Below are 72089 nucleotides of genomic sequence, written 5' to 3'. Positions count from 1 at the left end.
AATTAGAAAGGAATATTCATGCAAATGTTAAGAAGAAATTTGGGAAAACTATGGACACTTTGAAGCAAGAGGAGACATATGGGCAAGACACTAAGATTGTAAATTTGTAATGGTCCAAAAGAAAGAATAATGATTGACTTACAAACATTATTCTCATATTGAGCACTAGCCACTTGCTTAACTTTTAAATCAGCTGTGATGGTCTCCGGTTCGGGTTTGAATTTCCCAAAGAGTAGAGTCTCAGCAACCTTGAGTAGTTTGGTTCTTTCTCTTGGTGGTTCTCGTCGGCAACCTCCTGAGAAATTACTCTTCCTATCAAAGTAGAACGAAGTTCGTAGGAAACCATTAATTTAGTTGCTTTATGGAAACCCATATATATTGCGAATGTTGGCAATCTCAGAAGGAAACTTGAAACAACTGGCAACAAAACTTTAGGGCGTCACACCAACAGAAGTACTCGGGACAATATTGTGAAGGAGAGATTTTCTAAAGTCGATTTAATTTCGACATTCTGTTTGTTCTTCACCACATTTGCATCATGGTTTTGGAAGACTCCTTAGTTCCTTTCCAAGGTTTAGCCTTTTTACCCCGAGGTAACTCCGCTAGAAGCAAGATGGTCTCGACTAATGCAATAAGAAAATCTTCTCAGTTATTAGTTGATAGTTGTATTTTGACGAAGTTTTCTTGATAAGTTCTATCCATTTTCTTATCAAGAGACATGGTCAAGAGGCCACTTTCAATATCTAGCAAATCCTTGGAGATTTTGGCGAAAAACTCCATAAATTTTAAAGTGGATTTCTCAAACTCTGATAATCTAGTAAAATCAAAGCCCTTGATGGATGAAAGTTCGTTTATCTAGTAAATAGGGAAAAGATGGGTGCCTCCTGAGGAAGAAACATCACCTCAAGGCAATTATCATCCAACCTCACCAGAAAAAATTATTGTTTGAAGTTGACTAGGGGCCATGTTTACAAATTTTAAAGATTTCACACTCAAAAGAGGTAAAGGGCATTAGTACTCCTAATTGTAAAAAGTCTCGTGAACAATGCCACGAGGGTCGATTCATAACAATGCTTTCACTCTCCATCATATAGGTTCTAAAATAACACCTTCCTCTCTCCCAGTAGACGAAACATTTACTTTAGCCCAAAAGAAGATGATACTCTAAGTTGTGGTAAAATCAAAATAGCAGCTCAACTGATAGAAATGTTGAAATTGCTAGTGTCGGACGTCATGACCGGGGTTCGAACCCCGGTCACTCCACTTTGTGTGTGTGAGTTTTCAATGGCTTTGCCATTTCGTTTATCAACCAAAAAAAAATCAAAATAGTAGCTATAAGTATCCATGGATGATTTAGCTTTGGAGCCAGACATTAAATCCACCGGAAAATCCAAAGAAGGGATTATTGGAGGTAATTCCTGTGGGTCATTGATGGATTATTTCGCAAGTGAACGAATTACCACGTAGTAATAAAAATATCGATCCACAGGGATTGTGTGATTAAACTAGTCGAATAGTGCTCATAGACATTATGCAAGAAATACACATAAATTGGGGGTATGTTGAGTGATGAATTGTTAGAAAACGTACTTTGATATAATGGAAAAGCGAGGTAGAATTATCGGAATCGCCTAGTCTATAGCTAAACCACATACAATCTACTATATCATGGGAATCTACTCAAGTGTTAACAACTAGATCGACAAATTAGTGAATCGCAATCTCTTGTCAAAATCCACTCTATTCGTTGTCGATACTCCCCCGATCTCTCGGGCGGAAGCTACCTACAACGAATGATATTAACGCGCGTCAATCGTTCGCTACACTCTATGCCTCAATCTCTCGACCGGAGACACTCGAGCGCTTAATGCAATTCAGTTCAGAAATTAAATCAATACTCTCGCACGTGACTTAACTCGAAATCATTACAACACTAATGAAGGATTATAAAGCATTAAACATCGAATTGCATTAAATCAACACTATGAACAGAGTAGTTTCTTACACATATAGCAGATTACATGAGGTCTATCTACATCCTAGGCTATCCTAGATCCTACCTCCGAAGAACTTAGCTCCTCATCTCCCTTTGTTCGCGTCCGAGCTTCAATGTCATGGCTTGTGAATCCATGCTATTGATGTGCTTGGAGCTTTCCTTCGGAGTCTTGAATCCCAATCTTGAAGTTCCAAACCCAGAATGTAGATCAAATTTGCAGAATTTTCCAACCAGAAAACAGAATTATGCAGAAACTATATATACAGAAGGCAACCACGCCGCGCGCCAGATCTATCACGCCGCGCGTGGTTGCAAATCCATCAACTACGCCGCGCGTGGTAACAGAATCACGCGGCGCGTGATCAAGTCAGAGAGCAATCTTCTTCTTCAACAAGGCTTCACGCCGCGCGTGGTCAAAGCTACGCCGCGCGTGGTCAAGTCAGAGAGCAATCCAGTTCCTGAACAAAGCTTCACGCCGCGCGTGATCAGAGTGAAAATCTTGGCTTCCTGTGAGCTCCATCACGCGGCGCGTGATGGGCTACGCCCCCAGCGTAGTGAAAATCCTCCATTTCCTGCACTTTTTCCTGTTTTCTTGCAAAACAAGTAATCAAGCTTATGGTTAGATTTCTCTTATATTTATTGCTAAAAACCTACTAAAATGTATCTAATGTTGCTAAAATAGGCATGGATTAGAGAGTGTGACGATTTGTCATCACAACCCCAAACTTAAACCTTTCCTTGTCCTCAAGGAAACAACTTTTACCTCAAGCTTTTGTGTCAAGACTTTGGCATTTTCCTTAAATTCACTCGAATCATACATACGTGAGAATCACCTGATGATCAATGCTCCACCTGCAAACAATGCTCAATTGCACAATCGTTCCCGCAAGACATTTTCAAGTAGTTCACACTTTTCGACCAAGGCTCTATGATTTCATCACACTACTCACATGCACTCTTCAGTTTTTTTGGTAATTCACTCAAATCAACACATCAATGCAAGTCAACAATAATTTTGCAAGTAGTCTAAGAATTCATTCGGTTCACTTTGTGCACACACATTAGAGGTCTTTTAGGGTTATAACGTGGCTTGGCTAGGGTGAATGGTGACATTTTTGGATAAGTAGTAGAAAAACTTGGAGTTAGATCCCCCTATTAGTCAAAGAACATTTTCATACACCAAACCCCTTTTGAAATATAGTGGACTAGAGAACATTTTCATTACATCAAACAAAGTTTTGCAATTCTTTGAATTCAAGGCTATCACTTCTTTTCTATATTTTTTTTATTTTCACATTCATTCATCTTTTTTTTTTCTTTCTTTTCTCTTCTTCTTTGCCTTGCAATTTTTGAAATTTTTGAAAAATTATTCAATCAACACTTTTATAAGTTCTCTAGTACCCTCACCCCAAACTTTATTTGTTGCTAATTCCAAAGAGCAACCCCAAACTTAGTGGTGAGCAATGCGCATCAACCACTAATTAGGTGCCTAACCTCCAAGAAAGTCATTCCTTTTTTTCTCAACAAAAATTTCTTAAGGTTTTGCAAAAATAACATATTCTTTTTCAGCTCAAATTGGTTAAGCAAAGGATAATTATATGTAAGGGTGGATAGAAAGGCTCAAAGGTACCAAGAAACATGCCTCGTGTGTGCTACAAAAGTACCAATCAAATACAAAGACGACAAGCAAAATCGAGAGACAATACACGAGTGGATATCACACATAGAAAGAATGAGAGTGTTTGGCTCAATACCTCACGGTTGGGTCGAATCAAAGAACCGGTCAAAAAGTGTGCGTTCCCTTCCTTTGCCTCTTGATCACATGAGTGCAACAAGCTATTGCACTGCAAGTTTCACACATCACACACGGAAACAATCAAGCAATTGATACTCAAGTAACTAGAAGGAACATGCCAAGATATCGAAACAAATTCCAAAGGTAAAAGAAATTCCACAATCAAACATAAAAAGATTCAAATTCAGAGTTTAAAGTACATTCATCCAGCCAATTCAAAGGAACATCATACAATTATTCATAAGGTAGCATAAGAGTGAAAGGGAAGAAAAGACCGTAAACTCATGGGTTGCCTCCCATGAAGCGCTTCTTTCTCGTCATTAGCTTGACGCTTCATCATCACAAGTTAGGGCGGATACTTCAACTTTGATTCAACACGGCTCCTCTTGTTCTCTTCCTTCAAAGGAGCAATATTAATATCAATAAGTAATGATTTCACATTCCCCGAATCACTCTTGAGATCTTTTCCTTTGGTCTTCAAATTGGTTCTTTCCTTCTTACTAGACCGTGATGGAGATTTCTTATAGCCTTTCTTCACCGAAGCTTTCAATGTTGAAATGGAAGACTTTTGAGGATTGACAACCGGATTGGGCTCTTCTTCTTTGGCCAACTTGTGCAAACAATAGATAGGAACCACACCATCCAAGACCCATCCTAGGTCGTCATTCACTTTCTCCGCTTCTTTTAACAAGTCATTCTCTTCTAGTGGAGTGAGCAAATCACTTATGATCACGGGTTTCCTAGAGTCGCCACCCAAAAACACATACTTCCATTTAGGAGGAAGTTCTTTCAACTCCAGTGGCTTTTTTATCGCCTTTGGCTCTTCCTCCTCTTCTAGGGGGTTATCCAAGTTTTGAAGAAAAATTTCAATCTCATGATCCCACTCTTCTTCTTTATCATCTTTTACCACTTCCTCTAGCACTTCCACTTTGAAGCATTCGGATACCACTCCACAAAATTCAAGGTCTTGGTTATTGACCTTCTTCATCCTAGGATAAGGCATTCTAGCATATGGTGAAGGAACTTGAAACTTGGGGCCCTTCACAAGAGGTTTCTTGCCTTTCTTAGCACTAGACTCATTCTCCACTCTCTTTTCAACTTCACCCTCATAAGCTTTTTCCTCCTTATTTTTTTCTTCTTTCTTATTTTCTTTTCTATTTTCAACTACACCATCTTTACTCTCATCCTTTTTAGGCTTCTCCACTACTTCCGGTGATGAAACTTCTATACTCCTCAAATTAATGGAATTACAACTTTCATTACGAGGATCCGTGGTGTTTCCATAAAAACCACTTTGAGTTTGTAGAGAAGAGACTTGCCTTACTAGTTGACCAATTTGATTTTCGAGATTTTTGATGGAGGCTTCATGACGTTCGCTTGACACTTCTTGGTTTGCCTTCATCACCTCAAAATTGCCTTGAGTCATCTTCATGGCTAAGATAAGAGTATCTTCAAAAGATTCATGGTGATCTTCAAAATGTTGATCTTGAGGAAATGCTTGATTTGGATTAGCTCCATAAGAACAATTCATGTGATTCTTCACTCCAAGATTGTAGGTGTTGAGATGAGGATTATTTTGAAAGGTTGCTTGCACCATACATTGAGCTTCTAGTTGTTTGGTAATGATTTGTAGAAACACATTATTGAACTTGTAACTAGCTAAAAGTGTCTCTTGATTGTATGATTCAAACATGTCTTCCTTCCGCTTTACGATTTGCTCGTGCTGCTGTCTCAATCTCAGGATCGGAATTCAGCTCTCGAGGACCTGTTCTCCGCATGCACAAGAAAGCAAACGAGTAGAACGCTCTCGACAGAAAAATACAAAAACAGAAAAATTACGAAAACACAGAAAACAATAGACACTATTGCCTCGTCGAATCTATCACAATCCCCGGCAACGGCGCCAAAAACTTGATGGATTATTTCGCAAGTGAACGAATTACCACGTAGTAATAAAAATATCGATCCACAGGGATTGTGTGATTAAACTAGTCGAATAGTGCTCATAGACATTATGCAAGAAATACACATAAATTGGGGGTATGTTGAGTGATGAATTGTTAGAAAACGTGCTTTGATATAATGGAAAAGCGAGGTAGAATCATCGGAATCGCCTAGTCTATAGCTAAACCACATACAATCTACTATATCATGGGAATCTACTCAAGTGTTAACAACTAGATCGACAAATTAGTGAATCGCAATCTCTTGTCAAAATCCACTCTATTCGTTGTCGATACTCCCCCGATCTCTCGGGCGGAAGCTACCTACAACGAATGATATTAACGCGCGTCAATCGTTCGCTACACTCTATGCCTCAATCTCTCGACCGGAGACACTCGAGCGCTTAATGCAATTCAGTTCAGAAATTAAATCAATACTCTCGCATGTGACTTAACTCGAAATCATTACAACACTAATGAAGGATTATAAAGCATTAAACATCGAATTGCATTAAATCAACACTATGAACAGAGTAGTTTCTTACACATATAGCAGATTACATGAGGTCTATCTACATCCTAGGCTATCCTAGATCCTACCTCCGAAGAACTTAGCTCCTCATCTCCCTTTGTTCGCGTCCGAGCTTCAATGTCATGGCTTGTGAATCCATGCTATCGATGTGCTTGGAGCTTTCCTTCGGAGTCTTGAATCCCAATCTTGAAGTTCCAAACCCAGAATGTAGATCAAATTTGCAGAATTTTCCAACCAGAAAACAGAATTATGCAGAAACTATATATACAGAAGGCAACCACGCCGCGCGCCAGATCTATCACGCCGCGCGTGGTTGCAAATCCATCAACTACGCCGCGCGTGGTAACAGAATCACGCGGCGCGTGATCAAGTCAGAGAGCAATCTTCTTCTTCAACAAGGCTTCACGCCGCGCGTGGTCAAAGCTACGCCGCACGTGGTCAAGTCAGAGAGCAATCCAGTTCCTGAACAAAGCTTCACGCCGCGCGTGGTCAGGTATCACGCCGCGCGTGATCAGAGTGAAAATCTTGGCTTCCTGTGAGCTCCATCACGCGGCGCGTGATGGGCTACGCCCCCAGCGTAGTGAAAATCCTCCATTTCCTGCACTTTTTCCTGTTTTCTTGCAAAACAAGTAATCAAGCTTATGGTTAGATTTCTCTTATATTTATTGCTAAAAACCTACTAAAATGTATCTAATGTTGCTAAAATAGGCATGGATTAGAGAGTGTGACGATTTGTCATCAGTCATCACGAGGGGGCAGTCGGAGGATAATCCACATTGGGTTCATGAACAACTTCACAACACAAGTGAGTTGGACACCACACTTTAACCCAAAACCTTAAGGTGTTAGGTTTATGGGTCCTCTCCCCTTATAAAGTGTTCAACCTCCACTTTTCTAAGCAATGTGAGACTTAACCACTCACACTTGCCACAACAATCACCCCCTCAAGTGTGAGTCCATCCACTCTAGGATATGCTCCCTCTCAAGCGGAAACTTTCTTCATCCTACACTTGTACCGCCGTAAGCCACACTGCTCCACGGGACTTGCCGCCTGACCACCTTTGTCAGAAAGACTTTCGATACAAGGAGCCAGTTCCACTCTTCGTCGAACCATCGGCTCTGATACCACTGGTTAGAGTGGAAGAGAGTGAGGGAGAGACGGAATAGTTTCATCAATGAGCATTGTTATTATTAGATTATATGAAAACAATTTATAGAGATACAAATTGTAATGTATTACTTGGTTAACAAGCTAACTAACTCAAGGTAGTTACTAACAAACTAACAAACTAAAGTAGTTAAAACAATCAAACTAATAACCAACTTGCAAAGCAAGTAACAAACTAGTTGTTGATTGTTTTCGCATGTCATTGTATTGTTTTCTCAACAGTTACCAAGAAAAAGGTGTATATATTGATGGCCAAGAAGCATAGAAATATCATTCACATTTTACAAAACAAACTGAACTTCTAAGACTTGTACTCGGTTCTTCGCGGGAGAAATGCTAACTTGGGCACAACCCCAAATCAATTTTATTTAGGCATACACACATCATTGAAAAAAATTTAAAGATAAATAAATTAGTCACATAATCTTATATTAATTAATTCTTTTATCTTTTAATTTTATTAAGTTATGTATGCGTGCCTAAGAAAAGTTAATTTAGGTTTGTGCCTATGTAAGAATAACTCTCTTCGCGAATCAAGTGACCTTGTAGTTTTAGCAAGAACAATCTATATATAGAAGTCTTAAACTATATTAACAAAAATTAAAAGAATCACTTTAATAAAAATAATAAAAAATTCACATTATTGTTGAAGAAAATTGAATTTCCATGTTTATGAATTTGAAGTCATAAATATAATTTCAACGAGTTACTTCGAATTAGATCCAATTTTTTAGCTGATTGGGTTGAACATATCGTCCCTTAACATTGAAGCTAACAACTAAATATGGAAAATAGGCCAAATTTTGTTGGTTTATAGCAAAAATGGAAGTAGAGGAAAAAAACATAAAAAATGGTGAAATAGGTTTTTGGTCCCTATAAAATTATTAAATTTTGTTTTTTGTTTCTATAAAAAAGTGTCATGTTTAATTTTGGTCTTACAAAATTATTATGCAGATAGTTTTAGTCTCTATTGTTAAACAACCAATATATATTTTTGAATAATTATTTAACAGACATATTTAGAATATTATAAAAAAATTCTTAAAAAAAAACTCAAAATTTGATTTCTAAATTAATGTTTTTGTTACTTTTATTTTTATCTAGTTTTAAAAGATTTCTGATTCTTCTTGTTTTAAAAGATTTTAAAGTTTTGTAAAGATTTTTTTATAGTACTCTAAACATGTTTGAAAAGATTTTTGAAAATTTTGAGCCTTCTCTCTAAAATTTCTCTCTTCCCCTTCTCTCTAATCTCACCACCTTAAACCACCCTTCTTCCGTGAACTCGATACCTTGAGGTTACAATGGTAAGCTCTTACTATTGAGCTATAACCTCAAGGTTCTATTTGAAAAAAGTATAATCATCATTTTAAAATTTTGAGAATAAGTGAATAAAAAACCTTACATAATGGAATTATAAAATAAATCATGCATTTCATAATTTTTGAATCGATTCTGAAACTTGTTGTGTCTATGATTTTGTTTTCTAAACAACATTTTTATGTCTTAAGTGTGAGAAATTAAACGTGGATATACTTTTTAATAAGAACTCAAACTTTGATTTGTTACGATGTATTTTAGCCCTTCCCTAAACCCGTAAGAATTCAAACTTTGATTCGTTACGATGTGAAATTTTAACCCCTTTACTAAACCCAATTTCAGTTGATTTGATTACTTATTCCTTACTTCATCAAAATACTAATATTGTACTTGTTTTGTGAAAATGCATGACCCCGCTTATATGAAATAAAATAAAGGAAACAAAAAAATTTCAATTCCTTATTTTGCTTACATATTAATATTAGAGTCATTATTCTTCCTTATTTTTCCTTGTGTCTCACAAATCTCTCTCTCTCTCTCTCTCTCTCTCTCTCTCTCTCTCTCTCTCTCTCTCTCTCTCTCTCTCTCCCTCTCTCTCTCTCATAATTCAACATTAAAGACATTGCATGTCTTCTCTTCTTCTACCTATAAATTGAAATCCTATGAAGAAGTTTTTCCTTCACACATGAACTCTTACTTCACATAAAGCTAAGACTTTCTTGTGACAACATCATGGCTATAGATAAATATGTTGCCTATGATTTGGACGGTTGCCCCAAGTTACCTGTTGGATTCAGGTTTGATCCAATAGATGACATTCTTGTGAACTTTTACCTGAAGTTGAAGGTTTATAATCAACCTCTTCCATTTCATGCCATTCAAGAATTTGATGTCTTTCAAACCGAACCTTGGATGCTTCCATATGGTTAGTAAAATTTCAATTTTATTTTTGAAAAATTCTTCTAAGGTTATTTTAGCTTATTCGGGGTCAAATCTGACATCAAGTGATTTCACCCATTCCAATCGCAGTTGTGGGGATTGAACTGTAATCCTCCTACCAAGTTCAGCGTCAATCACACTGAACAACTAACAATTGGTTTTGTGGGGGTTATTTTGTTAATCTTGAGAGTGAACATTTTTTCTTAGACATTCAATTTTAATATGCCCCATGAAATGCTTATGCATGCCATATTTTCAAGCGGGAAATTGTCAATTTTTTTGTTGGATTGATTCAATTTTGTTTTTACAGATAGGAATTCTTTCAAAGATAGGAAATATTATTTCTTTGATATTAGGAACCGTAGGTTCCAAAACATGGATACGAGAGTCGCCGGAAATGGTGAATGGAGAACGGTGGAAAAGAACAAGGAACTTGTTCTCCCAAGCAACTACTTCATTGGTAGAAAAAACACCCTTGTATATTGGAGAATACAAGGAAATGAAGTTGTTAAGACACAATGGGTGATGCATGAATTTCGCATTGGTACAATTTTTCATCCAATAAAGGTAATGGATACAATAAGAATCACTATTAAAAACATTAATTTTTTTAGAGTAATTATATGTTTTTTGTATTTTTATAGCTAAAAAGCATAAATGGTACTTTTTGTCTTATTTATTGATCTATTATAGTAACTATAGTCATAAAAAATTTTGAACTCAAATTAATGTAGGTGACAACTTTAGGTGCCTATCGCATTTTTAAGATGAAGGTTGCAAAGGTTGAGAAGAAGGTGAACATACCAACTATGATTGATTTTACAATGGAGGATGCAAGTTCTTCTGCCCCTCCTCCTTCTCCATGAGCTCATTTTTCATTTGCATCTTTTTAGTTTAATGAATTTATTTGTAAGTCATGTCGACATTAAACATATTTTATCATTTCAGTTTTTTGGAATTAGTTTTCTATATTTGGACCGAAGAATTTATTTATTTTTTATTTTCACCACATGTATTCGATCCACTGGACCGTCTAATTCGGTTCAAATGTCAGTTATGTCATCAAGTGATTTCAGTCACTGCCGATCGTAGTTGCGGGGATCGAACCGTATTTCTCCTTACCAAGTTCAGCGTCAATTACTATTGGACCAACTAACCATTAATTGGACTCAAGAACTTTAATAACACTGATATGCAACTATTTAATATGAAGCTAATTAGTTTTTTATATTTGGACTCAAGAGTTTTCTATATTTATCATTTGTTTTCGTCATATTGAGAATACTTGTGTGGGTGAAAAGTTGAATGATATCGATTGTTGCTCAGAGCTTTATTGAAAAACATTTATCGAGAAACTTAATTAGTTTGATCTCGGGATTGCAGGTAAAAAGTGTGAAGTTCAATTATTGTGATTGTGATTGAGATGGGAGGCTTCAATGAAAGGTAGTTAATTTGGTTTTTATTTTATTTTTTATTTGAAAATTTAAGGTGAGGAGATGATGTTTCGGTTCAAGACGAATTCAAAGAAGACATTAGGACTATTAGACCAAACCCTTGAAGTTATAGTTAATCAATTTTTTCGACTAAAATTAGTCATATAAAAAAAATTAATGAATATTTCCCTTCTCTCTCCTTCGAAATTAATGACAAAAAAACAATAATATCACATGAGGGAATCAATTCTCGACATCTATAAAGAAAGAAGTATAGAGGTTTTTCTTTTATTATTAATCATAACCTTTATGAAAATAAGCATACCCTTTGGTTAAGCAAACAAGCTTCACCACAAGTATGCAAGAATCTACACATGGATTTGATTGGCTTCCTTCTTTCATAGAACTCAATACTCCATTTATAAAATTCTTTTATAAGAGGGAAAAAGTATTCTTCTTTGTGAAAGTCAGGATATAAGCATAGTAGATTATTCAAAATCTTTGAGAGTATATATGGTTCAAGGAATAAAATTATGAACATAAAAAAGTCTACATCAATTTATATATCTTATTAACAATAAAGTTTCCTTCTCGTGAATAAGATGCTAACGAGGCAAATTTTGTTTTATATTTACTTTAAATATATGTTAGTTAAATGATTGATAGTTGTATTGGTATATTTTAAAAATTAAAAATATTAATGTCAATCAATTTATGGTCTCTCTTCCACATTGGACTATAATAGTAGTATATTTTTTTTCTTGATGTATGATCGTGCAAAATATTCGACGTGATAAGAATATTTGAATAATAAAAATGGGCGTTGGTCTAGTTAGAGAAACGAACAAGGCACAAAAGGGGAAAAACTTGTTGTTGGTTAAGTTATTGAAGGGTAGAAGGAACAAAATATTCTTATTCTTATTATTATGATTCTTCCAAACTAGGATAACGCAACCCCTTCATTGTATTGGGCATAAGATTCTTATCATTAATGTCTAAGATGTAACTATTTAGTTGATACCAGTTGTTCTAGTAGTGATTGACGCTGAATTTAGTAACAGTTTGATCCCTCGCAACCCTATCAGGAGTGGGATTGGAACCACTTGATGTCAGAACTGACTTCAAAACCAAATTAACCGGTTCAGTGAGCCGAATATTTATGGTGAAAACCAAAATAAAAATAAAAATAAAAATATATTCATGATTATTTGAAACCATAGGTTACGAGAATCATGCTCATATATAATATACATAATGAGAAATGAGAATATATATTACAAAATAGGTTAACATTATGAAATCTCATCAAAATCTTTTTAAGATTAAAATCTTTCTGCTTAATTAAGAGTGTTGCTGTATCGCATTAAATTTATATTTTGTTAAATTGTTTTAAATAAAATAATCCACTTCTAGATTAATTTTTTTTTTTACATTGGAGTCGATGATGTTTGAACTTAGGATCTCATGCATATTTTGAGTGTGTTTGGTAACACAAATAAGCTAGCTTATAGCTTATTATATGAGTTTATAAACTTGTTTCAAAAAATTAGAGGTGTTTGGTAACAAGTTTTTTTTTACTAGCTTACTACACCTGTGCGATGCACGGGTGTTATGCGGTATTTTATATTATAATGTTGAAAAATCATTTGTATAAATTGAAACAATAAGTATTATGAAGATTATAATAATAACATCAACAACAACAAAATAATAATAATAATAGTAAAAAAAGTGATGTAAATATAAGATAGATATTAAAGATGTGTTTATACATTTCGAAAAGATTACAATGGATCCTATTGCATCTACCAAAATAAGTTGGTAATCCAAAAATTGTCATGTCAGTATAAAAACGGTTTGTGGTCACTGCTGTTCAAAAAAAGTGAGAAAATAACAAAATCAACAACAAACAGAAATAAAGAGCAATTTGATTGTAAAAGTTGTAAAATAAACAGGTAATTTTCACCTATAAGTAGGGGCAAATTGGTTTTGAAAGAGCACAGAAACAAAGAGGGACAGAAGAGGAGAAAGTCGCCGAAGGACCGGTTGTGCGATGCAGAGGCGCGGTGGCTGTGTGTCGGAACAGAAGAGAGTGTTAGGCCTACTGTCGTATAAAAGAAATCTTTTGGTAATTCACCAAAAAAAAAATCTTTTGGTACCGTATGAAATTTTTTGTGTACCCTATGAATTTTCAAAAATACCCCTATCTATTAGTTAATTAGCAAATAATATTCGTTATCTAAGTAGTAGATATATAGGTAAAAATATTCAATGGCAAGAAAGAACGGTCGAATCGAAGATATCACGCCCGCTTGAGAACCCTTGAAAATTTATTTTTGCAAAATTATATTAGAGGTCCTTTATCTTATTTATTTGTAACACATTAGTCCTTTATGTTTTTTTATCACATATAGGTCTTTATGTTTGTAAATGTGCACAAATTGGTCATTTTTTCCATTTTTTATTTAAAAAATATGACTTGATGTGTATTTTGATATAGTTTAATGAAGAAGATGAAAAAGATGATGAATGTTGTTATAAAATCTGGGTTTTTTTAATTTTTAATAAAAAATTATTTTAAAAAATAAAATTTCCTACTTAGCTTGCCAACACATATTTTAATTAATAAAACAATCTCAATCACTATCATTGAATAACATTGATGAAATTGTTATGACTAACTGAAGACGACAGACTATGTGACCTTTTGCGCCTCAATTGTGGAAAGAAAGTGGAAGGAAATAAAACTACGGAAATCAATGAATGAACTTAGACTACTCTAGTCTAAGTCCATTCATCGATTTTCTTAATTTTCTAAAAACGGTTTTGGGTTATATATTATCAAGTTATCACTGCTGTTCAAAAAAAAAAAAAAAAAAAAAAAAATTATCAAGTTATCACTTGAGTTTGGTCTAGATTATAGAATTTAAATAAAATATGATGATTTAGTGACAATTGTTTAAACAATTGTTTAGCAAAATATGATGATTTAATGACTATTTTATTTCCTTTTGATTAGATATATTCGATCATTATAGTGACTATTTGCTTCCATTAGTCCATACGTTTTTTTTCTTATATAAACATATAATCGGACAGTTTTTTTTATAGTGACTATTTGCTTCCATTAATCCATATTAATGCATCATTACACATATAAATGTAGGTATATGCAAAGTTGATCAATATGACAATAATGTAAGGAGAAATGATGTGACATTGTAAGTGGATAACATGGCTAAATGAAGAAATTTCATTGGTTTAAGTGGATTAGGGTTTAGAGAACTAATAGGATAACTATCTAGGATTTATATATATAGATTAGTGACAATTGTTTAAACAACTGTTTAGCAAAATATGATGATTTAATGATTATTTTATTTCCTTTTGATTAGATATATTCAATCATTATAGTGACTATTTGCTTCCATTAGTCCATACGTTTTTTTTTCCTGATATAAACATATAATCGAGAACCCAAAAATCGACTATAAACCCAGTTTTCAGCCGATTTTAGGGTTTATAGTCGATTTTTGGGTTTTCGGCCGATTTTTTTGGGTTTAAGGTCGATTTTTGGCTTTTGGCCGATTTTTTGGGTTTTCGGCCGATTTTAGAGTTTTTGTTGATTTTGTTTTTTCAGCCGATTTTTTGTTTACGGTCGATTTTAGGTTTTGGGCCGATTTTTTGGGTTTTCGGCCGATTTTTGGAGTTTCAGGTCGATTTTCTGAATGTGAAATGCCAAAATCTATAGATGATGATGCATTGTTGGCCCTAGTAAAAATGGGATCCAAGGACCAGGAGGTTTTAATAGCCATAGAAATATTAGGTCTAGACGCCTCGCTTGATGACATGGTCGATTACAATGGTGTTGCTCAACTGGCGAAAGCCGAAGATGCCCTTCTGCCTCCCGAAGATAAACCACAAAGCAGCGGACATTCAAAGTTAAAGAAGTGGAGTCTCTATTAATATGAAGTAATGGGAAAGAATAGACCAAAGGTAATTGAGAAGAGAGCCCTGTGTGAGGAGGATGATGAGGCTCATGCACTTAATCTGCCTAATCCGATGATGGGGTTTGAGATTCCCACCGAGCCGAGCTCTGTAGTTACACATCGAAGATTGCTTGAAAACAGTACACTGCGGTGCAAAACTCACAGATAGGATCCGAGAACCAAGCTTAATTGTCTGCAAACAGTACACTGTAGTGCGAAACTCACAGATAGGATAGGGAAAGCGGTGGAAAAATGTGAACAGTTGGAAGAACCGAGGTTGTCAAAAAGTTTGTTTTGGATCAGTGTCGGAAGTGGAATTTGGTATGGGTGGGCAAGAATAAAGTTGCCCCCTCTAGAGCCCGACGAAGTGGAAATGTTGTTGGGATTACACAAGGGGGTGGTATAAGTTGGACGGACAAATTCAAATAACTTGGAAATTCTTTCCAGGTTGACACAATGACATATCATCTATCTGTTCTTAAGGAAATGTATCCTGATGGGGTTAATCTTCCATCTCTCACTTTTCTAGAATTGGCGGTGCAGAGGTAGCTCTCCATCGACTTGGCATCCCTCTGAAGAATGTGGTGTCAGTTGAAAAATCATAAGTCAATAGGAACATTTGTCAAAAGTTTGTGGATGATGTGCAGCAACTTGATTCTGATCATTTGGAGCAATTGATGAGCGCAAACGGTTTTGGGTTATATATTATCAAGTTATCACTGTTGTTCAAAAAAATAAAAAATAAAAAAAATTATCAAATTATCAAGATTATAGAATTTAAATAAAATATGATGATTTAGTGACAATTGTTTAGCAAAATATGATGATTTAATGACTATTTTATTTCCTTTTGATTAGATATATTCAATCATTATAGTGACTATTTGCTTCCATTAGTCCATACGTTTTTTTTTCTTATATAAACATATAATCGGACAGTTTTTTTTATAGTGACTATTTGCTTCCATTAATCCATATTAATGTATCATTACATATATAAATGTAGGTATATGCAAAGTTGATCAATATGACAATAATGTAAGGAGAAATGATGTGACATTGTAAGTGTATGACATAGCTAAATGAAGAAATTTCATTGGTTTAAGAGAATTAGGGTTTTGAGAACTAATAGGATAACTATCTAGGATTTATATATATAGATAACTTTTTTTCAGATGCTATTTCAAATAGCGTTTGAGCTTATAGCTTATAGTTTTTTACACTTTATACCATTTTTACCCTTTAATTTAATAACTACCCACTAAAAAAAGAAACTACCCACTATCAATTACTCCGTCCATCCTATATTATAAGCAAAAAAACTCACTTTTTCATGTCCCAAATTATAAGGAAAAAAAACTAACTTTTATCATTTTTAAGATAAATTTTTACTTAATTTACTCTATATCTTCTTTTTCCCATAATCAATAACCTATGTAGCATGGGTACTCCTAAAATGGTAAAGTACATGTACCGGATACTCCATGGTACTCGTATGGTACGCATCGATTCGGTACCAATTTTTATTTAGTTGAATTATGATGATGAATACGGAAAAAATATATTAGCTATTGAAAAATCTTTTAAAATATTATAATTTTTTTATTATATTTCAATTATCTCTCATTTTTTATGAAAATAGTTGGGACGGTGGACAAAAAAAAATTAAATCCTCAAAACATGATGATAATAATTCACTTAAAAATAATTTTTCTAATATTTTATATTAACGTACTCGTACCTTAAATTTTCTAAAAATGTCGTACCGCGTACCAGTACCCGTACCGGTACCGTACCCGTACTTAGGCAACATAGTCAATAATCAATAAAAACTGTTTTTACATCTTCTCATGAAACTTATTTCAACAAACACACAAAAAGTCAACCTTGAAATTATCATATTTTAATTTTCTTAATAAGTGTGAAAATATTTTTTTTGCCTATATTATGAGACGGGGGGATTATGTCATTTTATATTTATTAATTAACCAATTTAAAAGCTAATTTTACCAAACACTTTAATTTCAATTAGCTAGCTTTTTAACTATCAGTTATAAGCTAACTTTTCAACTATAAGCTAACTTATAGCTTATTTTTATAAAATATACAAAATATGGAAGGAAATATGCATACACAAAGGGGGAAAGAACACCCCTGTATACCGGAGAATAGAAGAAAATGAAGTTGTGCAGACAAACTGAATGATGCATCTCACTAAAATTTCTCATCCAACAAAGGTAATAAATACAATAGTATGACCATTATCACTGTCAAAACTTTGATCTAATTTTTTAGAGTAATTATGTGTTTTTGTTTTTTTGGGTTAAAAATCATGCTAGTTTTTTGTAAAGTTGGTTATTTTGTCTTATAGTCACTGAATTTTGAACTAAAATCTATGGTAGCTGTCATATTTAGGTGTGTAAATTATTCTTATATAGTCACCTGATCAAATATAATTTTTTTGTCACACTCACAAAATTTGAATTTTTTATTTTACTCTTTTAATTATTTTATAAATAATAATAAATTATTTGAGTATGACTATAAGGTCATGTGACCATGAAAGTCTTGCTCTAGATATATATAGCATCGGTAAGATAGAAGTAGTTGGGATAGATGCATCTTTTTAATTTAATGAATTTATTTGTAACTCTTGTGAACATTAAACATATATTATTTTTTTGTGTTCGTTCCACGCTCACCGCACCAAAAAAACATATATTATCATTTTAGTTTTGAGGAAATAATTTTGTATTTAGACTCAAGAATTTGAATAATATTAATATAGTGGCGGAGCTAGACTAAAATTTTGGGTGAGCCGTAATAGAGTTTGAATTATTTTTGTTGTGGGAAACAAAATGCGTCAATCGTTAATTTCGACAGGATTCAATAACATGTTAAATGAAAGACAAACCCAAGCAAAATAACACTTTCAGTTCACATATTTATTCAAATCAAGAGAAACTCAAGAAATTATATAACCATCAAATTTATTTATTTTTTGTTAAATTTAGTTTCTTGGTTACCAAAACATTACTAGTTTGGAGACTTTTTTTTTCTCTAGAAAAATATAAATTCAATCTAGAAATTCATAGACTATTAACATTTAATCTTTGTGAGTCTCAATAACATATCAAATGATTTTAAATTTCTATAAAAAATTATTTTGATTTAATTTATATAAAATTTTAGAAAAATTATCTATATAATATAAATTTTATAATTTTTTTTTAAAAAAAATTGACTACAAATATTATTCATGATTTTCTCAATTAAAAAGTTAAAATTATAACATAGCAACAGACCATGGGAATCGACTCATGACCTGACACTTACATGCAAACCTCGCACACTGATTAAAAGTTAGACTTTTTTTTTTTATATATAACATTTTAGTTAACAAAAATATGTACCGAGCATATATACCAATTAAAAATAAAATTTTGGGATAGGCTGTGGCCCTCCTGAATCCACAAAAAGCTCTACCCGTATATTAATAACTAAATAACTCTGTACCAAAAAAAATAACTAAATAACTATTTAATGTTGGCTAAAATGAAATTATAAATAACTTTATAAAATTATATTTATATTATTTTATATAAATTAAGAAATATAGTTAGTTTTGTATGAAAAATAAATTTATAAATAACTTTACAAAATTATCCTTCATAAATAGTACATGAAAGAATTCGTAAAGGGTATAATGGTAATATAACTTATAATTTGGGACAATATTTTCCGTCAAATCGACGTTCTCACTATATATGTTTTCAGTTTTCATTTCTATCAGTCTCATATAGAAAAAATACATTCTCACCGTATATGTTTTTATTAGGGGTGTGCAAAAAATCCAAGTAACCTTAACCAAATCATTAACCAAACCATATCCAAAATTAATAACCAAATCCATTTTAAAAAAAAACCAAACCAATCCAATACAAAAAAACCAATTCTAAACCCTATCCAATTTTTTATAATTGGTTTAAAATTGGTTTTTAAATTGAGGCCCAATAAGAAAAAAGCCCAATAGTTTTTTTTTTAAAAAAAAAAAATTTCCAAATTCAATTAATTATATAATTTAATAAATAAATAATTAATAAGGTGGTGGAGGAATTGGTCAACGCGGCGGTCAACGCCGGACCACCGACGGCCGGCACGGCGGAGCTCCGGCGGCGGACGGTGGCGACCGGCGATTTTCCGGCGGCGGCCGGCGGCCGGCGCGGTGGTTGACGGCGGCGCTCCGGCGACCGGCGCGGTGGTTGGTAGCGGCGCTCCGGCGGCCGGCCACCGTCAACCACCCTTTAATATTTAATTATTTTTTATTTAACAAAATTTATTTATTTTAAAAATAATTATAAAAAACAGATTTTTGATGATTTTTTTTTTTAAAAAAATCTATATTTTAATTATTTTGGGCTTAAAAAAATCTGTTTTTTTGGGCTTAGTTTGAAATTTGTTGGGCTTAGAAAAAAAACTCTTATGAATTCATTATAAACCAATAATTCATAAAATTAAAGAAAAATTATGTTTTTTCTATAAACAATAATTATTAAATATGTTCTTTTAATCAATTAAACAAAAAAAAATATTGGCTTAATTATTGTAAAAAAAAAATTTAAATATATAGGAATTAAAAGTTATAATAATGCATTTTTAAAAAAAAATAAAAAATAAAATAAAATTTAAGATGAATCGGTTATAAATAAGTAACCTATTTTTTATTATAAACCGGTTATAAATTGGTTCCGAACCAATTATAAACCATATCCAAATTAGTTTTGCAAAATAACCAATTTTTCATTAAAATGGTTTTGGATATAAACCAAAACCATAAATATGGTTTGGTGTGGTGTGGTTTTTAAACCATGCACACCCCTAGTTTTTATACAAGGGATCAACTTACTCTAGCTAGAATTAACTTATAGTACATAAGCTTAGAGATTAATGAGGTAGAAGGAATTGAATGTCACTAACAAGAAGCCACGATCCTAAACCAAGAGCAGTGGCTGAAAGCAAAAATGAACATATTTGGCCGGAGGGGATGTCCACAAGATTCGACTTTCGATGTATTATTACATTTCTAGCTCATCATAAATTCGACTTCTTTTGAACGATTAATTTAAAAGCTGATTGCCATAAAAAAAAAAAAAATGAAGAAGCTTCAACTACTTGATAATGCATGTGTGTTGATTAACATTTAAGTTTTTCTTTTTTTGAGACTGTTTTGCTTAAATTTAAATTTTAAATGAAATAATTTGTGTCTGAATGCTTTTACTTACCTACATTCAAAACAAGCTTGCAGGAAAATTTCTACCGGTACTAACCAAACTAACAAACACGTTTGGTAAAGAGGTAAAATCAATGTTTACACAACATAAAACCAAACTATACGCGGAAGAATCAATTGGGACAATTTGCCTCTTCGATCTTATTTATAAGCAAAAGTTAACAAAAAAATTTGGACTTGAATATAAAAAAAAGTTACCAAAAGCAACTTTAAAAATTCAACTTTAAAATGAATAAGTGAATTGTTCGGGGTTCGAATCCCGACTCTGCATAATATATGTGACGTCCTTACCAACTGAGCTAAGCTCACAGGGACATAGCACATGATCTTCGTTTTTTTTTGTCAAGTAGCCTAGTGACTAGAATTCCTCATTTTAAAGGTGAATAAGTAGGAGTATCAGTAGGGATATCTCCTACTTTTTGGAGGTCCTGTGAGATTATTAAAAATAGACCCTAATAAATGAAAAAGTGCAAAAAAATTTAAAAGAATTGTCATCGATTTAAATTAAAAATAACATCAATAACATTAAAAAAAATTATAATTTTTTCACTAATATAAAAAAATTTGATAAACAAAAAAATCTCTATCACATATCTATCTATTTGATAAAACTATAGTATAACAACTAGCTATAATGCATCTAAAAAATTTATTCACAGTAGAACAATCTTTTTTAAAACATTTTATATCTAATAAGTCTTTCATTTTAGAATAAAGAGAATCTCAAATATTTGAACTCTACAATCCCTCGTTTGAAAGTTCACAATCTCTTGTTTTATACCTCTCATTTACTAATACTACTACCCTATCATTTTTGTTTTAAGCTTTAATTTTTATGAGGCCCTATGCTATAGCTCATGTGGCACATGCATCAAAGATGCCTACCAAGATTAATGGTTTATGATTTTTTATTGATTACCGTTAATATTGATGAGTCTCAATGACATATCAAATGATTTTCAATTTTTTTATGGATAATCTATATGATATAAATTTTCAATCCAACGGTGGATTTTCTAAAATTCGTATTCATTATAGTATAATTGCTAACTTGTGTACCATGGAGGACTTTCTCCACTTGTGCATGTTAGACGAAGCCTCTTTACCGATCAAAAAGGAGATGAAATAATTAAATTAAATTTGAAGCAAACAAAGGCTGTGTGTGAAATTGGAAATAATTAAATTAAATTAGGAGACGAAGCCTCTTTCATATTATTTTTGTCACTAAAGATGTCTTGGATTAGTGGGAGTCTCTAATTTGTTATGTTCTAACTTTGGTTTTGATACTGATACAGATTTTGTTAAGGTTTTCTGCAGAAATAAAGTTTGAGGTTATTATTATTATAACCGGTTCTGTATCTTTTGTGCAAATATTGAATTTGCAAACTTCAGTTTGATCTCACTAAAGTTTTCAGTTGGACCAGTTGGAAATAGGCATGATTTAGAGATCACATTGCATGAAATTTCCATGCCACTCATCCATATCAGATATATGTCGTCAAGTACATTGATGTGGTGGTCGTCGGGGTTCCATCACGTTATACGTCAGTGACGACAGCCGCGGTGGTCCCGTTATTGGTGTATGAGATGGACCAGATTGTAAAGTTGAAATCTAAAGATAAATAGCATTCGGATGTGCGCCTAAGGAATAATGATATAATTATTTCGATATGTAGCCCAAGTGGGAGATTGTTGGAATATTTTATAATATTCCAATAATATTATGTGGGCAAATATCTTTATATAATTATATTAGCTATTTATCGATTAGGAGCCTTAATTGATTAAGTGATCAAATAAAGTTAAAAGACTAATTAGATTTCTATTTAGAATTAATTAAGTAATTAATAGGATATGAGCTCAATATGAGTGGATGTCAGGATGACCCATTTCGGAATAATGGGAACCCTAATTGGCCATCACACTATATATAGGCTGGTCCCCAATATACCGGACACACTGCATATTACCTCTTCTCCCCATCTGAAGAGTGCTTAGGGCATAAGGAGTCCTGGTTGAGGAAGAACCACAAGCCAACGGGTGTTTGTCATCCGGTTATCATTCCTTGTATTTCAGGAGTGTTTATTCATGGATTCGTCATCCAGGTATTCCTAATACTGATCTTTGATAAATCAACATGTCGTAGATCCTATTTTATATACATGCTTGTGTTTATTTGGCTTCCGCACTAAAATAAGATTATAGATTTAATCTTTATTATTAAGAGCATGTATATGATTAAATTATTAAGTTAAATTCCAACAAGACGAAGCCTCTTTACCGATCAAAAAGGAGATGAAATAATTAAATTAAATTTGAAGCGAACAAAGGCTGTGTGTGAAATTGGAAATTAATGGTGTAGGTGAAAAGAAAGATTCAACCTCATTGCATTGCTATGAAAATATTTCTTGATTGTCTAATACTCCTAATAAACATGAATACAAAAAAGATTTAGTACTGCTTACAGTTTTTAATGATTAATGTTTCACCTACGTACTAATGTACTGCCATTATTACTGAGCTATGAATCTATGATTATAACATTGTATCCAGAAAAAGCAAAAATTCATGTTCCTACTTCCACATATTAACTAACACCTACTACCTTAATGGATTTCCAAATATGATTTGCAACTGCTACATATTCTGAAATAATAGAACAGTCAGAATATATTAAGAAACAAAAACCTTGTGATTTTTGCATAAATGCAATTCAATCTTATTGGTTGAGCTAACTTTTTATTAGCTAGCAGGGTGTCATATTAATAATTGAATGGAACGGTGCATAGTAGTAATATGAATGAATAATACTGTTATTGAATTTACATATCCTCTCAATTTGTGTGCTCAAAAGAGAATAAGAGTTTGACTAACATGTATCCTTAGAAATACAAAAAATGGAAGATTAACATCCAAAAAATTGAATTGAAGACAAACGTGTAACAAACTGCGCCGCTAACCAATTTTAGATGGTAAAATCAATTCTCTTAAGTACTACATCTAATTAAAGACCTAGAAGAAGACACATTACTATACATGACTTTTTGAACTCTTTTCAAAATATTCACATCATTTGGTGCTAGGAAACCAAACGTGTCAAATGCAAATGGTATAAACGCATGTTGATTGTTACAACACGATGTCTCATGTTTGGCCACTTTACTTGAAGTAGCTTTGAGGTTCGTCTGTCCTATTGTAAAATCATCAGTCGTCAAGTCCACACATATGTTAAATGCACTATTTTTAACACATATTTTTTTTTATACATTTTAACATGTGCCCTTAACGTCCTCCGTGGAATAAACGGACAAATTAAGAAGAAAATTACTTGAAGAATTAATCTTCAAGTCAACAGCATGTCGGGCAGGTCACCGCTTTGCACAAGAATAAGTTCTTTGTATGAATGGATACGGCATGAGTGTCTGGAAGTTGTCATTGTATACTTCAGCGAGTTGGAAGCTGAACTTTCTCTACATTGGTCAGAAGTTGATGATAAATCGGATAAATATTGGATAGATTGGGGGGAAACCTTAACTTCAGTTTGTGAAGCATCTGTAACTGCATAGCATCAGAATCTCACTATCGATCGACTTGCATGTGTCAAGTGTAACGCCCTAAACCCAATATTCAAAAGTTACTCTAATTCAAGAATGCTTTTCAAAATTACGCAGCGGTTATAAATAATAAATAGGCTTGGAGTCAAAATAACTTATGCAAATATTGGTTTAAGGTATTACATTTTTCTTCAATGAAAATAAATTAGCATAAGCATCACTAATAAAAATATTTTTCTTTTCTAAAAAGAAACATTTTAAATTAAAAATAAAATGACAGAGTAAATGACTTTATGAACTCTTCCCTGTGTCACAATCAGAGCGGAGCTTCATCAAGAACTCAAGCACACGAGACTCAACAACCTGGAAAACCTGGACTCCCAAGAGCCCAGCACGTAACACATAACACAAAACAGGGTGAGTTTATGCAATAAGCCAAAAAAATAGGAAATATACAACAAGGTATAAACATGATTATATCACGTTAATAATTCATGCAACATTTATACCATTTAATCAACACCTCAATTTACACATCATTAATCAATTAATTAAATCAATCATACAACATTAGTTACTTGGAATATCAGAGATATATTACTAAATATCCAACTCACCACTACACATCACTTAGCACCCACCAATTAACACCCACAAATCATCACTTATCATTTAGTGCGCAATTATGCAAACATCAATCAACAATTTATCAGTCACACAACATTTCATCTATTGAAATTAAGTATGCAATGTCTCCCTAGACACGACCTATATGCATGTGGTACCCATCATCATAATTTTGGAAAACTTATTCCAAATGTTTTAGATCATCGTCTTTAAAACAACAGTAAACTAGATCATCGTCTCTAGAATACTCATCAATAGACACAACTTATGAATGCATGAATGTGCATATACCAAACATATGGTTTTATCTCTATTATAACATCAACATAATATGGATAACATAATCCAAATATTCTAAATCATCGTCTTTAGAATACACCTACGCATGATAAATCCTTATTTATCATCATCAATAAATTGAACATCCTAGTTATATTCACGAACAATCACACCTCGTCATTGTACATAAGCACGAAACACCGTCATTGTTCATACGCACGAACACATCACTAATACACCAAAAGAATTCATACTCCAATAAAATTCATCAATAATTCACGTCAATGAAACTTCATCAACAAACTCACAAATAAAGTTTATCAATTAAATACATTACTAACACATTAATTTAGTTTCATTCATATATTCATCACCATCATCTTTTCAATATAACGAACAAAGCACCAACTCAAACAAATCATCTCACAAAATATAACCCACTATCATAGTATCCCATAACCCCCAAAACTCACATAAATGGATTCATATGTTTAGTTCTCATTAATCCTAACTCAGCATACTCAAATTAACAACAAAACAACAACCAATTCATGAAATTATCAATCAAAATTCATACTTTCAATTTATTCAAACATAACAACTTCAACAGTTCAAGCATGAATTTTTATTGTATAAATCACTACTAACTAATAACAACAACATGGATTATTAATGAGAAAGCATAAAAACATAATCTCTACTCATGGGTTTTCTCAAAAAACCCTCTCCTAAAGAGAATCATAGAATACTTGAGAAAGAGAAGCTTAGCTACTCCTTTATTCTATAACTCAATCCTACTTAAAAACATAAACTTCCCTTACCTGTGCAATCCGAACTCGATTTCTTCCTGCTCAGACCTTGTTTCAACGATCCGAACGGTCAAAAGTTGGCCTCAGATGTTGTGAACCTACCCTCAAAATTTGAAGGAAATCCAACGGTTAACGAATCGGGAATCGAAGTTTTTGCGAGGCTGCTGTGTTGAAAACGAGATTTGCATTCCTCTTTTCTTTCTCTTCAACTTTCACCAAACCCTTTTCATTTCCCTTCTATCTCTACCTCCTTGTCTCATACATAAGCCCAAAACCTCTAATTATTTCTTTTCTCACATAACTAACTCCTAAATTATACTACTATCCAATTTAATCTCAAACCCCAATAATTATACAAGACATAAAAACACACTTAACATGCCAAAATCAATTTAAAATTCATAAACACACAAATACACATAAGCACATAATTAGACATCATCTAATAAATCGAATATGCCTAAAATATTCCTAATTAAAATTCGGGGCGTTACAACTCTCCCTCACTTAATGAATTTTCGTCCTCGAAAATTATCTAACTGAAACAACTCCGATAAGACTCCTTCATCCGGCTTTCCAAAAGAACCACCAAAACTCTACTCACTATCAACTATGATAAAACTAGTCTATTCCAGTCAACACAATTTCGTCTACTATTAACAAGAGATTAAGGGTGATCAGTTCCTCAATTTGTCAATAGATAGCCGATAATCATGACGATGACATATTCCATTTTCACCAAACTACAATAGTGCTCCCATAGCACGAACATCCATTGAGTATCATTCCATAATGAGTACAACACCATTGCCGCAAGTACAATTCAATCCATTATACTCCGAAAGAAACATCATCACATAAAAACTTCACAACTTCACAAATGCCCATAAGTTCTCAATTTTCTCTAAATCTCATAATTGTACCAAACCGTATGTTCATATTCGAATCTTATTCCAACCATCGTCTTAATACTACCATCTCAATCTTCGGTTGATGACCAAGGCTTCCCAAATTCTCCTGACACAATGCCAAACGTGTCATCTCTGACAGACAGATCCTTTTACACAATTTTCAATTTCTTTTGTAGAACTAACACAACTGTTTTACTTTCAAATCATCGCTTAACTAATTTATATGTGCCTCAACACAAAATATTTATCTCTTTTGACTTTCTCAATCAGCGCACATCATATTTCGTCATAACTCCAAACTCTCCTCCATCCTTTTTTTTTCTCAACTTTTTCTCATTTCCCTCTTGTGAATCCTTAAGCCACATTCTCATTAACACATCTTCCCAAACAACTAGTCTTTCTCACTCCTTCTATTAGTCCATTGCTGATATACCTTAACCTCATCTCTACATCCAAAGCCTCGTGTGAAATTCTCCAACATACTTTTCCATCTAATGATTTCACCGTCCTGATTTCTAGTGTAACATTTTCTCAATCTTAAATCTCTTTTATTTATCTTTGATTATCCATGAGTATTATCTCCGCAATTATTGTTCAACTTCCATTTTGATACATCCGACTTACTACTCCAAGTTTATATCTGAAAAGCGTTTTCCGTAACTTTCGTCATTATTAGGATACACTCTTCAGCTGATACATAACTCACCCTCAACTTAGTTCCTAAAGCTTCTTGCAACTTATTCATAACCTCGACGTAAACCTCGGATCTCTATCTGGAACAATACTAGACGAAATCCCATACAACTTATCTATTCGATATAATCTCAGTTAACTTCGACACCAATTGTCCGACCATTACCCAAATCGAATCATTCTCCTTTATAGTCGCTTCCAAAAAATTCATCAAAATACTATCCCACTTCCATTCTGGAATTACCTTGACTATCAGTTCAATCGTTGACTCCTGATAAACTAAACGGGCATACACAAACTTTGCGACAATTTTCTTCTTACTAGACCGTTAAAGCAATCCCTGACGGTCCTCCCCAACCTCTTCGAGAATATAGTTCGTCAATTTTTCTAACATGCCCAACTTCACACTATCAGGCGTCATCTCGTACACCAATTTCAAATTTCTAACCACCTCATCTGACTTATTTTCAACTTCTTATGATCAGACAAATACCTCAAATTTTTCTAAGAGTAGTCTTCAATATATCCTCCGACTTCACTTTCATACGATGGTAACTCAAAATTAAATCCATCTTACTTAACCAACCACATTTGCCCTTCACACGACGAAATACTTGATCCGAAAAACTTCTTCTCTAACAAGTCTTCCAATTGTTCCTCTAGTTTATTCAACTCTGAAACAGACCTTACTAACGTTTGATTACTCTTCGTAAACTACACCTCTACCTGCCCGGACTTCCCACGCTCGAAACATTTCAGGAAGATATAATCTTCTCCCTCACTTATCTCAAACCCACTGCAATCTTCTACTGAAACTACCAATTCTCACACCTATTTACGGACTTCTACTGCTCTCGAACTTAGTCTCACAAAAGTAACAAGTATCGACAGGGTTTATAGACATGTCGCATACAAGGGAATGAAACACAAAACACAACGTCTCACACAAACATTTAGGTGACATATATCATCCCTTAATTTTCAAAATTAAGAATCAGATCATAATGAGAAAGGATGAATATATCGTAACAACGAAATTCATGAAACTAATCACACATCTTGCAAGATAGTTAAATAGTGACACTAGGTGCAAGTGTAACTATAACAATCAACACATAATAAAATACAACCGATAGACAAACACGACTGACACCATGCCCACTCGATCTGACAAGACAGACCTGCTCTGATTGACACATAACCCACTCGGTCGGATGGACCAACGGGGCTCTGATACCACTTTGTAACGGCCTAAACCCAATATTCAAAAGTTACTCTAATTCAAGAATGCTTTTCAAAATTACGCAGCGGTTATAAATAATAAATAGGCTTGGAGTCAAAATAACTTATGCAAATATTGGTTTAAGGTATTACATTTTTCTTCATACATTGCTAATGAAAATAAATTAGCATAAGCATCACTAATAAAAATATTTTTCTTTTCTAAAAAGAAACATTTTAAATTAAAAATAAAATGACAGAGTAAATGACTTTATGAACTCTTCCCTGTGTCACAATCAGAGCGGAGCTTCATCAAGAACTCAAGCACACGAGACTCAACAACCTGGAAAACCTGGACTCCCAAGAGCCCAGCACGTAACACATAACACAAAACAGGGTGAGTTTATGCAATAAGCCAAAAAAATAGGAAATATACAACAAGGTATAAACATGATTATATCACGTTAATAATTCATGCAACATTTATACCATTTAATCAACACCTCAATTTACACATCATTAATCAATTAATTAAATCAATCATACAACATTAGTTACTTGGAATATCAGAGATATATTACTAAATATCCAACTCACCACTACACATCACTTAGCACCCACCAATTAACACCCACAAATCATCACTTATCATTTAGTGCGCAATTATGCAAACATCAATCAACAATTTATCAGTCACACAACATTTCATCTATTGAAATTAAGTATGCAATGTCTCCCTAGACACGACCTATATGCATGTGGTACCCATCATCATAACACTACAAGAAAATACGGGATTAGCTACGACAGTGTTCGTAGCTAATTCGTAGCTAATCTCTAGTAAAATAGAGTTAGCTACCGATTTGTTGTGAATTAGCTGTCATATAGGGCGTAGCATGGATTGGGCGGCAAATCACCTATCAAAATATTTCCTAGCTAATTTGCAACTAATATAAAGAATATCCTAGCTAGTTCACTATTAATACCTAGTTAAATAGTGTTCAAAAGTTTGTGTTTCCTAACTAAATCGCTAGGATAATACCACAACAATTTCGCAATAAATCTCTAGCTAAATATTCTAGCAATTTCGCAACAATATCCAAGCTTGTCAAAAAAATTGTAATTATAAAATGCTAATTATGAACCCATGCCCAAAATCTAAGTTAATTATAAATTATTTATCGTCTATTAAAAAAATCGAAATAAGCCTAATTAAATTAACATGATGTATAACTACAATACTAAATTTGATGTATAACAAAGTAACTAAACACATTAATGATTAGTTAATTATCCGATATCCGAACACAACTGTTATATACCGGACAAAATTCAAAGGTTTAAACTATGATACTAACCCTCTTCAATAGTGAACTCGACCTCGTCAGATTTTGAAATAATCGTCCCATCTTCAAGACGAGCTTCATACTTAACTGCAAAAAGGATAAAAGCACATAAAGTTTGAGATGTTAATGATCAATGTTATGTTACTACCATATAAGTGAAACTCTATCTCAAAGAGGACAATAGATTAAGTTGTGAACCAAGACAATACCCACCATCCTTGGTTCACACTAGTCCAAGATAGCCTAGTCCAAATTTAACAAACCTACACTCCATGAATTCATCTTAAGCCTTCATCTATAGACACTCTTTTTTGGACAGCTTATGAGCCATACAAACCTACACTCCATGAACTCAACTATATGATAACACAATCTAAACTAAAAACAAAAAAGAATTTCAACATTTGGCAATACAAAAATCAAAGAAAACAAAGACACTAAAGATATCAAAAACCTAAGATAATGAATTTCAGCAAGTTAATATCCTTTTAAATCATCAATATTGGGAGAAAATTGCAAAAGTTTGAGTACACAAACATCAACATTGGATATGCTCTCATTTAACTATTGATCTAAATATGTAACTATTTACCACCAAAGTATCTTAATCTTAATCTTAATAATATACAAACCCAAACCCATGTTAGGGAAATTTTGCTTATTTGTCCACCTCTAACCACATTCTTGCCAAATCATCATCAAATAATATTATTTCCATTCCATATTTAGTTTTATTGCCATGTTGGATGCATGAGTTGGATGCAAATTCAAACTTTGAAGAAAATAAAAGAGTGACTTTTGTCTTTGCCAATTCAAATAATAAATTTTTACCATTTTAAACTTAGAGTAGTCCAACTTGGTTGCTTGAGTTGAAAGTAAAATTTAAATGTTTGAATTTCCCCCCCTTCTTTTGGCTAAAGATGCAAACATGGGCCTTCAACTTAACATGTATATCCGGCCCACCACATGGTCTTTCTCTTTTGGCAACAAAAAAAAAATGGTAAACCCTCACAAGAATCCAAAGAAACAAAGCACAGGTGACGTGATACACAATTTGGGCAACCTCTCCCCTTCACGCCCACTGTTCCAGAATTTCTCCTCCCAAATCATACAATGATCTGAACCATGAAGAAGAAGCCAAAATCCCTCCTCTGCACCCATTAACCAAAGCGCTCAAACCTGTCACTTTCTCAAAACCTCTTCTCCCAATTTTTTCCCAAATCGTGATTACCAACACAGAGGTTCCAGGCTGGAATACAAGAGTTGTGGTATGTACATTTGAATTTTGAATTTGAATTTCCCCCCTTCAGTTTTAGGGTTAATATTTTAATCTGATTTGAGTAGTAGTATATAAGTGATGCTTTGGGTTTCATTTGTTTCATCTGTTTATGTTTTCAGTTTTGATTTTGATTTCTTTTTTGATGTTTTGTTTTTTTTTTTTAAAACGCAGAGATTTTGTTGAATTCAAAGTTGGATCCTTTATTGCTGGAGAAAAGCAGACAAACAGAGGTAAGAGATTAATAGTTTATAAAAATAAGAACAAAGAAAGATGAAACAGGGCACACCCTTTTTCTTCTTCGGTTTTGTTTGTTCTCTAATTGATGATGCACCTCAAATGTTGTTTTAGACATAGCTTATTTTATCAATATGTTAATATCTGGTTTTGTATGGTAACAAGTTTTAAGCATCAAGTATGAAAGAGTTCAAATAAATGATGTTGGAGAGTCGATCAAATTGAAGGTATAATCATGGCTTCAAACTGGTTTTGTATGGTAACACTGTTTGGAGACTACCTTTTATATAGTTTTCATTTTTAGTTAAAACTATATTTAATTCTCACATTGGCATAAGAATGTTTTAGTTGGAACTGTAAAAACTTTTTATAAAGTTTGGTTTGATGGAAGGTTTTTTGAATGTTTTAGTTGTTTTTAGTTTCATTGTTCTGTTTATAAGCTCAAGAAACTTTCATATTTGGATATATGTTGCTTGATTGAAGGTTTATGAAAGAATCCCACATGAACAAGACAATGGTTGTTCTAAAGGCTCTTAAGTCTTAAGTAATATGCTCACTTTATTAAAAAGGAACTAAATATGTATCTATTCATACAATTTCAAAGCTCCATTTTGGTTATAGAACTTCCAATTATTCGAGATAGCACAATAATATGCATGTAGAAGATTATCTATTTATTTCCAAGAAACTAATAAGTGTTCACCGTAGAATGCATATTTAAACCTCTCTCTCAAATGAGTGTTCACTGCAGAACGAACTAATTAATCCTTTACTTATGATTGTTAGTGTTATAGGTTCATTTTTATATTTTTTTATTTATTTTTGAGTTCTGTTTCCCCTTTAATCAGAGGAGCACCACAAGTTTTGAGAGATGCAGTGGTTTTTATAATTTCACCATAATGTAAAGAGAAACACTAATATCACGATGGTCCTATTAGATATATTATATCATGCGTCATAATTCAATTTTAAGCCATTTTCATGTCTTACTTGAATATTTTTTGTGTGACTCTTTTATTAATCGGTGATGTGTGACTCTTTGCAGGTCTGCTTTAATTAGTAGCTACAAATAGTGGCTCATGGATTCCTTTTCATTCACTGGATTTGTAGTGTTTCATTGGAATAGTCTTGGCCAAAGTTTTACTGTTCTTATTTTTGAAACCGTTTATTAGTTTGAGTAAGATTCTTAATTTGTTTGTGTTATATCCGATTTTAAACTTTTCTGCTATATATTGAGTTTTTTTTTTTTTTCCATTCATGTTTTCATTGAATAATTGTGTGTAATGTTACCCAGAAAATCCTAAGTACTTTGATGGTATCTCAATTTAGAAGCATTGTTATACTTTTATACCAAAAATAGAGTCATGCACTTACCATTGGCAGGACAAGGGATACTGGAATATATAACTTTTTGTTGGTATATTTCAATTTGATTGCTGCGTTCAATAAATAAATATAAGTGTTAGTGTCCATTAATATAACTTGATTCCTTACTATAGCGAGAGTTAGTGAGGTGCATAGCTTGATTGTATTTGAAAACTCCTCATTAGATGGATTTAATTTTTTGATTGTGAAAGTGAGCACTTAAAGTGTTTGTGAGGAAATGTTTCAATATGAAAAATTAATGGCTTTGTGGTCTTATTTTATATGAAATATATCTACAAATTTCATGATATGTATTAGTCTTTTTATGTTTCTTGAAGGTATTTTTGAAGACATTAGAGTGCAAAATCAATATCATTTATGTTACCGGTGCAAAGTAGTGAGTTACAAGAAAATGTAAGGAGACTATTGTTTTTCCTCTTTGAAAGTTAAAGTTTAGAATACATTTTCTTACAAATGTTAAAAGGGGCATTATCCTCGATGACATTTAATTCAAGGTTATTAATTTCCCCAAATCTCAAACATTATGTTCTAATATTTCTCAGATTTTTGTTTTGTTATCAATTTACTGATTGATAAAATTTTCTGCAGAGGTTGAAGTTGGATTTTGAGCTTATAGCTTGCTAACCGAAGACTAGATCATGATACTATCAAACAATAATGACTATAGGCAAGATATATAGATAGATGCATCTTTCAATATAAGAGACTTTTCTTGGTTAATCGATGTTAGGAAGAATCTCAATGCTAGCTAATGGCAATCTATCATAATCCATTTACTTGATATTTCATTGTTATTCAAGTGCATTGAAACTTTTTTAGCCATATGATCTACTTTTGATCATTTTATATATATGATTTGTAGCATAACTAAAATTGTTAATAGCTATGTAAATTCAAAAAACACGGGAGGTGCACCGAAAGGGTTGTCTATGCGTATATCAACTTTGTAAATATTATAGAACGATTGTGTTATGTATCTTTATTATAATTAAGTTCCAATTGTTATATTTAGAAAAAACAGGGGGAGCGTCCCATAAGGGTTATTTTATGATGTAGTTGTATTATTGTACAAAATTACTACAAGACGGTGTTTCCCGTGCGTTAGCACGGGCACTAGAACTAGTACATTACAAAAGGCTATAACTCACATACACACTCTTGACTTCTCTTAATCACATGGTAGAACTTGAGACAATGATTCAAATCTAAAGCTTCTAGATCCGAAACAGTGCAAATTTAAAGAAGTAAAACCAGTGACATGAGTCAAGTTTTAGCATCCGTATCATACTTAAATGAACATCATTGACACAAAATTGAAACTATAGAAACAAAGAACGATAAGGTACATGCAAATATTGATCATTAACAATTAACACAACATGATTATCGATAAATACAGCAGATACCACGCATACAATGCTAATAATGGTAGAAAAGAGATGATAGCTTAGATTGAGTAGACCACTCATTACCGAGAAATCAGAAGAGTGGGCTAGAAAACTAGTACCAGGTCCAGAGTTGCTTTGGAGGATGTTTCACCTTTGGAGTTTTTACTCTCTGCTAAACCAACTTTGTCATCTAAAAAATCATAAGTCAATGATAACAATAACAAAGAATGACATTTACAAAAGGAAAAAAGAGGAACTCTCTATGCCTGCCTTAGGGGGAACAAGGTTTCTCTGAAATTATATTTCTTTTGCATCTGTCCAGTAACAATAGCAATGAAATTATAACATTTTTTATAAATGTAAGTATACTAGTGACACCTAAGCATAATCCAAATTTGTAGCATATGCATAAGTTTTAAATGTTGAATTCACTGAATGCTACAAATTCTCTATCAAACAGTCAAAATTACAAGTGTATGGATATACAATGTCTAGTGTTATTAAGCATACCTTATTACAGGCATATCAAAATGGCAGTCTTGACTTATTGATTACTTTTATTGAAAATATCGCAATTAAATGCTTCTCCATAACCTGTAATGAATTATACTATGATGAAATGAAAAATTAACACCCAAAGAACAATAAGCTACAAACACATTTCTATAAATAAGATTCACTAAAAGTAAGATAATTCAAAAACTCAAAACAGAGATGAATAAGAATAGAAATCAATAAAATATGAAGAAAAATTGAAAAGTTTGAGTACACAAACATCAACACTGGAGGCTGGAGCTACAAGTCAAAAGTTCAAGCAGGCCTTCTTGCTTTCTGCTAGAAGTTATTCTGTAGCAACAAAACAAGACACAATGTTATCCTAGTTTATGAGCACTTATCAACTAAAACAAGCTTTATGATTCTTCACTTGCACCAAACCACGTCCAGTTATACTAACCTCCTGTGAACACTGCACAGTTGCAGAGATCATAAAATCCTATAAATTGTGGCTACAACTGCAGTTGCTTGACCACAATGTAAAACCATACCTTAGATTACTAATTCACTGTCAGAAATATTTTGGTCTTGAGACTTGATTCAAATAAATAAGAGTTTTCAGCAAGTATATATTAATATGAACAATTTCAGTAAAGTAATAATCTTAAAAATGAGTAATGGTTTCAACTCTCACACAACCAGTATATATAAAAAAGACTATTACACATCAAGAACCACTTGACTAAACATTCCTTGTGATTTCATCACTAATTCATTATTTACTCATGCTCCAGAACCAATTCAACAACACTCAAATTCTTCTCAGAAACATATAACAGCCTATGTCTGAGTTGCTTAATCTCACATTGATTGTATTTTCGTTTATTTACAAAAGTACAAAACTACAAGTAGTAACCTATGATCAGAAAATCAAAGTTTATGCACAATTAGGGTTATAACATCTTTCTACAATGTTAAATTCTCTACCATGGAAGCATGATTCAGTGAATGAAAATCTAAACAACAAAAAAAAATGCAACAGATGAATAAATCGATGAATAAACCGAAATCGAAATTGGTGAGAAACGGTGCAAGTGAAAGACGCGTAGCTTATGAAATCGAAATCCAAATCAGTGAAATCGGTGAAACTGAATGAGATCAGTAATCGAATAGAAATTAAGAAATCTATCAACATTGACTTTTTGGGTGAATATGTTTATATGCTATTTATATAAGTAACAAAATAAGAAAAGGTAAATGAATAGGGAAAGAAGCATACAGGGTTATGAAATGCTTCCCAAACAGCTTTCGTGAAAGCGATTATCTCTGTTTTGGTGTTAAAACGAGTGATTCCAAACAGTCCCTTCAACTGTTGAAGACCAATCACAATTGCAGCTCCTGCTACAAATCCTACAATTGCAGCATGGGACATAAAATAATCTGTTATTCATTGTCAAAACAAACCATTTTATAAAGTACTACTACACATGAAGAAAATGAAGAAAAAAAAAAAAGGACCTTATAGTATATAGATATTTTTCTTCTTGAGGATATTAAACTAATGAAAGTGACATCTGTCATAAAATTGATTTATAGAAAGACATGCTATTGATTTATTGAAATATTTTTAACTCGTTGACACAACGCAACACTGCATTTGTTTATGCACTATGGACACTAACATAGTCAAATAAGACCCTATCAACATTATTCCAACTACAACATGAAACAAAGTTTTAAACAGTACATAAATATATTTATACTAATACATGCATTCGTCTAAGCTATGTAAGAATTTAGTCTAACTATCAATTCATTTTTTATTAAAAGACAAAGCTGCTAAGGCTGATATGAATAATCTAGTAATTGAGTTGTATTGGTTAACTTACTAAACCATATCACTTAATCACAAATCACCTAAACTAGAAAAAGGACACATATAAAGGGGGCAGAAACTCATAGCTTTGCACAATATACAGAGGAAATTATTGTCTGACGACAAATTTTTCTGTAAGAATAAGAATTATATAAATACATGCCATTGGAAATGAGACTTATAGAATCAATCAAATAAGTATCATCTAATTCTATTTCATACAGTAAAGTAAATTTGGTGAACAAATTCAATAATCTGAATTCAATATTTGCAAGACCTAATAAATTCTGGTGAACAAATTCAGTAACCTGAATTCAATCTGTGCAAAACCTAATGAATTCAATATTTGCTAAACCTAATAAATTCTGGTGAACAAATTCAGTAACCTGAATTCAATTTGTGCAAAACCTAATGAATTCAATTTGTGCAAATCCTAATAAATTTAAGCCTAATATGCAAAATAAACACAAATTCGTAGCATTCAAATCAAATCCAGAGCTCAATTAGTGAAAACGAACTAAATCGGAGAAAATAAGCATAAAACTGCCAGCGAATTATCTCAATCAGAGTTTTGAAATTAACTTACGTAGAAAATCGGAGAAGAAACAATCACCAGAGGATCGAGTCCATGTTGGAGCGAGTTCGAAGATCGGAGGGAGAGTGAGATCGGAGGGAAAATGAGATCGGAGCAAGATTGGAGGGAGAGTGAGACCGGAGCAACATCGGAGCGAGATGTGAGAGAGACGGAGCGAGATGTGAGAGAGAGAGAGAGAGAGAGGTTTCGCGAAAGAAAAAAACAGAATAGTTACTGTTATACAGTTATAAATAAATAAATAAGAATAGAAATACCGTAATTTGTTAAATTTGTGCAAATGGTTGTTAATCTGCTTGACATTAACTAGAAACACCTTTTGTAGCAAAATTACGGTAGCAAATCACGTTTTTTCTTGTATTGTAATTTTGGAAAACTTATTCCAAATGTAAATGTTTTAGATCATCGTCTCTAAAATAACAGTAAACTAGATCATCGTCTCTAGAATACTCATCAATAGACACAACTTATGAATGCATGAATGTGCATATACCAAATATATGGTTTTATCTCTATTATAACATTAATATAATATGGATAACATAATCCAAATATTCTAAATCATCGTCTTTAAAATACACCAACGCATGATAAATCCTTATTTATCATCATCAATAAATTGAACATCCTAGTTATATTCACGAACAATCACACCTCGTCATTGTACATAAGCACGAAACACCGTCATTGTTCATACGCACGAACACATCACTAATACACCAAAAGAATTCATACTCCAATAAAATTCATCAATAATTCACGTCAATGAAACTTCATCAACAAACTCACAAATAAAGTTTATCAATTAAATACATTACTAACACATTAATTTAGTTTCATTCATATATTCATCACCATCTTCTTTTCAATATAACGAACAAAGCACCAACTCAAACAAATCATCTCACAAAATATAACCCACTATCATAGTATCCCATAACCCCCAAAACTCACATAAATGGATTCATATGTTTAGTTCTCATTAATCCTAACTCAGCATACTCAAATTAACAACAAAACAACAACCAATTCATGAAATTATCAATCAAAATTCATACTTTCAATTTATTCAAACATAAAAACTTCAACAGTTCAAGCATGAATTTTTATTGTATAAATCACTACTAACTAATAACAACAACATGGATTATTAATTAGAAAGCATAAAAACATAATCTCTACTCATGGGTTTTCTCAAAAAACCCTCTCCTAAAGAGAATCATAGAATACTTGGGAAAGAGAAGCTTAGCTACTCCTTTATTCTATAACTCAATCCTACTTAAAAACATAAACTTCCCTTACCTTTGGTTGTAAAGAAAATGGAGGATGGCAATGGTTCTTGAAGCTCCACCTTGTTCTTGCTTTTTTCCCTCTTTTTCTCCCCAACACATCTGGTGCAATCCGAACTCGATTTCTTCCTGCTCAGACCTTGTTTCAACGATCCGAACAGTCAAAAGTTGGCCTCAGATGTTGTGAACCTACCCTCAAAATTTGAAGGAAATCCAACGGTTAACGAATCGGGAATCGAAGTTTTTGCGAGGCTGCTGTGTTGAAAACGAGATTTGCATTCCTCTTTTCTTTCTCTTCAACTTTCACCAAACCCTTTTCATTTCCCTTCTCTCTCGACCTCCTTGTCTCATACATAAGCCCAAAACCTCTAATTATTTCTTTTCTCACATAACTAACTCCTAAATTATACTACTATCCAATTTAATCTCAAACCCCAATAATTATATAAGACATAAAAATACACTTAACATGCGAAAATCAATTTAAAATTCATAAACACACAAATACACATAAGCACATAATTAGACATTATCTAATAAATCAAATATGCCTAAAATATTCCTAATTAGGGGCGTTACATCAAGCATATAGCTAGCGTTCCTTATGACATTTTAAAGGTTATGCATTTTTATTGAATATCGTTAATCTTGATTTGTCTCAATAACATATCAAACGATTTTAGGTTTTTATAAAATTTAACATGGAGGATCTATATGATATAAACTTTTCTGATAAAAAAAAATATGATATAAACTTTCAATTCAACGGTAGATTTTGTAAAATTTGTATCATTAAAGCATTATTGAGCAGTATAACATTGTTCACAAATGTTACACCGGTGTAATTTGATCTCTTCCATTATAATATGCATTAATTAGTTTATTATATTCAATCGTTAATAGTATTTTTTTTGTGCTGTTCACATTTTTTTGTCTTTATAAAATTAGTAAAAAAAAATTTGGTTCATAAAAAAAAAAAACCATATGTTTTTATCTTCAAATTTCTTTTTGTTGTACTTTTAATATCTAATAATAATAGACAATTTTTGACATTTTTTAAAGATCCAAACCTACATTGAGCTGGGTGAAAGTTCATCCCTAAACATAATTGTTTGAAGATAGAAAATCACAATTGAAAAGCTATTAACCGATGCCTCATATCTTTGACTAACTTTAAAATTGGAGAAAAGTTATCAATAGTTGATAAAAGTAACTTGGTAAAAATATTATTTTCTTTAGTAAAAAAATAATATTATTTTCTTTTTTGACATGCAGTTTTGTTTTCTTACTTGAACTAAATAAATATACACTTGTTATAATAAATTGGAAAATCAACAAAATTATCTTGAAAGACATTGGTTACTATTAATGTTGAAATATCTATCTATAATGTCAACTTAAAATAGTAATGTAAAATTATCAATGTAAATGTCAACTTGCAATAGTAAATCTAAGTTAATGTATTCATAATTTTAGTAGTATAAATACCACCCTTTGGATCATGTAAAAGACACCCTTGAGAGCAAAAAGTAATCTCATAAAACTTCTCCATTCTCTCCATTCTCTTCATTAGCATAATATATATTTATAGTATTATAACTACATTAGTAATTTATATCATTATATTAGTCCTTTAAGAATACTTAAATATTTGATTTTCTCAACACGTTATCAGCACGATCGTTTCTATCAGAAGTGATTTACCACCACTAGGTATATATCATCTATCCTTATTACTTTAATCTTATGATAATTATAATTATTATTCGCCCCGTTATAGAGAACTGGCAATTTGTCAAGTGATTTATAACTAGAGTGGCTATTATTATTATTATTATTATTTTTATTACTACTACTTTACCCACTTATTATAGAAAACTCACAACTTGTCAAGAACTTTATAATAAGTGTGAATATTATTTAAGTTTTGTGTGGAGGTCTAAAATCCCCATAATATCACAAAAGATAATTTTTTATTAATAATACTAATTTCCATGGAGGTATTCAAAACCCCATCTATATTACTAACTTTCATACTTAATGGAGGATTAAAACCCCATATCTATGACTAACCTTTATACTTAATGGAGGTATTCAAAACCCCATCTATATTACTAACTTTCATACTTAATGGAGGATTAAAACCCCATATCTATGACTAACTTTTATACTTAATGGAGGTATTCAAAACCCCAACTATATTACTAACTTTCATACTTAATGGAGGATTAAAACCCCATATCTATGACTAACCATTATACTTAATGGAGGTATTCAAAACCCCATCTATATTACTAACTTTCATACTTAATGGAGGATTAAAACCCCATATGTATGACTAACTTTTATACTTAATGGAGGTGTCCAAAAACCCCATCTATAATACTAATCTTCATATTAAATGGAAGACTAAAATCTACATCTATAATATTGCTATCTTTAATTCTTAATGGAAGACTAAAATCTCAGTCAATAATATTATTTCACGAGAGACTCATAATTAAGATTTTGAAATTTGATATTATTTAAAGTTATTATCATATAACTTTACATGTTGTTCTCTCCATTTGTGCATCTTAAGAGCTAGATGATTTTTAACACACTTAGAATATTTTTACTCATTCCCAACGGTAACAAACAATAAAATTTAACACTTTTCTCATATCCCCTAACGGCCACATAACGGCCATGAACAGTAAAAGCTTACATTTTTCCACTATCTCCCAACGGCCACAAACCCAACGGTAACGTAACGGACACTTCATAAAATTCACCTATAAATACTTCACCTTCACTCATAAGTTTTCATACCATTCTCAAAACTTTTACTCATATTTCCAAAATGTTTAAATTTTTTCTTATGCTTATCACTCTACTTGTCTTTATGTTTTTCATCTTCTGGATACCAAATATGAAGAATTAGGAGAACCTTTTATAATAGTAACAATATTTGTTGTTTTACCATTACTAGTATTAGCCTGGTTTATTAGCTGATAGAATCATGGTTTTTGTAATCATAGCTATTGAATAAAATAATTTATTTTTTTTGTCATAGTTTATACATTAAAAATTGATTCTGTTCTTTTGTATTTTAGATATAAACATGTCAAACGTTAAGCATCATTTCAAAATTCTAAACATAACCGGAGATAATTACATAACATGGAACAACAACTTAACTGAGTACCTTGCATGTGAGGGGCTCGATAAAATTCTAGAAGGAGATAATGCAGAGGTGCAAACAGCTGACTCACAGGAATTAGCAATGAAAAAATCGAAAGTAAATCGGATAATTAAACACCACCTTGATGATGGATTACAAACTGAATATTCAAATGCCAAGGATCCCAAAATACTATGGGACAAACTTAAGGCAAGATTTGGACATCAGAGGAAAGTCCTGTTACCTTCATTAATGGATCAGTGGAACAAATTAAGGTTCCAAGATTATAAAAGTGTTGTTGCATATAACTCTGCCATGCACCAAATTATTGCACAATTAGAATTTTGCGGTGTGGCTATAACTGAAGAACAGAAATTGGAAAAAACATTTTCAACTTTCCATGCATCCCAAGTATTGTTGCAACAACAATATAGAATGAGGGGATTTACTGAGTACTCTGATTTGGTCGCAGCTCTTTTGGTGGCAGAACAAAACAATGAGCTCTTGATAAAAAACCACCAGACACGTCCCACAGGAACAATAGCATACCCCGAAATAAATGCAACAACATTTAATCGTGGGCGTGGTGGCCATAATCGTCATAAAGGACGAGGGGGTAAAGCTCATTTTGATGGTCGAGGCAGAAATCACGGTCGAAACCACTTTCGTGGTAGAGGTCGTGGACGAGGATATGTGAATAATTATAGGCCTCCTAAATATGACCAAAATAATAAGAATCATCAAGGTAAAGGTAAATATATCCAAGAAGGTCCCTCAAGGAACCGTGATGATATCTGTTTTAGATGCGGAAAGAATGGACATTGGTCTAAGACGTGTAGGACACCAGAACACCTGTGTAAAAAATACAGGGCATCTGTTGAAGAAAAGGGAAAGGAAGTAAATTTTAATGAAGTTGAACCCAATAATGATACTACCTACCTTGAGGCTGCTGATTTTGTTGAAGAAGAAAATGAAATGAATATGAATTAAGTAACTAATTAATTAAGTATTTGAATAATGTGTGGTGTGCTTGTATTACTTAATAATATGTGTGACTTGTGTGGTGTGCTTGTATTACTTAATAATATGTGTGACTTGTGTGGTGTGCTTGAATTACTTAATAATATGTATGACTTATGTGGTGGGCATTGTGTAATATTTGGTTATTGAATAATAATGTTGAATGTATTATATTGATTTATTGTTTTCCTATCTTTAATCTTGATTTTATTTTAAGAAGGTCAGACATGGAACTGTTGAGGCAAAATGCAAAATCCCAATTTGATGTTTTAAAGATAACAAACATCTTAATTATATTTTAAATGTAATTCTGATCTCATTGTTATCTAACAAGTGCTCTTGAGTGTTTTAATTAGTCAGGAACAATTAAGCTTCTAATCTCAATGATATTCATTATGTTTTGGCAAAAAGAGAAGCTTCAGGATCAGTCTGAGAATGATCTCTGGTTTAAGTGCAACATTCTCCTCATGAACAAGAATAAATGCAAAAGCACTTATTTCATTAAGTCAACCATATACAAGACAAAGAAGCACTTTTATCTTGATTTTAACTCACAAGATCACAACAGTTCATGAACAATTAAGGCAAGGAATAATTGGAAGAAAAAGTGACTTTCCTCTTTGGACAAAGTTAATGATCAAGCATGTGCAACATGATAAATTCTCAAGGCATCATCTAATCAGGTGTATCAAGAGTGTTTGGACAAGAATTACATAGACCAATAAGGATGAGACAACACACATTCAACTCATAGTTGTCATGTACCTTCAATGTCATTATTTAATGAACATTCTCCAAGAGATTAATTTTTAATCAAGAAAAGGAAGTACATGGAAAGGACAAGTGAATAGTTATGCAAGGACATCACAGCTGCATTACCTTCACACTACAGCTGGCCACAGGTCTGCATCATTCTCCATTTGAAGATCAAGTGCAAAATTCGCCCAGATTGGAGAACGATCTCAGAATGATGCTGAGAATGACTGTCCTTTGCTTTTGAAGTTGCAAGCTCATCTACAGCTGGCCAAAACGTGCCTAATTAGTCTATAACGGATATACTTGGTGAGGAAGCAATGAACAACTATCTACAGCCCATTGCAAGCTGTCATTTTGGCCCTTTTAAGTGAAAATATGAAGAACAGCAGGGAGAACGTTCTGAGAAAGATCAGTTTGAGCTTATCCACTCAACAATTCAGCATGAGCTGTCTATTTTGAATCAACTAGCCGTTGGAGAACTTCCTTTGGGACCAAGGAACTGAAGACTCAAGGTTCAACTATAAAAGGAAGGCTTTGGCAACATTGAAGAGCAAGAGTTTAAGCTACAACAATCAATCTACTTGTCTTTGTGACACAAGTTTTAAGCTCTTCTTTAAAGATCTCTTTCACTCCATATTTTGTAATTATCATACTAGGAGCAGTATCCATTTTGAGTGAACAAAGAGAGATTTTATTGTAACTAGCTTTTCAACTTAGTTTGAGTAAGAAAGCTTTAAGATCCAAACCATTATCAATATTGTAAAGATTGGCTCAAGTCAATACGTAACTATTGATTGAGTGACACCTCATAAAGTCTAGGAAGACTTAGGTAGATCAAGCAAGTGAAGCTTGGAAGATTGTGATCTTGGATTAGATCAAAGAAGAAGTGTATCTTGAGATCGGTAGAATCTCTTAGTGGACAATCTCACAGGAGCGTGGGGACTGGAGTAGCCCATACTATTAAGGGGTGAACCAGGATAAAATTATTGTGTCTCTTCTCTCCCTTAAACTCATATTAATTTTGTGCAAACACTAACACACACAAATCACTTATTGTTTTTGTTTGCAGCTCAGAGATCGTTCTAAGATCATTCTCCTAACTTATATTATTTATTCTAAGATCATTCTAACGTATGTTTTGATATCTAATTTTTAAAAGGACAATTTTTAAAGGTTCACAATTCAAACCCCCCTTTCTTGTGAAAAACTTTGCTACTTCAATTGGCATCAGAGCTCTGCCTCTAAGGTTGAGCATCTAACAAGTGCTAGAGGAAAAGATTCAGGAAGGAAGTAATGAATAAAAGCGCAAAGTTTATATCAGAAGGAGGATCTTCACATAGGCCACCACTATTTGAAGGAGATGACTACTACTATTGGAAAGACAAGATGGAACTATTTCTTAGATCACAAGATACGCACATGTGGACAGTGATTGAAGTTGGTGACTATACTCCATTAGTAAAAGACTCTACTACTCCAAAGACAAAAGATGAAATGACAACTCAAGAAGCAGATAGGGTACTTCTAAATACTAAAGCTCAATTATTTATTAAAAGTGCTTTGTGTAGGGAAGAATATGACAGGATCATGGAATGCAAAACGGCCAAAGAAATGTGGACAACACTCCAAACTCACCATGAAGGAACAAGTCGTGTCAAGGAAACAAGAATTGACATTGGTGTTAGAAAATTTGAGCTATTTGAAATGAAGGAAGATGAATCAATTGATCAGATGTATGGAAGATTCACAATTATCATAAATGAACTTAACTCATTAGGGAAGAAATTCTCTATACATGAAAGAGTGAGAAAAGTGCTTAGATGTTTACCAAAGAGTTGGAGACACATAGTAACAGCAATCACAGAGTCAAAAGATCTCACTGAGGTTAAATTAGAAGATCTCATTGGATCTTTAAAAGCTCATGAGTCCATTCTCCAGGAAGACAAACCTATGAAAAACAAGATGATTGCATTAGATTCACAGACTAAAGAACGTTCTAAGAACAAAGAAGCAGTGGAGGAAGACAACAAGTTTCTTCAAGAAGATGATGAAGAAGAGTTAGCATTTTTATCCAGAAGAATACAAAAGCTAATGATGAGAAGAAATCAGATTAAGAAGAACTTTCCACCAAGAAGAAATGGATCTAAACCAGAAGTAGATATCAGCAAAATACAATGCTATGGATGCAACCAATTTGGACACTACAAGAATGAATGTCCTAAACAAAAGAACTCTCCTTACAAATCCATGATGGCAACCTGGGATGAGTTAGATGAAGTACAAGAAGCAGAAGAAGAACAAGAAGCTAATGTATGTCTCATGACAAATGCAAACATTGAAGAGGTAACTCTAGATCCTTGTTCATCTTGTCAAAAAACTGAACATCTCTTTGATAATCTTTTATATGACTCTCAAATTCTAAATTCTAAAAATGGTCAACTTAGAGATGAAGTCACTAAGTTAACTAAAGAAAGAGATGAATATAAATCTGATAATGATATAATGAAACAGATAATCAAAAATATGCAACTTGCACATGATGGACTTTCTAAGCAAATTAAAGAACTTAGAGACAATAATAAAATGAAAGAATGTTCTATGATTCAAAAAGAGAATATCACTTTAAAACAAAAAGTGTCTAAACTTGAAAAAGATTTAACAAAGTTTGTCAGCACCACAGAAACCTTTGAAAATATATTGGGATCACAAGGTAATTCATATAATAGAACTGGATTAGGATACAAACCTTTTCAAAATAAGAAACTAATTGAAAATGTTTTTGTTCCTCATAAAGAAAAAAGATTTCAAAAATATAAATGCTCATTCTGTCACAAGGATGGACATCTTGAACCATTTTGTTTTAAAAAGAAATCTCTTTATAGATCAGAACATTCTCAGAACAATCTAAAAAGAAATTTTTATTCAAAATCTCCTTATAAGAGATCATCTTATCAATATAAGAAGATGCCTTATAAGAGTACTAACCTTCAAGGACCCAAAAAATTATGGGTACCTAAGAATTTATTAAATTCAAATACAGGAATGTCATCTAGCAATGAAGAAAAAGCCTTGGTACTTGGACAGTGGTTGCTCAAGACATATGACAGGAGATAGACAAAGCTTTCTTTCATTTGACAAGAAGGAAGGAGGAACAGTTACCTTTGGAAACAATGAAAAAGCAAAAAAGGTAAAGGTACTATTGGTAAGAATAATTCTGCAAAAATTGAAAATGTTCACTATGTAGAAGGACTTAAACATAACTTAATTAGCATTAGTCAATTATGTGACAATGGTCTTGAAGTTATTTTTAGATCTCATACTTGTGAAATAAAACAATCTGACAAAACTCTTTTCTATGGATCAAGAATAAAGAATGTATATGTCATATACTTAGATGAACTGCCTACTGAATCCTGCTTTGTTTCTCTTGAAAAAGACAAATGGATTTGGCATAAAAGGGCTGGACATATAAGTATGAAGACTATGTCAAAACTCTCTAAACTTGATCTAGTTAGAGGCCTACCTGATATTAGTTTTGACCTAGATAAAGTGTGTGAATCTTGTGCAAAGGGTAAACAAGTTAAAAGTAGTTTTAAACCAAAAGATTTTGTTTCAACAAAAAGACCTCTTGAACTACTTCACATAGATTTATTTGGACCTGTCAAAACTACTAGTCTTGGTGGCAAAAATTATGGTTTTGTCATAGTTGATGACTTTTCAAGGTTCACTTGGGTGTTATTTTTAAAACATAAAGATGAATCTTTTGAAGCTTTTAAAACATTCTGTTTACAAGTTCAAAATGAGAAAGGTACCAATATTGTCTCTATAAGAAGTGATCATGGAGGAGAATTTGAAAACTCTCACTTTGAATCATTCCTAAACAATAATGGTATATCTCATAATTTTTCTTGTCCAAGAACTCCTCAACAAAATGGAGTTGTTGAAAGGAAAAATAGAACTTTACAAGAGATGGCAAGAACTATGATAAATGAATCAAATGTTGAAAAATATTTTTGGGCTGAAGCCATCAATACTTCTTGCTACATCTTGAACAGGGTTACCATAAGAAAAATTTTGAATAAGACACCCTATGAACTTTGGAAAGGAATTAAACCAAATATTTCCTACTTTCATATTTTTGGATGTTATTGTTACATTTTGAATATCAGAGACAACTTAGGTAAGTTTGATTCCAAATCAGATAAGAGAATATTCTTAGGTTACTCTCTAACCTCAAAAGCTTATAGAATATACAATTTGAAAACACAAGCTCTAGAAGAAAGCATGCATGTCAAGTTTGATGAATATGAAGATATATCATATACCAACACCTTTAATGATGAAGAAGAAGTAAGGAATGAACAAAGTAATGATGAGAATCAAGAACCTACAGCTCAAGGACCTCCAAAGACTTGGAGAACTGTTGGTTATCATCCACCAGAACAAATTATAGGGAATACTGAAGATGGTGTAAGAACTAGAAGGGCTTTACTGAACAAGGAGAATAATCTGGCAATGATCTCTCAGATAGAACCAAGATCAATAAATGAAGCTATCACTGATGAATCTTGGACTAAAGCCATGAAAGAAGAACTCCTGCAATTTGAAAAGAATGAGGTTTGGAATCTAGTACCACTTCCACAAAATCACTCAATCATTGGAACAAGGTGGGTCTTCAGAAACAAACTTGATGAAAATGGTAAGGTAATAAGAAATAAAGCAAGACTTGTAGCTCAAGGATATAATCAACAAGAAGGTATTGATTATGATGAGACTTTTGCTCCAGTGGCTAGATTAGAAGCCATTAGAATTTTACTTGCATATGCTTCACATAAATGTTTTAAACTTTTTCAAATGGATGTGAAAAGTGCTTTTCTAAATGGATTTTTAAATGAAGAAGTTTATGTACATCAACCTCCTGGGTTTATTGATCAACATAAACCTAATCATGTTTTTAAATTAACCAAAGCTCTTTATGGACTAAAACAAGCCCCAAGAGCTTGGTATGAAAGATTAAGCTCATTTTTACTTGAAAATGGTTTTTCTAGAGGAAAAATTGACACTACACTTTTTAGAAAAATTGATAAACATGATTTACTTATTGTACAAGTATATGTTGATGATATTATATTTGGTGCTACTAATGAAAAGTTATGTGAAGAATTTTCTGAACTTATGCAAAGTGAATTTGAAATGAGCATGATGGGAGAACTTAGTTTCTTTCTTGGCTTGCAAGTCAAGCAACATGAAAATGGAATTTTCATCAGTCAAGAAAAATATATAAAGGATCTTCTCAAGAAATACAAGATGAATGAGGCCAAGATAATGTCAACACCAATGCATCCATCAACAAGCTTGGACAAAGATGAAAAAGGAAAAGATGTATCTGAAAAGGAATATAGGGGAATGATTGGATCACTCCTATATTTAACTGCAAGTAGACCAGACATTGTCTTCTCAGTAGGTCTATGTGCTAGATTTCAAACATCACCAAAGGAATCTCACCTAACTGCAGTAAAAAGGATCTTCAGATATCTAGTTGGTACACCAGATGTTGGTCTTTGGTACCAAAATAAATCACATTTTGAGTTAAAAGCATTTTGTGATGCTGATTATGCTGGTGACAAAGTTGAGAGAAAAAGCACCAGTGGAGCATGTCAATTTCTTGGAGAAGCTCTTGTAAGTTGGTGTTGCAGAAAACAAAACACCATAGCACTTTCAACAACTGAAGCAGAGTATGTATCTGCAGCAACTTGTTGTTCTCAGGTAATATGGATCAAGAATCAACTTGAAGACTTCTCATTAAGGTACACAAAAATCAAAATCTTATGTGATAACACTAGTGCTATTAATTTATCAAAAAACCCCATTCAGCATTCTAGATCAAAACATATTGAAATCAAACATCACTTTATTCGTGATCATGTCAACAAAAATGATGTTGAATTAGTTTTTATTGATACTGAAAATCAATTAGCTGATATTTTTACTAAGCCATTAGTTGAGGAACGTTTCAATTTTATCAAAGAAAAATTGAAAATCATCAAAAATCCAAACAAAGTGTGAAAAATTAAAATTTTCAAACGATCTGAGAACGTTCTCAAATCTGGGCATAAGGAAATATTTGAATTCTTTTTCAAACGGTCTCTTCCTTGGTTTTAGCCTTCTTTAATTAATGATAAGCATTAAAGAAGATATGTTTACCTTCTCCTCATTGGCTTAACACGATTGATCTCTCTCTCTCTCTCCTTTTTCTTTTCTAAAATCAAGTACAACCAACTATTCATCTCTTCAATCAAGTACACCTAGTCTACTAAACACTCTTCCTCCTTCCCAAGCTTCCACCTCTTTTTAAACTCACCTAAACTCATCATTTCATCACATCATCTTCATCCAATTATTTCTTCTCTGTTTCTTCAAAAATGGCACGAACAAAGAACCCAGGAAGAAGAGCTCCATTTCCACCATTACCCTCATCTTCATCAAACTCCTCATCCTCATCAGATACCTCTGATTCCTCAAACCCTCAAACCTTTGATCAATCAAATTTTTATGATCCGAATGAACCCTTAGATCTTCAACCTCTTTCTCAAATTTTCCCACCAAAATTAATTGAACCTCCTGCACAATCAATTAATGAACCTCCTGCAGAACCAACTGATGTACCTTCTGAGAACGATCCCTCAGAAGAAGAAACCATTCAACTTACCCAGAAACCTAACCCTAAAATTGATGGTACCACCACTCCTAAACCTACCATTGTTGTACCAAGTCAAGCTGAAACTCCTCCAATCATTTTCAAATCTAAGAAAGCCAAATCCTATGATTCTTCAAAAATCAGAAGATCATCTCGTATTATGTCTGGAATTGGTACAGGAAAGAAACCTGTTGTTGACAACACTGTTCACACCATTCATGATTCAGATTCTGACAAAACCATCTCAGATTCAGAACTTGAAAAAATTATACTTGAACCTCTCACCTCATCAAAATCTGTTCCAGCAAAACACTCACCTGTTTCTGTCAAGAAAGTTTCTGCTACTGCTGTCAAAGCTCCTAAGAAAAAGAGCTTACCTAAAAGGAAAAGACCTCAAGGAGAGCTGCTTGAAGTTCCACTCATTCATCAAGAAGAAGAAGCTAAGTTTGATCAATATTGGAAAACCAAACCTGTTGCTTCTGGAAGAGTTTATGATTTTGAAGAAATTGCTAAGGGAGGAGTAGACTTGCTAAAGTTTGTGGAACCACAAGGATGGACAAAATTTTTCCAGATGAAAGATACCACAATGCCTCTGTTGGTACAAGCATTCTATTTCAATGCCAAGATACATCCTGACAAAGATTTGATCATCTCCAACATCAAGGGAGTCGAAATCCATGTTACAGCAGACTCAATAAGCAGGCTACTTGAAGTAAAGAGAAATGGAGAAACCTTGTATGGAAAAGACTGGTATGCTGCTCAGAACATAAGCAAAGATGATCTAATTGTTGAGATGTTCACTGCTGAAGGAGCTTACAAGGAGCAACCACCATCATCTATGCTGAAGAAAGAATTCAAAATCTTCCACAACATGTGTCAACATTCCATCTTTCCTAGGACAGGAAGTAAAGATAAGGTAACTGATAATGACCTACTTGTCATGTATCATCTATCTAAAGGTATTCTACTAGATTTACCTTATTTGATTCTTCAACACATGATTACAATTGCAAATTCTGGAATCAAAAAGATAGCTCTACCTTATGGAATGTTACTCACTAGGATTTTTAGAGATAACCATGTGGATGAGTCTAAACAACTCTTTGATAATCAATGGTTTACTTTTGGAACAAAAAATCTGAGTCACATGAAAAAGGAAATCACTCCTGGCAATACCTCTACTGAGATGGGAAACAAAAGGAAGAGAATTGATCCTGATAACAACTTGGATATGCTTGCTAAAGCATCAGGAGAACAATTTGAGAATGTTCTCCCCACTGATGAAAATGTGGACATTCACAACACCATCTCTGATACTCAGCCAATCCATTTGAATACCTCATTGAATTTAGGACCAACTTTCTCTCAAGAAGTAGAAACCTCATCTCAACAAGCTGGGAAGATTCTCCAAGGATTTCATTCTATAACTGCTCCATTTAACACCTCTGTGTTTTCACCACTTATGTCATCATCTCATGGAAGCTTGCAATCCATGTTTAGCACTGATTTTGTAAGGAACTTGATGACATCAAATAGTCCTGATCCATCTCAGATACCAGTTCCCATTTTCACTGCTGGAACACTACCATCTCTACCAAGTTCTTTTGCAACTTTAGACTCTTTCTGTTCTTCTGCAAATGCTGCTGCTGCTGCTACTTGGTCTATGCCTGCTGGTTTTGAAGGAAATTTTCAACATGAGGCTGGTACTTCCACTGATCCCAGGCCTCCCAAACGTACCAAGCTTGAAAAGAGAATGTCTCAGATGAGAAAGGATTTAACTCAGCTGATGAGAGGCATGTCAATGCAAAATGACATGTTAATGTATATTATGCTTGAGTTTCAGATCATGAGAAACTGGTTGAATGAGTGTGTTTGTACTCCTCTTCAGATTGTTCCACCACCTGTTGAGCCATTCCCACAACCTGAAAACTCCACATCCTCTGATGATTCCAGCCCCACCATTCCTGAATAACTTCTGCTGCAACCCTCTTTTTTTTCTACCCTTTTCAATGATGACAAAGGGGGAGAATGATTTGAGAAAATGAGGGGGAGATTGAACTTGTCTTTTTGAATGCTTAATCATGTTTTAATTTACCTGTTTAGAGGATTAGATATTTTGGGAAGTTCCTTTTGCTGCTATAAGAACTTCTCCTACTATGTTGTTATTTTCTAAACTAGGATTTGTGTTTTATCTTTTGCTTGAATCATTATGTGTTAATCATGAACTAGAAATCATGTTGGATTCTCACTTTGTGAGCTTGATGATTAATGAAATCTATTTTGATTCATATTATGTGTTTTTGCTCAATTCTTTATGCTTATGCAATTATGAAAATTGGATGCTTGAATTGAGGGGGAGCTTGAAAATTAAAACACTAAACAATTTATTTGTGTTTACTAAATTGATTATATCAGAATCCCATTTTTAAAACATAATTCAAGAAGTTTGTCATCATCAAAAAGGGGGAGATTGTTGAGGCAAAATGCAAAATCCCAATTTGATGTTTTAAAGATAACAAACATCTTAATTATATTTTAAATGTAATTCTGATCTCATTGTTATCTAACAAGTGCTCTTGAGTGTTTTAATTAGTCAGGAACAATTAAGCTTCTAATCTCAATGATATTCATTATGTTTTGGCAAAAAGAGAAGCTTCAGGATCAGTCTGAGAATGATCTCTGGTTTAAGTGCAACATTCTCCTCATGAACAAGAATAAATGCAAAAGCACTTATTTCATTAAGTCAACCATATACAAGACAAAGAAGCACTTTTATCTTGATTTTAACTCACAAGATCACAACAGTTCATGAACAATTAAGGCAAGGAATAATTGGAAGAAAAAGTGACTTTCCTCTTTGGACAAAGTTAATGATCAAGCATGTGCAACATGATAAATTCTCAAGGCATCATCTAATCAGGTGTATCAAGAGTGTTTGGACAAGAATTACATAGACCAATAAGGATGAGACAACACACATTCAACTCATAGTTGTCATGTACCTTCAATGTCATTATTTAATGAACATTCTCCAAGAGATTAATTTTTAATCAAGAAAAGGAAGTACATGGAAAGGACAAGTGAATAGTTATGCAAGGACATCACAGCTGCATTACCTTCACACTACAGCTGGCCACAGGTCTGCATCATTCTCCATTTGAAGATCAAGTGCAAAATTCGCCCAGATTGGAGAACGATCTCAGAATGATGCTGAGAATGACTGTCCTTTGCTTTTGAAGTTGCAAGCTCATCTACAGCTGGCCAAAACGTGCCTAATTAGTCTATAACGGATATACTTGGTGAGGAAGCAATGAACAACTATCTACAGCCCATTGCAAGCTGTCATTTTGGCCCTTTTAAGTGAAAATATGAAGAACAGCAGGGAGAACGTTCTGAGAAAGATCAGTTTGAGCTTATCCACTCAACAATTCAGCATGAGCTGTCTATTTTGAATCAACTAGCCGTTGGAGAACTTCCTTTGGGACCAAGGAACTGAAGACTCAAGGTTCAACTATAAAAGGAAGGCTTTGGCAACATTGAAGAGCAAGAGTTTAAGCTACAACAATCAATCTACTTGTCTTTGTGACACAAGTTTTAAGCTCTTCTTTAAAGATCTCTTTCACTCCATATTTTGTAATTATCATACTAGGAGCAGTATCCATTTTGAGTGAACAAAGAGAGATTTTATTGTAACTAGCTTTTCAACTTAGTTTGAGTAAGAAAGCTTTAAGATCCAAACCATTATCAATATTGTAAAGATTGGCTCAAGTCAATACGTAACTATTGATTGAGTGACACCTCATAAAGTCTAGGAAGACTTAGGTAGATCAAGCAAGTGAAGCTTGGAAGATTGTGATCTTGGATTAGATCAAAGAAGAAGTGTATCTTGAGATCGGTAGAATCTCTTAGTGGACAATCTCACAGGAGCGTGGGGACTGGAGTAGCCCATACTATTAAGGGGTGAACCAGGATAAAATTATTGTGTCTCTTCTCTCCCTTAAACTCATATTAATTTTGTGCAAACACTAACACACACAAATCACTTATTGTTTTTGTTTGCAGCTCAGAGATCGTTCTAAGATCATTCTCCTAACTTATATTATTTATTCTAAGATCATTCTAACGTATGTTTTGATATCTAATTTTTAAAAGGACAATTTTTAAAGGTTCACAATTCAAACCCCCCTTTCTTGTGAAAAACTTTGCTACTTCAGGAACATGTCAAAGACATTTGCATCCCGGACAGTGGAACTACCCACACGATCCTCAAAAGTAAGAAATATTTCAATGATTTAAATTCTACTAAAGGTGTGATAAATACTATCTCAGGACCTGCTGATTTAATAGAAGGGACAGGTAATGCTATGTTCATGTTACCAAATGGAACAAAATTTGTCATTAATGATGCTTTATATTCTCCTAAATCAAAGAGAAATTTGTTGAGTTTTAATGACATATATCGTCAAGGGTTTGACACTGAAACTGTAACTGAAGGCAATATGAAATATATTAATATTACTACTAATGTTTCTGGAAAGAAGAAAACCTTAGAAAAGCTACCAAAATTGCCTTCGGGATTACATTATACATATATACATAAAATTGAATGTAATTTGGTAGTAAAAGAAGACCCCAAAACTATGATTTTATGGCATGACCGTTTAGGTCACCCTGGCTCAACAATGATGCGAAAAATAATTGAAAGTACTCATGGTCATCCTTTGAAAGGTTTAAAGTTTACAAAAGAGGATAAACCATGTGAAGCCTGTTCTCTTGGAAAACTAATAACAAAACATTCACCAGGCAAAATTCATACAGAATCACCTGCATTTCTTGAAAGGATTCAAGGTGATATATGTGGACCTATCCATCCACCGTCTGGACCATTCAGATATTTTATGGTATTAATTGATGCATCTAGTAGATGGTCGTATGTTTGTTTATTGTCAAGTCGTGATATGGCATTTGCAAAATTTCTTGCACAAATAATTAAATTAAGAGCACAATTTCCTGATTATACTATAAAGAAAATTAGACTTGACAATGCTGGTGAATTTACATCAGAATCATTCAATAATTATTGCATGTCAGTAGGAATCACTGTTGAACACCCTGTTCCTCATGTGCATACACAAAATGGCTTAGCTGAGTCATTAATAAAACGTCTTCAATATATAGCTAGACCATTAATAATGAGAACTAAGCTACCAGTTACTGTTTGGGGTCATGCAATTTTACATGCTGCAGCACTCATCCGTCTAAGGCCGAGTGCTGATCATAAACACACCCCTTATCAGCTTGCAATTGGTAAGGAACCAAATATTTCCCATTTAAAAATTTTTGGTTGTGCAGTATATGTCCCAATAGCTCCACCACAAAGAACAAAAATGGGACCTCAAAGGAGATTGGGAATATATGTAGGGTATGAATCACCGTCTATTATTAGATACCTTGAACCTTTAACAGGTGATGTTTTTCAGGCAAGATTTGCTGATTGTCATTTTGATGAAACAAAATTTCCAACACTAGGGGGAGAAAATAAACACATAGAAAATGAAATAACATGGTATGTACCATCTTTATTACATTTGGACCCATATAATAAATCATGGGAAGAAAATGTAAAGAAAATAGTACACTTACAAGATTTAGCAAACCAACTGCCAGATTCATTCACTGATTTGAAAAGAGTGACAAAGTCACATGTACCAGCTATAAATGTCCCAGCTAGAATTGATATTTCAAAAACAAATGATGTAGCAAGTACATCCAAGGCACGCTTGAAGCGTGGCCGACCTATGGGATCCAAAGACAAAAATCCCCGAAAAAGAAAAGAATCAGAAAAGGTGAATATGATTGAAAGTGGTCCTGAAAAGACACTAGATAACAACAAATCCATGATTGAAAATTGTGCTCTCGAAGAAGCACAAAATGATGACAATGAGATCATTAATAATGAAGCTGATAACAAGAATGATCTCGAAATTTCAATAAATTATGTTAATACAGGAAATCTGTGGAGCCGAAAAGGTATGAACATTGATGAAATATTTTCGTTCTCCATTGCATGTGAAATCATAAATGAAAATGATGATCCTGAACCCAAAACTGTGAATGAATGTCAAAATAGACATGATTGGAAAAATTGGAAAGATGCGATAAATACTGAGTTAAACTCTCTTAAAAATCGAAAAGTATTTGGACCCATTGTGGATATACCTGAAGGTGTGAAACCTGTTGGGTATAAGTGGGTCTTTGTAAGAAAACGAAATGAGAAAAATGAGATTGTAAGATACAAGGCTCGTCTTGTTGCACAAGGTTTTTCCCAAAGACCAGGAATTGATTATGAGGTAACATATTCTCCTGTTATGGATGCCATTACTTTTCGTTATTTAATTGGTTTATCAGTGTTTAACAAATTGGACATGTATCTCATGGATGTTGTTACTTTGTATGGATCACTTGATAGTAACATATATATGAAAATCCCGGAAGGATTTAAGATGCCTGAAAACTCAAAACCCAGAGAGACGTATGCAATAAAGTTGCAGAGGTCATTATACGGGTTAAAGCTGTTGGAAAAATATGACATAGAATTATTTCATTACAATAAATCAAAGAAATATATTACAACAAATAAATATGATACATAATAAAATAAAATATATAATGAGAAGAACTTATCGAATTTGACTGAGGCGTGCAAATGCACTGGGCTTAAGAGTATTTCGCCACCACAGGTAAGTTACCCGGTGCAGTTGGTCTCATAGCTAATACCCTCCAGGATACAACAGTCACTTCTTGCTAGCACCGCACGTGAATTAGCAAGGTCTCAAGAACCACTTTTTGGATGCTCAAGGAAACTTAGTATTATAAATGTTTATTTTCTCTCTAACTCACCGTCCTTTTTGGCTAGCCATCACCCATGCATATATATACATATATACCACTTTATTAGAAAACAATAAGTTTACGTTGCAGCATAACGGAGCCCTTTTAATTAGGATTGATTACATATTAATTTTGTCAATGAAATAGGAACGGCTAAGCAACCATTTAATTAGAAACATGACCAATTAAAATTAATAATAATGATAAAATAACTTTGAAATAAATTACACATAAAATATCCTACAATCCCCCACAATTTATTTTAAAGTTTTAGTTTTTTTTTTTAAGTGTTCCCAAGAGCGTGAAAAATCAACGCATACGCACTAGTGTCTTTTGGACTATGAACTAGTACATAGAGCAAATGAAATTTGATCCACTAGAATGTCGGTGAGATTATAACCTCTATGAACCTCATTCCGTATGTGAAACAGTGACTTCATCACTCACATTGATCTTTCGTCCAAAGTTGTTCAACGCGGTGTGGTGCATTTTGGCCTTGCACCTATTCCTGGATTTCATGAGTGACTCTAGAAAGTCTGCCCAAGCTTTCATAGAGGCGGCCCCACCTCAACACTCATATAGGTGAATCTATCAAGTGTACACCACAGTCAAGCACACCACTCATTCATGAGCTATAGATTCATTAAGAGAAAAACTCAACCTCCATCGCTGTAGTATACACTATCCTATACCATACTACACCATAGGGATGAACTCAAATAGAAATTGGATAGTGTCTTCTCAAATTGACAAGTGACTTGTTCTTACCCATATGAACATAGCCTTGCAAATTTTCACAATCTATGTTGGGTTACCATCACTTTCAATTTTTGTAGTGGACATAAATCCATCCCCCTCGATGTATATATCATCCACTAGTTTCTTGCTCAGTGGGATTATCACAGGATCCTTTATATATATCACTCAACTCAACAACGCGTTGTTTCACAAAATCACAATATACATTGACTAAGACGTCTCTTAATCAATATTTCATCATTTATTTTCAAATGTACATCTATGATTTATTATCATAGGCTTACTTAGATAAATTCTAAGCAACAACATCTCCATTTAAGAGAGAAATTAAATCTATATTTAGATTTATTTGTACAAGTCTACTTGAAGATTTTCAAGTGACAACACCCCCACATTTTGGTAGAATTAAGTTTCCAAACAAATTATTTATCCAAGTCTATTTGAAAGATTTCCAAGTGACAAACCCCCACATTGGAGAAATTAATCCACATATAAGTATCCGCACGTTTTATTAATCATCATTGTATTATTCTAATACAATGGATAATCCACAATATGTCATATAACATTTTATGTGTGTATCTCAAATATCTCAGAGTCATGACCATATCCAAGTCTACTTAGATTAGAATATTTCTAAGCGACGACTTTTCTATCACATATTGAGGTCATGAAATTTCTCAGCAAAATATCTCATCAATTTGCTTTCAAGTTCCAACACCTATACAAATTTACATCTCCGGCGGCAACAAATACTACTGCATCACTTGAATAACAATTAGCGAACAATATAAACAGTGAACTACCAAAGTGCCATAAAGATATACAGAACTTTTAAATCAATTTATATTGTCTCAAACATACACTAGAAAAACTTATCCATTAAACTTCTCAAGTACAAAATAAATTTTGACAATATTGGATAAACCCCCACATCAAAAACCATTTTACACAAATTGAAATACACATATCAATAAATTTTATACCCACAAAATTTCACTTTTCCAGTTATAAAAGTCATATATCAATTTTCACATAATAAATAAGCAAAATAATCTTTCACGATAAAATAAAAATTTATCAAACAATGCTTTTGATATATACACATTAACTTAAATTCTGCAATATGAATATGCCTCGACATTAAAATATATTTTACACAAATTCATCAATTTAATTTATACATGATAAATCTACTAATTCTGCACAATATATTAAATCCTCAAAACAATTTTGTCATCCACAACAAATAATTCACTTAACAAGGACTACATGCTTTAGTATATAATTCAAAATTAATCATGCTTATTCACATATTCCAAATCAAATAAATCAGTGATATTCAACATATTTTAAAAATAACACACAAGCTCAAAATTTAATCACAAATTCATACACATTCAAATCAATTAATCAATACTATGACAGATTATCTGAAGCTAAAATAAATCCACAAGATAAATTATCATGTTAGACAGACTCCAAACTTACATACATAGTATATAGTATTAACATAGGTACAAAATAACTATACCATAACAATAAGCAATTCAATATTAAACCAGCATGAATAGTATTGAATGTACACAATATTTTAAAGTCTAAAATCACATAGTGTTAGACGTCAATGACACTTAAACATAAAACCTTTTCTAAAACATTGACGTCTTTAATTTTAATGCCCACATATACTTTTGAATAAACGGGACTAGTATTTTTATTCAACTAGAATTAGGAACACTGATCGAGCAAATCATAGCAAACATAAATAGACACCCAAACTCATGTACATAGTTTGCAGTTAACACTGATAAATCATATTTGAGCAAGAAAAAATAGATAAAGTGAAATAATTAAATAGAACCTGGATGAAACTCATTCACCATTTCTCTATACAATCAAGATCACCACGCTCCTGGAGTGATTAGCCTCAAAATTTGCTTTCCATCGATATCATACTAAATTCATTTCACAATTTAAAATTTATAAACAAATCATTTGATCCAAAAAATAAATATAATGATAATTCTACATAATTCCATGTCAACAAAACTACTCTTAAGATTGTTGGAAAAATATGACATAGAATTATTTCATTACAATAAATCAAAGAAATATTACAACAAATAAATATGATACATAATAAAATAAAATATATAATGAGAAGAACTTATCGAATTTGACTGAGGCGTGCAAATGCACTGGGCTTAAGAGTATTTCGCCACCACAGGTAAGTTACCCGGTGCAGTTGGTCTCATAGCTAATACCCTCCAGGATACAACAGTCACTTCTTGCTAGCACCGCACGTGAATTAGCAAGGTCTCAAGAACCACTTTTTGGATGCTCAAGGAAACTTAGTATTATAAATGTTTATTTTCTCTCTAACTCACCGTCCTTTTTGGCTAGCCATCACCCATGCATATATATACATATATACCACTTTATTAGAAAACAATAAGTTTACGTTGCAGCATAACGGAGCCCTTTTAATTAGGATTGATTACATATTAATTTTGTCAATGAAATAGGAACGGCTAAGCAACCATTTAATTAGAAACATGACCAATTAAAATTAATAATAATGATAAAATAACTTTGAAATAAATTACACATAAAATATCCTACAAAAGCAGTCAGGACGCATGTGGTATAACAGACTGAGTGAATATTTATTTAAAGAAGGCTATGTAAATAATCCTATTTGCCCTTGTGTCTTTATAAGAAAAACAATATCTGGTTTTGTAATAATCGCTGTCTATGTTGATGATTTAAATATCATTGGTACCAATAAAGAAATTAAAGAAGCAAGAGATTACTTAAAGAAAGAATTTGAAATGAAAGATTTGGGGAAAACCAAATTCTGCCTTGGTTTGCAAATTGAATATACTAAAAATGGTATATTGGTACATCAATCAAACTATACAGAAAGGGTATTGAAAAGATTCAACATGGACAAAGCCAACCCTTTGAGTACCCCAATGATGGGCAGAACATTAAATGTTGAAAAGGATCCGTTTAGACCTAAGGAAGAAAATGAAACAGATCTTGGCTCTGAAGTACCATACCTCAGTGCCATTGGGGCACTCATGTACCTTGCCAACTGTACAAGGCCTGATATAGCCTTTGCAGTGAATTTACTAGCAAGATTCAGTTCATGTCCTACAAAGAGACATTGGAAAGGAATAAAACATATTTTTCGATATCTCCGAGGTACTTCTGATTTTGGTTTGTTTTATTCTAACAATACAAAACCAGTTTTACTTGGTTATGCAGATGCAGGATATTTGTCAGATCCACATAATGCTAAATCACAGACTGGATATGTGTTTACATATGGTGACACCGCAATATCATGGAGATCTCAAAAGCAAACACTTGTAGCAACTTCTTCAAATCATGCTGAAGTAATTGCACTCCATGAAGCTAGCAAAGAATGTAGATGGTTGAGATCAGTAACTCAACATATCCAAGGAACGTCTGGTTTACCAACTGATAAGAATCCAACAATTTTGTATGAAGACAATGCTGCATGTGTTACTCAGATGAAAGAAGGTTACGTCAAAAGTGATAGAACCAAACACATCCCTCCAAAATTCTTCTCATTCACACAAGAGCTAGAAAGAAACAAAGAGGTTGATATTCAATACATTCGTTCGAGTGAAAATGTGGCCGATCTCTTTACAAAGGCACTTTCTACATCAGTCTTCAAGAAACACGTACGAAGTATTGGAATGCGTCACCTTCGAGACCTTTGAAGAAGAATTACCTAGGCTTGGTTAAGGGGGAGCATAATGTTGTACTCTTTTTCCCTTATTGAGGTTTTTATCCCAATGGGTTTTTCCTAATAAGGTTTTTAACGAGGCAGCACATGTTCCCATCACAATCTCCTCGACCAAGCTTCAATAAAGCACCATGATAGATATTTCAAAGGGGGAGTGTTATAATAAATTGGAAAATCAACAAAATTATCTTGAAAGACATTGGTTACTATTAATGTTGAAATATCTATCTATAATGTCAACTTAAAATAGTAATGTAAAATTATCAATGTAAATGTCAACTTGCAATAGTAAATCTAAGTTAATGTATTCATAATTTTAGTAGTATAAATACCACCCTTTGGATCATGTAAAAGACACCCTTGAGAGCAAAAAGTAATCTCATAAAACTTCTCCATTCTCTCCATTCTCTTCATTAGCATAATATATATTTATAGTATTATAACTACATTAGTAATTTATATCATTATATTAGTCCTTTAAGAATACTTAAATATTTGATTTTCTCAAGAACACTTTTTTTTTAAATGATTAAATCAATCATTCACTGCGATTTTTACACCAGCCAGAACTTCAATATTCATATACGCACGAGTGGTCACACGATTGGTCATTGATGAAAATAAATAAAAGCATCCCCTTAACCAAAAGAAAGTCTAAGTTCATCAAATTTAAACAAAACTCCACCACCCAACTTCAGTTCTTTTCATTTTGCCACATCAATTTTGTTCATATCAACACTCGTCAACATGCATGCCATACCATGGCCAAATGTTCATGCATCACAATCATATATCTTTTATCTCTATAGCTATAAATGCCCTTTGATCTCAGTGTACTCCATCATCTCATCATCCAAGCTATAAGTGACATCAATTCAAAATCAATATGACAATGAAAGCACCATTTCAACTTTTGATGCTGCTAGGAATTGTTTTCCTAGCCTCCTCAGTTTGTGTCTCTTCAAGACAGCACGATCAAGATCAAGAGAATCCATTTTTGTTTAAGTCTAACCGTGTCCAAACTCTTTTTGAAAACGAAAACGGTCACATCCGTCTCCTTCAAAGGTTTGATAAACGTTCTCAAATTTTTGAGAATCTCCAAAACTACCGTCTGTTGGAATATAATTCTAAACCTCACACACTCTTTCTTCCACAACATAATGATGCCGACTTCATCCTTGCAGTTCTAAGTGGTAACTAAATATTTATCTTATTTTATGTAAAAAAATTATTATTTAAGGTTTAATCTTAAATTAAATATTGAAAAAGATGTAAGGTTTATATGAATTTTATTTTTACAAAGAATGATATTTCATACCTTAAAAGTTCATTAATTAAATTAATAAAGAACGAGTAATTTTTTATTTTAAAAGTTCCTTTATAAGGATGAATTAATTTTTTTAAAAAAATCTATTGGCAATTGGAATTTGCAGGAAAAGCCATTCTCACTGTGTTGACTCCCAATGATAGAAACTCTTTCAACATTGAGCGTGGTGATACCATTAAACTTCCTGCTGGCACCATTGCTTATTTAGCAAACCGAGACGACAAGGAAGATCTTAAAGTATTAGATCTTATCATTCCCGTAAACAGACCCGGTCAGTTTCAGGTAATATATATATATATATATATATGACATTTTACCGTATCATAAAAATTTGTAGTCTAATTTTTTGTTCTCTTACCATTGTTTTTTGTAATCTTTTTAACAATCTTTCTTACTGTCTGGAAGTGAAAACCATCAATCATTCTTATCTGGGTTCAGCAAGAACATTCTAGAGGCCTCCTTCAATGTAAGCATACAACACACCATTTATTCTTTTTTTTAAGCATTTGTTTTATTTAATATGATAGATATCGACTATGTACTTAGGCTGATTATGAGGAGATAGAGAGGGTTCTTTTAGAAGAGCAGAAGAAAGATCCACAACACAGAAGAGACCTTAGGGATAGGAGGAAGAGGCACCAGAGCGAGGAAGCAAATGTAATAGTCAAAGTATCAAGGGAACAAATTGAGGAACTGAGCAAAAATGCTAAATCTAGCTCCAAAAAAAGTGTATCTTCTGAATCTGAACCATTCAACTTGGGAGACCGCAACCCTATCTATTCCAACAAGTTTGGCAACTTCTTTGAGATAACCCCAGAGAAAAATCCACAACTACAAGACTTGGATATACTTGTCAACGCCGTAGAGATTAAGGAGGTATATCAAAATTAATTAATTAATTAATTAATTAATTAATTATATATATATATATATATATATATATTAAAATTAGAGAACATATAGCTTAAATATTTAATGATTTTTTTTTCAAATTTAATTTTAGGGATCTCTTTTGTTGCCACACTACAATTCAAGGGCCACATTGATAGTAACAGCTGTTGAAGGAAAAGGAGAATTTGAACTTGTGGGTCAAAGAAATGAGAATCAACAAGAGCAAAGAGAAGAAGATGAGGAAGATGAAGAAGAAGGACAAGAAAGAAGCAGACAAGTGCAAAGGTACAAAGCTAGGTTGTCACCAGGTGATGTTTTTGTAATTCCAGCAGGTCATCCAGTTGCTGTGAGTGCTTCCTCAAATCTCTATTTAGTTGGATTTGGTATCAATGCTGAGAACAACCAGAGGAACTTCCTTGCAGGTATACTATATATTATCATTAGCATGTTATTTTACTATCATATTATTAATTATTTCTATTTTTCATGACATTTTAACATTGATTACAATATTTTTCTTCTACTTTATTGAATGAGAAAAAAAGCTAATTAAGTTTTTTGGTTGTGATCGATTGAAAATTTAAAGGTGAGGAGCACAATGTGATAAGTCAGATACATAGATCAGTGAAGGAGCTTGCATTCCCTGGATCTGCTCAACAGGTTGATAAACTATTAAAGAATCAGAAACAATCTTACTTTGCAAATGCTCAGCCTCAAAAATGGGAGGAAGAAAGCCAGAGAAAGAAGGGTCCCATATCTTCAATTTTGGAAGCTTTTTAATAAGTGATCAAATATTATGCACGTATGCTATAAAGAGCTATACTAGCTCATAGTGAACAATAAATAAAACGGCTTCTATTGTACCAATAACTAGAGTTCTACGTTTCTACCATGAATAAATAAATCAATTAAGAATAAGTTTTTGAATCTCTTCTCTGTTTTTCTTTTAATTTGATACTCTCCTCTGGTATGTTGGAAAAATATAACATAGAATTATTTCAATAATAATAAATCAAAGAAATATTAGAACAAATGAATATGACTAATAATAGAATAAAGGCAAAATTACACTACAGGTCCTTTATCTTTTTTTTTTTGTAATACTTTGGTCCTTATCTTATTTATTTATAAAAAATAAAGGACCAAACTGTTACAAATAAAAAAAGATAAAAGACCAAACTGTTACAAAAAAAGGGACTAAAGTGTTAAAAAAAATAAAGGACTAAAGTGTTACAAATAAAAGATAAAGGACCAAAGTGTTGCAAAAAAAAGATAAAGGACCAAAGTGTTATAAATAAATAAGATAAAGGACCTGTAGTGTAATTTTGCCTTTATTTTATTATTACATCTTACGGCTAATTAGACCTGTGCATTGCACGGGTCAATGTTCTATAGTTTGTTAAATTTTTCTAGGCTGCTCTTAGTTCACCTAAAATAATACTTGTTAAATCTCTTATTCTTATCATAGCCTATTTTTAGTAAAAAATAATCTTGTCTATCTTTATTAAAGTAATAAGTAAAAAAAAATCTTTATCAAAGAAATTTAGTTGATAATAATATATTATTCATTTTGACACATATCGGAGTCTCAGTGATAGTTAATTAATTTAAGATAATTGATTTTAAATTAATGGAAATAAATCTCTTAATTTTAATTCGTATATGATATTATCAATATATTATTTAACTCAATATTACCCTAGTAAGACAAAAGATAGAAAAATCGTATGCTATTCAATTTTTTTTATCACATTATGATCATATCATATCACATCAATATTTATATTTGCTAATACTATCATATCAATGTTATTTATTTTTGTTAATACTATCATATCAATGTAATTATTTTATACCAACCACCAAAAGTCCAAAAGAGTCATTCACACTTAGTGACCAAAACTCTATATAACCACTAAATCAGTTTAGATGTTAAACCACAAACAAAAATATTTTTCTTTAGTCTAAGTTAGTGTTGCAACAAGCATAAATTTATGGCTTCATTAAGGAGGATCCGAACTATTTTGTTAATTTTCACTTTAATCCTAGCAATGCAAATGTCATTTTCTACTGGTAAGCCTTTATTTAAGGATATGCATGCCTATACACACATATTTTTTTTATATTATATTTTTATTTTTTTGCAACATATCTTATTCACTTAGCTCTTCAATTGTATAGATATACAATATGCATATCGATCGGATAATGCTGTGGTGGATCCGTTGTACAAGTGGTCCATAATGCTTAAAATTATCAGAAATCTCTAACGATTGTCGATAATACTTCTTAAAAGTAAAAATCATGATTCTTCTCGTTTTTACGACTAAAAAATGACATTATTAGTGTCAATTAAGTACGCGTTACATATTTATTATATGTTGTTTTGATTAAACCGATGTCAATTAAGTCATTATTTCAATCATAAAAATAAAAATAATCATTAAATTATACGTTCCAACATCAACGTATATATTATCAATAATATTTTAAATATTTTTTATGTACTAGTCACCATGTAATATGTATATCCTTGTTGATATAATTGACTAATTTAATTTCTTTTTGTATTATCTATTTTGAATTATACTAAGGTATTGGTGTCAATTTTGGGAGGAATGGTGACAATCTTCCAAGCCCACAAAATGTTGTAAGTCTTTACAAGAAGTGTGGCATTAAGCTTCTACGACTTTTTGAGCCAAACCCTGATATATTAGAAGCATTGAAGGGATCCAATTTGCAAGTGAGTCTTGGAGTAAAAAATGGAGATGTGCAAAGCTTAGCATCATCTAAAGAAGCTGCTAACCAATGGGTTAATACTAATGTTGCCCCTTACAAAGGTGATGTTAATTTCAAATGGATTGTATTAGGAAATGAGATTATTCCGGGCGCCGAAGGCATTTATGCTACTCAAGCTATGAAAAACATTAAAGATGCGATAAATTCGATTGGCTTGACTAAAACTATAGTGACCACATCATTTTATATGCCTGGAATTGCAACCTCTTACCCTCCATCTGCAGGGGCATTTACCAAAGATGTGGTAAATGTTATGAAAGATGTTACTGCTTATTTACTTCAAACTGGAGCACCCCTTATGGCTAATGTGTACCCGTATTATGCTTATACATCAAATCCAAAAGACATTAAGTTAGAATATGCCACATTTCAAACCACAAATACTGTAGTGGTGGATGGTGGCTTGAGTTATTCTAACCTTTTTGATGCAATGGTTGATTCAGTTTATGCAGCATTAGGAAAAATAAATGCAGGGAATGTTTCTCTTGTAATTGGAGAAACTGGTTGGCCTACTGCAGGGAATGAGCCTTATTCAAGTAAGGAAAATGCTAAGACATATAACAAAAATTTGATACAATATGTGCAAAGTGGCAAAGGTACACCAAAAAAACCAAATCAAACTATTGATGTGTTTATATTTGCAATGTTCAATGAAAATCAAAAGACAACTGGAATAGAGCAGAATTGGGGACTGTTTTATCCCAACATGAGTCATGTTTATCCTCTTCTAAATTGTTGATTGTAATATGAATTGCAATATTTAAATATAAGTTGTACATTGTGAACACTTATAATTCAATGGTAAACAAAAGGAATTGTTGTTGCTATGTCGTTGAAGACGAAAACAATATTTGCTGAACTTTGCCACCTAATATCGTGTGTTCATTGTTTGCGATTATTGTGTTCTTTACTTTATTAAACCAGTTTTTTTCTAAGGTAATATTAATAATTTTGTTAGAAATATTAAAATGGTATACATTTACTCTATAAATATCTATGTCTAGAGTTAAAGGTATTGAAATACAATTCAAGTTATATTGCGATATTTATAATTCACATTGTAGTACAAAGTTTATGGTTGTACACAACATATAGATGTCATGTCACTCCCATAAGTTAATTATTACCATACACATATATACTCTAATAAACACTATTAAAACTTAATATACCATACCCAACCAACAATAACAAAATTGATGAAATAACAAAAACTTATAGATATAATCCGATAATAACACATTAATCAAACTAACTATGAAATTATCTTTCATTTGCGTCGAACAGTAATTGGGCTCTAACATTGTGTTTTCCATTTGTCCATATCAATTCACCAAATTAGTATTTCCTTCTTGGAGTCTGATGGTGGCTCTACAAGTGCACATAATCGCAACCAAGTAATAAAGTGATGAGTTATCGTTCTCCACAGGGATTGTGCCAAAATTACTAGTTTCGCTTAGAAATTTAGAAAGTAAAGTTGTTTTGCATAAGCTTTGTTTGTTTTAGAGAGTTTTGCATTCAATAAAAGTAAATAACAATAAAGTAAAGGACAAGAAATTAAAGAGCAATAATAATAAAGAGGTTGTGTGAGTAGATGCACGGGGTGGTTAAGTGTTTCAAATCTCTCCCTTACTCCTGCTTGGTAAGTGGCGTTATACTATACCTCATTACTAGTTATAAGCTACCGGATTAATTTCTATTAAAATAAGTCTAGTATTACTATACTTATTTCTATTGCAATCTGACTTGGGTCGAACCAATTAAGCGTTGTGATGGATAATTTTCGCAAGTGAACGAATTACCACGTAGTAATAAAAATATCGATCCACAGGGATTGTGTGATTAAACGAGTCTAATAGTGTTCATAAACATGATGCAAAGAATACACATAAATTGGGGGTTTGGTTTGAAAGATGTGCTTGTACGAAAAGGTTGAGAATCAATTGATTAAGAATGAGGTTGGATCGTCGACAATTCCCTAAACAATAGTATTCACATGCAATTCAATTGTATCGTAATGAATCACTCGAATGTTACAACTAGATCAACAATATGGTGAATCGCAATCTCTTGTCAAAATCCACCCTATCCTCTACCGATACTTCTCCAATCTCTTGGATGGAAGCTACCGGTAGCGGAGTATTTGAAAACGCGTTGATCGTATGCTACATTCTATGTTTCAATCTCTCGACCGGAAACACTCAAATGCACAATGAATTCAGTTCTGATTTCAACTCATACTCTCGTACATAATTAAAATCTAAGTTCATTGCAAGATTGATCAGAAATTGTAAAGCATTAAGGATAGAATTTCATTGAATAACATTCATAAAAGAGAGATTCAATACAGATACAATTGATTACATGGAATACAGTAGTTTAGTTCCTCATCATGATCCAACCTCAATGGAGGTCTAGCCTCTCATCGTGAAGTAGCTCGATTCTTGCTCCAACTTCAAAGAATCCACTCCCATGATGTTGAATGCTTCCAATCTAGCCACCTTAGCCTCTGGAACACAGGATCAGTCTTCAATCGTGCCTGGAATTCCCAAGATCAAGATCAGATTCCCCAAATTTTCCAACCCTTTCTCAGAAAAACAGAATTCCTTATATAATATTGCAACCACGCCGCGCGTCAGATCTATCACGCCGCGCTTGGTTGCAAACCCATCAACTACGCCGCGCGTGGTAACAGAATCACGCGGCGCGTGATCAAGTCAGAGAGCAAACCAATTCCTGAACAAAGCTTCACGCCGCGCGTGGTCAGGTTTCACGCCGCGCGTGATCAGAGTGAAAACTTGGCTCCCTGTGATCTCCATCACGCGGCGCGTGATGGGCTACGCCCCCAGCGTAGTGAACCTCAGTAATTTCCTGCAATTTTCCTGTTTTCTTGTAAAACAAGTAATCAAGTTTCTAATTAGATTTCTCTTATATTTATTGCTAAAAACCTACTAAAAAGCATTTAATGTTGCTAAAATAGGCATGGATTAGAGAGTGTGACGATCCGTCATCACAACCCCAAACTTAAACCTTTCCTTCTCCTCAAGGAAACAACTTTTACCTCAAGCTTTTGTGTCAAGACCTTGGCATTTTCCTTAAATTCACTCGAATCATACATACGTGAGAATCACCTGATGATCAATGATCCACCTGCAAACAATGCTCAACTGCACAATCGTTCCCGCAAGACATTTTCAAGTAGTTCACACTTTTCGACCAAGGCTCTATGATTTCATCACACTACTCACATACACTCTTCAGTTTTGGTAATTCACTCAACTCAACACATCAATGCAAGTCAACAATAATTTTGCAAGTAGTCTAAGAATTCATTCGGTTCACTTTGTGCACACACATTAGAGGTCTTTTAGGGTTATAACGTGGCTTGGCTAGGGTGGATGGTGATATTTTGGATAAGTAGTAGAAAAACTTGGAGTTAGATCCCCTTATTAGTCAAAGAAAATTTTCATAAACCAACCCTTATTCTTTTGAAACATAGTGGACTAGAGAACATGTTCATTTCAACACACAAGTTAGCAATTCTTTTTGAACTCAAGGCTATCACTTCTTTTTGCATTTCTTTTCTCTTTTTCAACATATTCATTTCTTTTCTTTTCTTTTTTGTCTTTATTCTTTCTTTTGTTTCTTCCACATAAAGCCTTGTAATCTTTGAAAATTTTTCTCAATTTTTCAAATCAAACTTTTGTAAGTTCTCTAGTACCCTCACCCCAAACTTTATTTGTTGTTAATTCCAAAGAGCAACCCCAAACTTAGTGGTGAGCAATGCGCATCAACCACTAATTAGGTGCCTAACCTCCAAGAAAGTCATTCCTTTTTTCATCAAAAATTTCTAAAGGTTTTGCAAAAATAACATTTTCTTTTTCAGCTCAAATTGGTTAAGCAAAGGATAATTATATGTAAGGGTGGATAGAAAGGCTCAAAGGGACCAAGGAACATGCCTCGTGTGTGCTACAAAAGTACCAATCAAATAAAAAGACGACAAGCAAAATCGAGAGACAATACATGAGTGGATATCACACATAGAAGGAAAAGGAGTGTTTGGCTCAATACCTCTCGGTTGGGTCGAATCAAAGAACCGGTCAAAAAGTGTGCGTTCCCTTCCTTTGCCTCTTGATCACATGAGTGCAACAAGCTATTGCACTGCAGGTTTCACATATCACACACGGAGAAAATCAAGTAATTGATACTCAAGTAACAAGAAGGAACATGCCAAAATATTGAAACAAACTCTAAAAGTAAAAACCATTCCACAATCAAACAAGACAAAGTTCAAATTAAAAGTTAAAATAGTACATCCAGCCAAATCCAAGCAACATCAAAATATTATTACAAACCAACGAAAGTAAAGTAAACGAAAGTAAAAGGTAGAGATAGAGTAGTAAAGCAGCAGCAGCAGAGAATCAGAGAGCAGAGAAGCCCTTACTTCACAGTTTTTGAAACTTCTTACCAACAAAAGTGCATAATCTATGAATGAAGATTGAATTAATGAAATGAAGGTTTACTGAATTCACTTGCACTGATTTTAGGCTTCACATCGCACTTAAGAACTTAGTGAAATTGATAGATCTGAAGCCTAAAACCAAGCAGATGAATCTGAACCTTGATGAATGGTGCGTCTTTAGCTAGAAATTGAGAGTTTAAATAATCAGAACAGAGTCACCTGATGACGCCGCGCGTGACTTACTCCACGCCGCGCGTGATCTATTTCAAATTTCTCTTTGGACCCAAACTCCAACGGTCATGTTGACCAAATTCCAACGGTCAAGTTGTCCTGACGACGCCGCGCGTAGCCCTTACTCACGCCGCGCGTGACCACTTTAACCAGAATGACTTTCCTCTCTGCTTTGGTCACGCAGCGCGTGAAAGATACCATGCCGCGCATGATCACTAGTCAGCGAGCTAACTTATCCATTTCCATCGTCACGCCGCGCGTAGGAAGCCTTCACGCCGCGCGTGATCGACACTCTAGTGGAACCCTTTTCCTCAACTTACACTACGCCGCGCGTGAGCTTTATGACACCTCCAGCGTAGTTCACTTCAACAGTCCTCTGTTTTTGCTCTGTTTGCTGCTGAATGCTGCACACCTACCTACATATTGCAAAACAAAACAAACTAATCATTAGAAACCATTGGGTTGCCTCCCAACCAGCGCTTGTTTAACGTCCCGATGCTTGACGTTCCATGCCCCTAAGGGTCTTGGAAGAAAAGAGCCACATTGTGCCGAACGAGCTCTCCACCACGATAAACTTTCAACCTTTGACCATTCACCTTAAAACTCTGATTCTCCTCCCCTGATTTAAAGATTTCCACAGCCCCATGTGGAAACACTTCCTTAACCACAAAAGGACCGGACCACTTGGACTTGAGTTTACCGGGAAATAACTTGAATCGAGAGTTAAATAGTAGCACCAACTGTCCTTCGTGAAACTCTTTTGGAACTAATTTCGCATCATGATAGCGTTTAGTCCTTGCCTTGTACAGCACCGCATTCTCATATGCCCTTTCGCGCCATTCTTCTAACTCATTGAGCTTCAACAACCGAGCTCTACCGGCGAGTGTGGCATCCATGTTCAGTTGCTTAACAGCCCAGTATGCTTTGTGCT

General features: G+C 33.1%; 4 protein-coding genes and 2 long non-coding RNA genes across 12 annotated transcripts; 5 read left to right on the top strand and 1 right to left on the bottom strand.

Moving 5' to 3' along the window:
- The first annotated feature begins 9263 nt into the window (after positions 1–9263).
- On the top strand, positions 9264–10661 carry LOC123888124 (NAC domain-containing protein 1-like). The gene is made up of 3 exons (XM_045937084.1): positions 9264–9676; positions 10001–10257; positions 10425–10661. Exons 1-3 carry the CDS (start codon positions 9484–9486, stop codon positions 10554–10556), a joined length of 582 nt encoding a protein of 193 aa, XP_045793040.1. The 5' UTR covers positions 9264–9483; the 3' UTR covers positions 10557–10661.
- A 17944-nt stretch (positions 10662–28605) lies between these two features.
- On the bottom strand, positions 28606–38812 carry LOC123888122. Of its 6 annotated transcripts, none has more exons than XR_006801982.1 (7): positions 37087–37302; positions 35904–36034; positions 34905–34975; positions 34640–34723; positions 34214–34443; positions 29855–29929; positions 28606–28848 (listed from the first exon to the last, which is right to left on the bottom strand). It is a non-coding gene; the product is annotated as an uncharacterized LOC123888122 (long non-coding RNA). The 6 variants fall into 6 exon arrangements; XR_006801983.1 differs by having other exon boundaries at positions 34214–34319; XR_006801980.1 differs by having other exon boundaries at positions 34214–34723.
- LOC123888123 lies at positions 30801–33563 on the top strand. Of its 2 annotated transcripts, XR_006801985.1 has the most exons (5): positions 30801–31110; positions 31293–31351; positions 31521–31582; positions 32401–32532; positions 33330–33563. It is a non-coding gene; the product is annotated as an uncharacterized LOC123888123 (long non-coding RNA). The 2 variants fall into 2 exon arrangements; XR_006801986.1 differs by lacking the exon at positions 31521–31582 and having other exon boundaries at positions 30803–31110.
- Positions 38813–40080: 1268 nt separating the features above from the next.
- On the top strand, positions 40081–42745 carry LOC123888121. The gene is made up of 2 exons (XM_045937083.1): positions 40081–40094; positions 41477–42745. Exon 2 carries the CDS (start codon positions 41485–41487, stop codon positions 42532–42534), a length of 1050 nt encoding a protein of 349 aa, XP_045793039.1. The 5' UTR covers positions 40081–40094; positions 41477–41484; the 3' UTR covers positions 42535–42745.
- Positions 42746–62334: 19589 nt separating this feature from the next.
- LOC123888120 (vicilin-like) lies at positions 62335–64446 on the top strand. The gene is made up of 6 exons (XM_045937082.1): positions 62335–62641; positions 62882–63053; positions 63157–63241; positions 63322–63651; positions 63779–64088; positions 64253–64446. Exons 1-6 carry the CDS (start codon positions 62335–62337, stop codon positions 64444–64446), a joined length of 1398 nt encoding a protein of 465 aa, XP_045793038.1.
- Positions 64447–65626: 1180 nt separating this feature from the next.
- On the top strand, positions 65627–67204 carry LOC123888119 (glucan endo-1,3-beta-glucosidase-like). Its single transcript, XM_045937081.1, has 2 exons — positions 65627–65739; positions 66261–67204. The coding sequence occupies exons 1-2, from the start codon at positions 65661–65663 to the stop codon at positions 67202–67204; spliced, it is 1023 nt and encodes a 340-aa protein (XP_045793037.1). The 5' UTR covers positions 65627–65660.
- Positions 67205–72089: the final 4885 nt, after the last annotated feature.

The sequence above is a fragment of the Trifolium pratense genome, linkage group LG6, assembly GCF_020283565.1.
Source record: "Trifolium pratense cultivar HEN17-A07 linkage group LG6, ARS_RC_1.1, whole genome shotgun sequence".
NCBI classification, from domain to species: Eukaryota; Viridiplantae; Streptophyta; class Magnoliopsida; order Fabales; family Fabaceae; genus Trifolium; species Trifolium pratense.
This window is presented reverse-complemented; position numbering and strand designations above follow the sequence as displayed.

Coding starts and splice junctions, on each gene's coding strand:
- LOC123888124 (XM_045937084.1), top strand. CDS start 9,484: ATGGCTATAGATAAATATGTTGCCTATGATTTGGACGGTTGCCCCAAG. Junction 9,677..10,000: donor ACCTTGGATGCTTCCATATG/GTTAGTAAAATT, acceptor TTGTTTTTACAG/ATAGGAATTCTTTCAAAGAT. Junction 10,258..10,424: donor CAATTTTTCATCCAATAAAG/GTAATGGATACA, acceptor AAATTAATGTAG/GTGACAACTTTAGGTGCCTA.
- LOC123888119 (XM_045937081.1), top strand. CDS start 65,661: ATGGCTTCATTAAGGAGGATCCGAACTATTTTGTTAATTTTCACTTTA. Junction 65,740..66,260: donor GCAAATGTCATTTTCTACTG/GTAAGCCTTTAT, acceptor AATTATACTAAG/GTATTGGTGTCAATTTTGGG.
- LOC123888120 (XM_045937082.1), top strand. CDS start 62,335: ATGACAATGAAAGCACCATTTCAACTTTTGATGCTGCTAGGAATTGTT. Junction 62,642..62,881: donor CATCCTTGCAGTTCTAAGTG/GTAACTAAATAT, acceptor TGGAATTTGCAG/GAAAAGCCATTCTCACTGTG. Junction 63,054..63,156: donor GTAAACAGACCCGGTCAGTT/TCAGGTAATATA, acceptor GTAATCTTTTTA/ACAATCTTTCTTACTGTCTG.
- LOC123888121 (XM_045937083.1), top strand. CDS start 41,485: ATGTCAAACGTTAAGCATCATTTCAAAATTCTAAACATAACCGGAGAT.